Source organism: Choloepus didactylus, chromosome 10, assembly GCF_015220235.1.
Source record: "Choloepus didactylus isolate mChoDid1 chromosome 10, mChoDid1.pri, whole genome shotgun sequence".
In the NCBI taxonomy this organism is placed as follows: domain Eukaryota; kingdom Metazoa; phylum Chordata; class Mammalia; order Pilosa; family Megalonychidae; genus Choloepus; species Choloepus didactylus.
In genome coordinates this window covers 107235169-107307257 of record NC_051316.1, presented here as the reverse complement: position 1 = coordinate 107307257, position 72089 = coordinate 107235169, and positions in this window count along the sequence as shown.

Genomic DNA, 72089 nt, shown 5'->3' with positions numbered 1-72089 from the left:
TATACCAGAAATGGACTGGCTTTTAACAATGGGGATTTATTAGCTTGCAAAGGTACAGTTCTTAGGCCATGAAAATATCCAACTCAGTGCCATCAACAGGATGATACCTGGACTCTGAAGAGAGGCTGCTGGCATCGAGGACATCTCTGACACATTGGAAGGCACACAGCTGCCTTCTGCTGTTCTGTCACTTGTGGGTTTCATTGCTTTCAGCTTCTGGTTACAGAGGCTTCCTCTCTGAGCTTCTGTGGGTCCTCTCTTAGCTTCTCTGGGGGTTTTCGCTATGCACTTTTCTTAATTCCATCTCTTAAATTCCTCTCAGCTTTTCTGGGCTCTTTCTGTGTGTCCTTTATAGATACACAGATGGGTCACATCTCAGTTGGAATAACCTAATCAAAAGATCCCACCTACAATAGGTCTGTGCCCACAGGAAAGGATTAAAAGAACATGACCTTTACTGGGGTACATAACAGCTTCAAACTAGCACAGAAACCTTGTCAAAAACATTTGGTCATAGATGTGAGAGTCTATTTCTGAACTCCTAATGTGATTCCATTGGTCTTAATATCTATCCCTGTTCAGTACCATGCTGTTTTGACCACCGTAGCTTTGTAATAAGCTTTAAAGTTAGGAAGTGTGAATCCTGCAATTTAATTCTTATTTTTCAAGATGTTTTTAGCAATTCAGGGCCCCTTAGCCCTCCAAATAAATTTGATAACACGATAATTGGCTTTTCCATTTCTGGAAAGTAGGTTTGAATTTGGATTGGGATTGCATTGAATCTGTAAATCATTTTGGGTGGAATTGACATCCAAACAATATTTAGTCTTCCAACCCATGAACATGGAATATCCTTCCATTTACTTAGATCTTTGATTTCTTTATGTGGTTGGAGAAGATGCTTTATATAATTTCAATCTTTTAAAATTTATTGAGACTTGATTTATGATCCAATATGTGGTCTGTCCTGGAGAATGATCCATGTACACTTGAATAGAATGTACATTCTGCTGTTTTGGGGTGCAATGTTCTGTATATGTCTGTGAAGTCTAGTTAATATATTATATTATTCATGTTCTCTGTTTCCTTGTCTATCTCCTGGCTAGATGTTCTATCTATTGATGAGAGTGGTATTATTGAAGTCTCCAACTATTGATGTAGAAGTGTCTATTTCTTCCTTCAGTTTTGCCAGTGTTTGCCTCATTTATTTTGAGGTACCATGGTTATGTACATAAATATTTATGATTGTTATCTCTTTTTGGTGGATTACCCATTCTATTAATACCCTTCTTTGTCTCATAACAGCTTTTGACTTAAAGTCTATTTTGTCTGATATTAGTATAGCTACCCCAGCTATTTTTTGGTTAATATTTGCATGGAATACATTTTTCTATCCTTTCACTTTCAACCTATTTGTGCCTTTGGGTCTAAGGTGAGTTTATTGTAAACAATATATAGTTGGATCATGCTTCTTTATCCATTCTGCCAATCTGTGTCTTTTGATGGGAAGTTTAATCCATTAACATTCAGAGTTATAACTGTAAAGGCTGTATTTCAGTCATTTTGTCTTTGGTTTTTATATGTAATATCTATTTTTGTCTCTCTTTTCCTTTATTGCAACTTCCTTTTCTTTATAGTTGAACTTTTGAAATGTATCTGACTGATATCTTTCTCATTACTATTTGTCTATTTTTAAAAATATGTTCTTTGTGGTTACCCTAAGGTTTGTATTACATGACCTGCATCTGTAATTTTGAAAAGATTCCAACTTAGCTTCAAGAGCATACATATTCTCTGCTGCCATATTTTTCTGTTTCCCCTCTTTATGTTGTTTTTCTCCCACTTTACTACTTTATATTTTTTGTGTGCATTATCAGGAAATATGTCTTTTTCTTGTTCGACTATTCTGATCTTACAGGAATTAACGAGGTAGAGTTGTATATTAAGGATACAATACTATGGGGTTTTGCATTTACCCTTTTAGTTACCCTTACTGAAGGGTCTTCACACTACTACAAACCACTCTCTCCTGTTTTTCCTTTCAATTTGCAGAACTCCCTTTAGTAATTCTGGTAGGGTAGGTCTTTTGTTGACAAACTCTCTCAGTTTCTGTTTGTGAATATTTTAAACTCTCCCTCATTTTGAATGATAGTTTTGCCAGACATAAAGAATTTTCAGCTGGCAGTTTTTCTCTTTCAGTACCTTAAATATATCATACCACTGCCTTCTCACCTCCATGGTTTTTGATTAGAATTCAGAACTTAATCTTATTGAGGATCACATGTATGTGACACATTTCTTTTATCTTGCTGCTTCCAGATTCTCTCTTTTATCTTTCGCATTTGACATTCTGATTAGTATGTGTCTCAGAGTAGGTTTATTAGGATTTATTATGTTTGGAATATGTTGTACTTCTTGGACATGTATATTTATGTCTTTCATAAGAGCTGGGAAATTGTTGGCCATTATTTCCTCAAATATGCTTTCTACTCTTTTTCCCCTCTCTTCTCCTTCTGAGACACTGATGATGTATATGTGCATTTTATGCTGTCACTCAAGTCTCTGAGAGAATGCTCAATTTTTCTATTCTTTTCTCTATCTGTTCTTCTGACTATATGATTTTGATTACCCTGTCTTCTAGTTCGCTGATTCTTTCTTCTGCCTGTTCAAATCTGCTGTTGTATGCCTCTAGTATACTTTTAATCTCAATTATTGTGTCTTTATTGTGTCTTTCATCCTTATAATTTCTGTCGTTTCTTTTCATACTTTCAAATTCTTCTTTACGCTCACACTTTATTGTCTTAATATCCTTTAGCTCTATATCTATATTTTCCTTTATCTCCTTGAATTAATTTAGGGGATTTGTTTGAACTATTTTAGTTAGTTGTTCCAAATTCTGTGTCTCCTCTGAGGTTTTCATTTGTTCCCTTGAACTGAACCATATCTTCCCATTTCTTAGTATAGCTTGTAATATTTTGCTGATATCTGGGCATCTGATTATCTTTAGTTAACTTTGAAGGACTGTTTCTCCCTCTTGTCTGGGGTGTCATTGTTGATTGGCTTTGTGTTAAGGCTTTTCTTTGACACTTGGTCCAACTTATACTGGATTTTTAGACTATCCCATGTTTAACTGTTCATATTTTCTCAGCTTTTCTTCAACTGATTCTTGCCGTGATTATGAGGTGCAGTTTTTAAGATCACACTTTTTGTGCAATTGTTTAACCTCCAAGAGAAAGCTACCTTTCCTCTGGTCCTTCTCTGGGAATCTTGATCTGTTCTGTTTGTGCAGAATTTTCTCCCCAACTCCTATGATTTGTTTAAATTGTCTCCCTCACTCAGTGCCTCATTTCTTTTACACTTTCAGTTCTGGGAACTTCCTGTCTTACAGCAGTTCTGTTTAACCCTCCCCCACTTTTTTCTTCTCAGTGAGACTTTTCTGCTTCCAGTTTCTTCCCCATTCAGGTATTCTACCCCGGGAAGCCAGATGGGTCAATCTAGAAACGTGCGTCACTGTAGAAAATTCCATTTTGTGTTTTGGTGTTCCAGCTAAAAGAAACTGGACTGAGTGAGTGCACTACTTGCCAGCCACAGGCCTACCAAAGTTTCCTCTCCCTCTCCCTCTCTCTCATTTTCCCCCTCTGGGGGCCCTTTTGTATGCAGCAGTCCTCAGCGGGTTTTTTTTTTTTTTTTTTTTCTGCCCTGGGTCTCTGTGGGTTTGGGTCCCTGTGCCTGGATATGCATGGGTTCTAATTTGCTCCTGTGAGTGGCTCTATAGTTTGTGTCCCTGGTGAGAGGTAGGAGGGATCCAGGCTGCTGCCTCTGAGCCTCTCCCAAGCTGTGCAGGACTGAGGGAAGGGGAGGGAAGAGGACCGGTGTGTCCAGGGTGGAAGTTTCCTACCTATTTTTATTTTTCTTTAATTTGGCATTGTGGGGTCCTTCTCCAGTCTCTACTGTCCAGAATTCTAAGCAAGTGGGATTTGTCCTCTTATTCACAGAATCTCTGGGGAGATTTTTTCAGGGGATGTCTTACATCACCGTGTTCTTTTAAATTTTTAAAATAAGCTTCCACTAATGATGGCTGCCTTGTTCAACTTTGTGAAACTCAGCACCTCCTCTGAAGCTGCTCCAGCTTCTCCCCAGATGTCATTTTCTGCACCTCAGTCAGGGGGTGCTCTTGGAATTCCACCAGGACACAGGCAACCTTTATGGACAGATCTCAAAAACTGCAGGGTCAAGATCATGAAGTAATGTCCGGCGCTGCCCCGCTCGGTCCCCGGTTCCCGGCCGGCGAGGGGAAACAGGGAAGGAGAGAGAGAGATGCAGACTGCGCGAACTAACCTGGTCATGAATCACGACTCGAACCACACGGCAGTTGTGAAAGCAAGCCCTTTACTACAGCTAGATGAACATTCTGTGTTACTGGTTCCCACACGGGGCACGGCGCCTCGTGGGAGAGCAGCCTCGATGTGGCCGTCAGGCACGGCTCCTTGTGGGCTGTCTCACCCTACCCCGTCCGGGTAAGACCTTTTATACACAATTAACAACCAATAAGCTTCTAGGCTAGTATCGCGTATACAGGATTTCGATTGGTAGGAGCGGGTGGCGGATACATGCGTCACTATGCGGAAACAGGATGCAGGCGCCATCTTGGCTCACTCGATGGGCGGGGGTAACTCTAGAGCAGGCTGCAGCGCATACGCTAGGCCCGATTCGGGAGGCGGCTTTCCACAAAGTAACACTGAAGTGGCATGGGTTGCTGGTGCGGCCCCAGATCCAAACTTCTTGTGCATGTCATTTTGAATAAATAAAGTATATTGATGTCAGGCATTGTGAAAGAAAAGCTTTAAGGACAAAAATATTTTCCCAGATATTTGAAAATACACCACAGCAGGCACCATTAGTGGTTCCCTTTCTTGAGAAGTATAAACAAAACTCCAGAATCCTAGTGTACACAGTGATGCAGCCACTACCAATTGATTTAAGTTGGCAGACAAGAGGAAACTCATTTGCCATTCCTATTTATATCTAAAATAAAGGTCATGTATCTAAGGTAACATATCCATTTGATCCTGAGGTCACTGAAGAAGATCAAGAGGCTACATCTTGGCTCTAAAGCAAAGGGCACAATGATCAATTAATGATGTCTTCCAAGGCAAAGGAGGGGAGAACAGTGACATATATAATGTTCATTTGCTGGCTCTGTCTCAATTCAGTGGTTCTCAACCTTTTAATCCCAGTTTTTCATTTGAGGGATAATTTTCACATGTCTGACACACTTCAATCATAGTGAGAGCTCACTATTGGCCATCTTTACACAGGTAAAACAGGCTATAAGTTACATGCAATTCCTAATTCTAATAGCTTTAATTTCTCTCCCTTTGAAAAAAGTGGTCAGTCATAGGTCATAGCTGCAATACCATTAAAGTACCTCTGAATATTTTAATGATCTGGGTTCTTTCCTAAAGTCTATATGGTACTCAGTATATAGGAATCATTTTATTCATATTTATATCTAACCCCACCCCAATGCATATGAGATAAGCTCAGACATTTAGCATGTTTCTTTCCTAGCACTATTACCTGACAAACATTATTTCATTTCATCTTTATTTCAATCCTATGATGTGGGTATGATTATCTTCACTTGCAGGAAAATGATACTGGAACAAAGGATAACTCCAAGGTTTTATTTCTACTATTATTTAAAGTTTGTGAGAAATTTACTGAGAAAGTTAAATTCTTAAAAACTTACCACTATGATTTTTTTGTCAGCAATCAAAAATAACTTATAAATTGTTACCTTGGAGTAAATGCTTTTACATTCCAACTTACCTCCCCATAGAATATGGAAATTCCTTAACTTCAAGCCCCATGTCGTCTCTTTCTTTGTCATATTCACTACTAGGAATCTGACAGATGGCCAAACACTTCCCAGAAAGACAAGAAGGAGGTAAGAAGGGGATGGTTTTTATGTCTCACTCTGAGCTTGCAGAGGATGGAGAAACCTGTTAACTGAAGTCAGCCAAGATTTAAGAATATCTTTTATTTACTTTTCCTACTGGTGAGACAGGAAATGTGGGCAAGAGAATACATTTTGAACAATCTTGCCCTTAGTTTTTATTTAAGCTGCATCCCTCAATTCTTCCTACTATGTATTTGGTACCTCCCTCTTCTAGGATGGAGGCTATGATCTCATAGCTCATAGTAATTTCTCCCTTCTTTGACTTCCAATAATTTTTATTACAAGCATTTCTTAACCTGATCTTCATCTTACATTTCCTATTGTCCCAGTTTGCTAATGCTGCCATTATGCAAAATACCAGAAATGGATTGGCTTTTATAAAGGGAGTTTATTTGGTTAAACAGTTATAGTCTTAAATCATAAAGTGTCCAAGGTAAGGCATCAACAATAGGATACCTTCACTAGAGAGAGGCCATTGGCATCCAGAAAACCTCTGTTAGCTGGGAATGCATGTGGCTGGTGTCTGATTGCTCCCAGGTTGTGTTTCAAAATGGCTTTCTCCAAAATGTCTCTATGTCAGCTTTTCGGGACAAACTCTGGGCTAGTACCTCCAAAGCCTCAGCAAAACTCTGCTTTCAATGGCCATCTTCAAAATGTCTCTGTAAGTTGCAGCAGCAAGCTCCTTCTGTCTGAGCTCTAGTAAACTAATCAAGGCCCATGCTGAATGAGTGGGGCCATGCCTCCATGGAGATTATCTAAGCAGAGTTATCACCTACAGTTAAGTGGGTCACATCTCCATGGAAACAACCTAATCCAAAGGTTCCAACCTAATCAACACTAATATGACTGGCCCCACAATATTGCATTAAAGAACATGGCTTTTTCTGGAGGACATAATATATCCAAACCAGCAAACCTATATTATATCTACAAAATATATAGGAAACTCAAGTTCAGCTCCCATATCAATTTTTAAGATATGGTCTTATTTCTTTAAGACTGTCAATTCTCTGGAAACAGATTATTTCTATTGCATGTCTTTTGTCCCCCTTAGTACCTAGCACTGAGTTTTACATGAACCTCATACTTAACCATTATAGAGTGCCTGTAATATTCCATGTTCTATGAAGGGCAATTTCTTATAACCTTGGAAGGAAAATATTCTTCCTATTATTTTAGAGATAAGAAAATTAAAAATCAGAAATATTATAAAATTTGCTGAAAAGTTAAACAGATAAAGTCAGACAATCTACCAATAGTATAGATGAAATGGTATCAAAATAGTTAATTAATCTAAAAGAAGGGATGGAAAGGAAAAAAGAAAAAAGAATAGACAGAACAAATATAAAACAACTAGCAGGATATATTTAAACCAAGTCATGTCTATAATCGTATAAAATTTAAATGGTCTTAATGCCCCAATTAAAAAGCAGATATTTTCAGATTGAATAAAAAAGAATCAACTCCATGTCTACAAGAAACCCACTTATTATAAAGACATAAAGATAGGTTAAAAGTAAAAGGATGGGAAAAGTTAGACTGAGGAAACACCTATCAAGAGAGTGCTGGAGTGGCTGTATTAATATCAGACAAAATATATGTCAGAACAAAGAACATTACCAAAGATGAAAGGAGGAGTTTCATAATGATAAGAGTTAATCAAGAGGACATACCAGTTCTAAATGTGCATGTGTCTATTAATAGAGCTTCAAAATGTATGAACCAAAAACTGAAAGAGACAAGAAATAGAAAAATTGACAAATATAGTTAGTTGGTGATTTCAACACTCCTCTCCCGGTAATTGATAGAACAATTAAACAAAATCACTAATGGTGTACAACGACACCACAAACCAACCTGGCCACATAGAAATTTATAGATTACTTCACCCCAAGAGTGGATTATACATCTTTACAATATAGAACATATTCTGTTCCAAAAAAATGCATCTCAAATGTTGTGGGGTTTTTTTGGTTGTTGTTTGCCTGTTTGTTTTTAATTTTTTGATAAACAAAGTTAAAAAATCGAAAAAAAGTCAGTAGAAAAATGGGAGTAAAAACTAAATGACAAACAGGGTGGGATGGGGGGATGGTTTGGGTATTCTCTTTTCACTTTTATTTTTTATTCTTATTCTGATTCTTTCTGATGTAAGGAAAATGTTCAGAAATAGATTGTGGTGATGAACGCATAACTATATGATCATACTGTGAACAGATGATTGTATACCATGGATGACTGTATGGTTTGTGAATATATTTCAATAAAACTGAATTAAAAAAAAATAAAATAAAACAAAATAATAAAAAAATGCATCTCAATAAAATTATAAAGGACTGAAATGAAATACAATATGTCAAAATATTTTGAAAATAAATAATAGAATTCTAAATAATTCAAGTGTCAAAAGAAAACTGCAAGGAGAAAATTTCAAAATATATCGAATTAATGAAAATGAAAACAGAACATATTCAAAATTTGTGGATACAGTTAAAATAGTGTTTAGAGGGAAATTTATAGGATTAAATGCTTATAATAGAAAAGAAGAAAATTTCTGAATTAAAGATATAAATATCTACCTTAAAAAAAAAAAGAACAAATAAAATCCAAGGTTATCAGAAGATAGGAAATACTAAAGGTGAAAAATTATTGACATAAAAAAATATGATAGAGAAAATCAATGAAACCAAAAGCTAGTTCTTTGAAAAGATCAAGAAAATTGATGAACCTTTGTCCAGACTGACCACAAAAGGAAAAAAGAAGGAGAAGAAGAAGAAAGAGAGGACATCACTACATATGTTGTACATATTAAAAGGAAATTAAGGTTATATAATGGGCAAGTTTATGCCAATAATTTTGAAAACTTAGATGAAATAGATATTCTTCAAAAGACGGAAACTATCAAAACTTATCCAACAAGAACTGTCTAACTCAAACAATCCTATATCTATTAAAGAAATTGAATAGTTAAAATCTTTCCTACAAAGAAAAGTACAGGCTCAGAAATCCTAGTGAATTCTATCATATATTAAAGGAAGAAATAATATAAATTCTATACAAAATCTTTCAGGAAATAAAGAAGGAGAGACCAACTCTCAATCCCTTATTGAGTTGAGTGCAGCTTTATTCTGATACCAAAACCAGTCAAAAGTATTACAAAGAAAGTCAACATCCATCATGAACATAGCTGCAAAAATTCCTTTAAAATCCTTAGCAAAATGAATCCGGCAATATCTGAATCATATCACCATAATTAAGTGAGATTTACTTAGGAATGCAAGGTTAGCCGTATTTTGGAAACAAACAATGAAATCCACCATCTTAATAGACTACAAAAGAAAAAGATAGAATCTTCGCAACAGACGCATAAACATCTTTTGACAAAATTCACTATCCATTCTTTGAAAAAAACTCTAAAGAAACTAGGAAAAGAAAGAAACTTCATTAAACTGATAAAGGCATCTACAAAACACCTACAGCTAACATCAAAATTAATACCAAAAGACTGAAATTTTTCCTCTAAAACAAGGCAAAACAAGACAAAAAATCTCCACTTATGTATAACTTTTATTTAATATTGGATTAGTAGTCCTAGCTAGTGTAACACAGTAAGAAAAAACTGAGTTGAAAGAAATAAAACTGTATTTATTTGCAGATGACATGATTATCTATGTAAAACATACTAAGAAATTAAAAAAAAAAATAAGCAAACAGAATTTTGTAAGTGAGTTTACAAGTATAGGAAATCCATAAATAAAATTAATTGTATGTGTATGTACTAACAAACAATTGGAAATGGTTTTAATATCATTTACAATAGCAGTCAAACCATGAAACACTTAGGAATACATTGAACAAAATATGTGTAAGTCCTGAACACTGAAATCTATAATTCATTAAAATACCAACTTTCCCCAAATAGGTTCAAAACAATTCCATTCAAAATCCAAGCAGAATTTGTTGTAGAAATAAACAACCTGATTTAAAATTGGTATGGAAATGAAAATGACCTGAAAAAGCTAAAATGTTCTTTTTGGTGGTGATTACATGGTTGAATACATTTGTCAAAACTCCATGAACTGTATACTTAAAAATCAATAAATTTCATTATATGTAAACTTTACCCCAATAAAAATATTTTAAAAGATATTTGAAAAATTAGATTGAAAAAAACTGTGGGCTTTCTATGTATCAAATTATAATCTCCATTAAACAATGCCACACCTATATATCTTTTCAATACCTATGCAACTCTTTACTTCGGACACTGAGTCAGGGTGCTGAGGGACCATACCCTCAAGTTTCTTAGAAGCTTTTTGTACTAACTGGGAAAGATTTAAAGGCAGCAACTTAAATTTTTGTGAGGTTCTGACAATGGTTCTGATACTACATCTTTGATTTGACCTGAATCCCATAGTCACATTTTACTGGAAGTACCCAGGATTTGACATATACCCAGAAGTCACATCTTACTTTTGAAATCTTATGCCAACTGGTGTAGTTGGGAATGAGAAACAGTATTATTTTCCAACACTGAAAGTACTGGTTGGAAACATTTTCTCTAAATTCTGCTTGGAAACTGAACAGGTCTTTCTTAATTTATTTCTCTACCTCCCTTATTTATCATAGGCAATTAAAAGAAGCCAATTAATACTTTCAATATTCTTCCCAAAAGTCTCCTCAGGAAGATTCATAAGTTCACTTCTGTGATGGTTAGGTTCATGTGTCAACTTGGCTAGGTGATGGTGCCCAGGTGTCTGGTCAAGCAAGCACTGGCCTAACCATTACTGCAAGGGGTTTGCCCCTGGTTAGTAAACCAGAAGGCTGGTATATTAAATCTTCAGTCAACTGATTGCATCTGTGGCTGATTACATCCATGAAGGGCAGGTCTCTCACAATGAGAGAATTCAATCAGCTGGATTAAATCCAATCAGTTGAAGACTTTTAAGGGAGAAGAGAGAGAGCTTTCACTTCTTGTTCAGCCAGCCAGCCTCTCCTGGGGAGTTCATCGAAGACCTTCATTGGAGTTGCCAGCTCACTGCCTGCCCTATGGAATTTGGACTCGTGCATCTTGCCCTATGACTTGTGCATCCTGTCCTACAGAAATTGGACTCATGCATCCCCACAGTTGTGTGAGATGCTTTTATAAAATTTCATATTTACAGATATCTCCTGTTGGTTCCGTTTCCCTAGAGAACCCTAACTAATACAACATGTAACACAGGTCACCCTTTCTTTTTGTTATAGTAGCACTAATTTATGCTTATGTTATCTAGAACTACCTAACATACCTACCCCACAATCAGTGGCTTAAAACATTTTTTTGATTACTCATGATTTGTTGATCAGCTGGTGTTTTTCCTGTTCCACATGATGTTAACTGGGGTCAGTAATGCACCCGGGAACTTGACTGGGCTAGAACATCCAAAGGACCTTACTTGCCATCTGGAGCCACAGAGCTGACTGCTTGTGGCAGAGCCTCAGTACTCATCCACATTGTCTCTCCCTCTCCCCTCTCCTTCAGTGGTCTCTCATCATTCAATATTCTAGATCCAGTTTATATACAAGGTGGCTGGATTCCAAAGAGCATAAAAGGAAGCAATCAAACCTCTTAAGGGCTAGACCTGTACTGGAATGGTATCACTTCTGCCACATTCTATTGGCCAAAGCAAGTCACAAATTCAGGCCAGATTCCAGGGGTGGGGAAATAGATTCCACTGCAGACAATCTACTAGGGTATACTATGCTTGAATTTTTCAGAAATTATATGCCCAAAATTCCACTCCTGCCTCAGTCCATTTCCTCTCCTCTCCTCTCTTGTCCTCTCCTCTCCCCTTCCCTTCCCTTCCCTTCCCTCCTCTCTCTCTCATTTCATTTAGCTTCTTATAACTAGAAATAAAAGGGATCCTGAATAATACAGATATATGTAGTGAATATATGGGAGAGTTAGCTAAGGATGGAAAGTAAGTTTATGAAAAAATCCTGGAAAACTGTCAATGCTGAAGTTAAAATATGAGTTAATTCTCCAGAACTTCAAGTCAGAAAGGACAGTGTGTTTTCCATAGGACCATAGACTAAATCCCCCAAAATTATTTGAGAGTACTTCATCCAACCTTTCACAAAGTATTTTGTGGGACCTTGTATCTGCAAGATGCTTTTAGGTGATTTTGAGGAAAAGGGGGTGTGCTGGTTTGAATCTATTATACCCCCCACAAAAGCCATGTTCTTTAATGCAATCTTATGGGGGCAGACTTATGAGTCTTTTGATTAGGGTGGGACCTTTTTTATTTTTGTTTCCATGGAGATATGACGCACCCAACTATAAGTGAGAACTTTTGATTAGATAATTTCCATGGAGGTGTGACCCTGCCCATTCCAGGTGCCAGGTGGGTCTTAATTAGATCACTGGAGTCCTTTGCGAGAGTTCACAGAGAGAAGGAGCTCAGAGAAGCTGAGAGACACATTTTGGAGAGAAGCTAAGATATATAATCCAGAGTTTTCCCTGGAGAAGCTAAGAGAGGACTCCGAAATGCTTAGAGAGAAATGCCCCAGGAGAACAAAGCAGATTGCTGAGAGAAACTAAGAGAGACAGAAGCCCAAAGGCATTTGGGAGAGCCATTTTGAAATGCAACCCAGGAGCAAAGGACCACAGGACGTCAGCCACGTGCCTTCCCAGCAGACAGAGGTGTTCTGGATGCCATCAGTCTTTTCCTTCAGTGAAGGTAGCCCCTTGTTGATGCCTTAGTATGGACACTTTTATGGCCTTAAACTGTAAATTTGTAACCTAATAAATCCCCTTTATAAAAGTCAATCCATTTCTGGTATTTTGCCTAACAGCAGCTTCAGTAAACCAGAACAAGGGGTCTCACTGCTAAAAAACTCATCATTCCATTTGATAGCTAAGATGTATTGTAAATTATAGTGTGACATGTTATAATATCAATCAAAACTCATTTTACCACAGAATCCTTGCTTTAGCACCTTGAGAAGTGAAGTTGCATGGGATATGTTCTGGGCAATTCTGGTATAGTTTTAGCCCCTCATTTTGGAATTGGGGAGTAGGGGTTCAGACAGTTTGAGTCACTTGCTTGAGGTCACATGACAAAGTGGGAGCAGAATATGGGGTCTGTCTCCTGATTTCCAGTCCAAAGTTTTTTCTATTATTCTCCTTCTGGCGGAGGTCTGGACACAAACCACAGGAGCATGATTTTCCTGTGACTTTAAGTTCCTTGAGCCAGCAATTTGTTGATCCTTTCCACACCCAGTCCACTGGTGTGGGATTCCACATTTGTGGACTGACACAAAGGCAGAATCATATGGAGTTGGCATACATCGGGCATTAGTGGGTGTCTAGTGTGAACCTTAGTAACAAGTTTTCCCATGGTTGGTAACTTCATCATGTTATCATGAATACTTGAAATTAGTACTTCCTTATTACCAAAGGTCTTATAAGACAGGTTTTTAATTTTTTCTGGAGCTAACTCTGATATTTCATAGTTCATTGCCTTCCATACTTTTTTAAACTTCCATTTTATTATAACAACCTCCAAGACCTCCCTCCTTCTCCACAGCAACACACAAATCTGAGCACCTACATGTGTTTTCCAGAAAACCTAAGTGCTTTGGACACATTCTCCTCAACCAATTTGGAGCTCTGGTCTTCTGTGAAAACATTCCACCCTTTCATGTTTTCCAGACATGTCTAATTGGAATGGAAAGTAGCACAAAATTGGGTGTTTGGTGAAGGAAATGACATGTGGCCTTCTTAGAACTAAGGGGTGATGTCACTTACTAAGGTGAAGACTCTGCTGCCTGATGATCAGGAATTCAAAAGATGTGGTGGAGGGATCACTGGACCAGGAGTCAGGAAGCCAGGATTCTAGTTCTGGATCTGCTGTGACCTCTGTTTGATCCTGAGTATATCACTTCTCTCCAACTTTGTTGGATTCCTTTTCTATACAATTAGAGCTCCCCACCTGAGTCCTGTTTTCACTAAGTTAGATCTATCAACTTAGAAAATCTCAGGCATAAAGGAATATGCAATTGGTTGTGAAAATCTGTCATTTAGAAGAGAGATTAAATTTGCTGTGCAGTCCCCCAAAGTGGAACTCAGGCCCATGAGTGGAAATTGCAGGCATTTTTCTACAAAGTCTAGAAAATCAGTGAAAGGAAAGGTCTATAGAAGAATGTAGGAGGATTCACTTAATTCTACCTGGTGGATTCATGCTTTCATGTAGAGTTTTAGGCAGAAAAGTGATAGTACCTGATTAGTATTTTCAATAGATCTCTTTGACTTCTGTGTAGATAACAAATGATAGGGACATTAGAGGAAGCAGGTAGGAGACTCTCCAAATATTCCAGATGAGAAATGACGGCAGATTGGGTTATGGTGATGACATTAGAAAAGCAGGAAATTTAGCACAGATATCTAATGTGGAATTTTTAAGATTTACTAACGGATTGATTGTGGCCAGTAGAGGAAAAGATGGACTAAAGAATGACTCAAGGATTTTGGGTGTCTAGTGAGAACCTCAGTAACAAGTTTTCTAACCATGGAAAAATGATAAATCGTGTTATCATTAATACATTTACTGAGATGGCAGAGATTGGGCATAGAATAGGTTGGAGATGGAATATGAAACAACATTTCCATTTTAAATATGTATAATTTGTGACTTCCAAGTGCAGATATCAAACAGAATTCGGTACCCAGAAAGGGGGTTTGACTGGAGATAAAATTCGGGTGTGATAAGCATTTAGGTGACACTTGATAGGCTTCACGGAAGGGTAATATTTGAACTGACTCTTAAAAGATGAGTAGGATTTTACAGACCAAGAAGGTGAAGAATAGGATTTAAAGGAAGCACAAGGGACTGTGTGAGAAAAGGCAGAGATAAAGTCATTTTCGCCAGGTCCAGCGGGTTCTCAGTGCCTGAGCTCGGGCCACTGCACAGCACCCTCTGACAGCAATGCTATCTTCCTCAAGGGACATTCGCTAGCCATCTTAGATCCCTGAGCATTTGGGTTCAGAACCAGTAAAGGACCGCAGCCAAGTGTAGTTTGTTCAAAGATAACTGTAGAGCCTATAGGTTCTTTCTTTTTTTTTCTTCAAACTAGAGAACATTTTATCTCTTTCTCTCTGAATAAGACTGAATTCATTACTGATCGTCTTTTCCTAAGTCTGGCAACTTCATCCAGTATAATTCAGTTCAGACTTCCATGTCACAACCCGAGGGACAAGGGTAGATTATAAGCAATTTAGAAATTCCTTGTCTCACTTAATTTGTCTTTGGCCAGCGATTTTGAGTTTATATCTGAACTTTTTTCCTTTTAAACCAGTTCCAAAAATAGGGTATGATCTCTTTCTTTTAGACTCTGCCCAGCAGAATGTGTTCTTATAACACAAGCTTCAAAGAACCCTCAAGCCCCATGTTACCTTAGGATTTAGTATCTCAGGATATTCTCATAACTCTTTTTCTATAAGCAAAGTTCTCTCTCTCTCTCTTTGATAGTGCATGTGCTCATCTCTCTCTTTCTCTCTCTCTCCTGTATTTGTCTGCTCTCACTCTTCTTCTCACACTTGTCCTAGTAATTTAGAAGAGAACTCTGATGCCATCTAGTCTGATATTTTCACTTTAGAGTTGATGTATTACTTTTCTATTGCTACTGTAACAAATTACCATAAATTTAGTGGCTTAAAACAACATAAATTCATTATCTTACAATCTGTGGGTCAAAAGTCTGGGATGGGTCTCACCAGCTTAAAATCAAGGTGTTGACAGGCTGTGTTCCTTTCTGGAGACTCTAGGGGACAATTTAATTCAGTTCCGTGTGGTCATAGGACCGAAGTCTCTGTCTTACTTTCCCAGAGCTGCTATGACAAATTCCACACAATGGGCTGGCTTAAGCAAAGGGAATTAATTAGCTTACAGTTTTGAGGTGACAAGTCCAATATCAAGATGTCTGCAACATGCTTTCTCCCAGGGTCGGTAGCATCCTGTGCTGGCTGTCCTTCATCACGCGGCACTCTCTCCCTCCTTACGTATGCACTTCTGGTTTCTTCCTCTGGCTGTCTCTTCATTAAGCCTCCAATAATATGAATTAAGAGCCATCCTGATTCAGTCTGGCCACACCTAAATAGGATCTTAGAAGATCCTATTCACAAATGAGTTCACACTCTCAGGACCATGGATTAAGATTAGTTCATAGTTAATAGTACAATTATAGTAATATTCTTCATCAATTGTACCAAATGTACCATACTAACACAAGGTATTAATACTAGAGGGTTATATGGGGACTTTGTATTTTCTGCATGATTTTTCTCTAACCTTACAACTTCTCTTAAAAAAACAAACAAAAAAAAAAACTTACGTCTTTTGTTGGGTACATGATTCAATCTACCAGAGTCTGCAGTTTCTTGCTGACTAACAGCTGTGGGACCACCGTTAGCATCTAGAGGCCTTCCTATATCTCAGAACCACCAACAGGGCATCAAATCCTTCTCATGTTATCTCACTTACCTTTTCTTCCCTTTTTGAATCTCATTGAAGCTCTCTGGCTCCCTGTTCTGCCTCCATTTTCCACATTTAAGGACTTGAGTGATTAGATTGGGCCCCCCAGATAATCTGGGATAACCTTCTCAGCTCAAGCCCCTTAACCTTAATCTTTTCTGCAAAGTCTCTTTTGCCATGTAAGGTAACATATTCCCAGGTTCTGGGGATTAAGTCATGAGCATCTTGGAAAATGTCATTGTACCTACTGCAGTTGAGAAAGCTGAAGCCAAAAAGATTGGAGTGACTTGTCCATGATGGGAGAGTAAGTAAATAACATTTTAAATTAGAGACTAGGCTGCTAGATTTCTAATTCCCTATCTTTCTACTATTAACAGAATATATGCTGCTCAAGTATGAATTCAGGTATCTCCTAAGAGTAGAGTGATGTATTGGAAATAATACAATCCCTATGATAAGGCAGCCATAACACTTGCTCCTCCACACACTAGCTATGTGACATTAAGCAAATCAGTTTGTCTCTCTGAGCTAGATTTTGCATATATAAAATGAAAAGTATAGGGCCTACTTTTCAGGGGCTTTGTGAGTATTAAATAAGATATTTCTCAGGCATATAGCACACTGTTTAATAGAAAAAATATATACTATTTTTTCTGTTAAATACAAGGGTATTTCTATAAAATACAAGGGTCAACTTGAGTCCATACATTGTGCAGATGAGAAAATGGTCAAGAGAGGAGGAACAATTGGCCCAAGGTCATACAGTGAGTTAGTGGCAAACCCCAGGCCAGATTACATGATGGCATGAGAAATCAGAGGAACAGTAATTACAAGAATAAAATACAACACCTGCTTTCCACAATATTCCATAACCAGCCTGGGGCCTGAGCTTCTAGATTCCTTTTCCACCAGGGCATCCCACAGGAATTAAGTACTAAAAGGCGGCCATGCTGGCTTCTTCTGATGGGACAATTCTAGTCTTCCTCTGGCCTTTTTTGTCCCCACAGTTGTCTTAAACCTCTGCCCTTATAGCCAAATGGATGTTAGCTCATTTAGCACTAAACGTTTCCTGTGCACAGAGCCATTTTGCATCTGCTTAGTAAAAATGGAGCCATCCGACATCAATTTACATGAAATAATTTTCCACTTTATGCCAACCAAAAATCATCCATTTCCCACTATAAGTGACACTTAGTATGGGGAGGCACTTGAGACATTATGAGTTATAATCACCCAGGCTGCCTGCCTTTGTGTGACAAAATGCTGTATCAAGACAGAATATGGACCAAGGCTCTATGTTCATGCCATTAAATATTAGGATTAAAATGTAGCCCATGTTCCTATGAAGGTGGAATCTTATAACTATCTGAAGACAAAAAATAAATTGCCATTGAGTTTGTAACTCCAATGGGACAGGTGACAGTGGAGTCATTTATTCTGTGAGTGGGCTCACAGAATGTTCTAGGCACTCTTGCAGATACAAAGATGAATAAAATAAAGTCTCTACTCTTAGAAGACTCTTATGGTCCAATGGGGACAGTTAAATATGTACACAGTCAACTACAATAAAAGGCATATTTAATTATTTACAGCTGTTCAGAATCATGTCTTAAACTGTTGGTATCCAAGCATTTTGGCTGTGAAAATCTTCATTCAAGTGGAATTTCACAAGGAAGTCCAGTGAATAAAACTGATGATAGGGGAACTTTTCTGGCTGAAGTGGGAGCAAGGGGCCTGGAGACCTAGCCCTCAACAACCACTCCTCCCACCCTCTCCCCAACCCACTGCAGTTTCTGAGAAAACTCTTGATAGTATGTTTCTAAGGCACTATTCTCCAATATTTGTAACTGGCTTATTGAATGAACTGATCCATGGGTACAAGTAGAAACTAACATTTTCTTTCTCATTATTACCTCTTTAACTCTATAGACAATTTTTTCCCCATATCTCTGGGTTGCATCTCAGAGGGATCCCATAGTTTCTCTGGTCCTTCTCAGGTATTGACACATAATCTCATCTCCCAGTTACTAAAATGTTCAATTCAGTAACACACTAAAGTCAATCTCATCCAATTAAAGACTTTCTCATTTCCCCAGCTTTGACTTGACACAAACTGGAAAATGTAGAGAGAGGTAAAGGGACTTGTACTAAGCTTCTCTATTGTCCCTGCCTTGCTTGTCTACTCCTTTTCCTCCCTCCACTCATTATGACTCCAGGAATGGAGAGGAAGCAGGGTAAGGAAGGTTGGGAAAGAAGATAAAAATGCCTTACTTGCCACATGGGGCTCTACATAGAGTTGTGCAGCTTACATATTGCACAAGGGTACCCAGCCAATGGAATGAGGAGCAGAGCTCACTCTCTTGGCAAGCTGTGTGCCCTTGGGTGGAGCTACTTCCACTCAGGGAAAAGGAGCATTTCTGTACATTTTCAAAAGGTGCTATTTTATGACCTAGTTATGTAGCCTTAGAACTGGCTCCACCAGGAGAGTATGCCTTTTAAAAAATATGCACCTTACACAAGGTGATGTAAGGGTAGAGGCATCCCTGTTGACCAGCATAATTTCAGGCTGCTGTTGGTGCCCACTGGATGTGGCAGACATTCAAATGCTGGCCATTTCCTTTGGGAGGTGTCTTTGGAAGTTGTTAAGTGGTCTCTCATTCCAGTCCCATCACCAATTTGATGTCGCTGATCCCAAGAATGCCCCTCTGGCTGAATACCTATGACCCCTCTTCTGCCCCCTCAGATCATCGGTCCACCCAACACAGACTGTCTCTGTTGAGTCGCCGCACCCATGGACAGCCTTTGTGCAAAGGTCTCTTTCAAGGCATCTGAAGGTTTACTGTCTTGTCTGACCAAGAGGAGGCACGTGTCTTTCCTTCATCATAATTGGAAGTGGTACTCCAACAGCTATGCCTTCCCGAGTGCCAAAGACTCCTTCGGCAAATCTGTCCCGTTTAGGCCTTATCAGGAATTAGTCAAGTACCAGTTTCTATGTTCACCAAATCCCAGGGTACATATATGATTTTCTGAAGATTCCTCTCGCTGAATCAGTCCATCCTCTACTGTGCCCACAATATGAGGGATAAGCTAAGTTCCACAGATCTTACCCCGCCCTGCATCAATGGGTTTGCAATTGGTATTCTTGCTTTAGAGCACCTTGCCCTTAGCACTTTCGAGAGGCTGCCTCCATTCCTTGGCTTGAGGCCCTCCATCACTCTGACCTCTGCTTCTGTTACCACATCTCTTTTTCTCTGACCTTGACCCTCCTGCCTCTCCCTTATAGGGATCCTTGTGATTATTCTGGCAAATAATCACAACCCAGATAATAAAAAACCCAGATAATCCAAGATAATCTCCCCAAGGTCTCCTCAAGATCCTTAACTTAATCTCATCTGCAAAGCCCTTTTTGCCATGTAATGTATTCAGAGGTTTTGGAAGTTAGGATGTGAACATTGTTGGGGAACTATTATTCTACCTACCATAGCAATCTTAATAGGAGGTCCCAGGTGGAGGATTAAAAAAAAATGTGGTTATAAATATGAGCTATTTAAAACATGAACCTGAGTAATTACTTAACCTTTTCAGCAGTTTCTTCATCTGTAAAATGAAGATAATAATATTACCTGCCTCATATAGTTGTTATGAGTATTAAGTGAGTTAATATTTTCAACGTGCTGAGAACAGTTCTGGCTCAAGATAAATGCTATATAAGTGTTTTTAAAAAGCCACAAGGGAGGACACTCCACACTGCAAAGTTGACTTGGGATCCAGCTGCTTCTTATTTCGCCAGCACTCTGTTACATATTCCAGAATTAATAGCAGCAGGGGCTTATTAACTTACTGGGTGTTAATAAATCCCTGGAGTTATTCAGATACAATATTATATGTATTTACTATTTTTGTAGAAAATATTCTAACATGTTAACAGTTCTCATGTGGGATCATGGATGATTTTTATATTCTTCTTTATACTTTTTCTATGTCCTATGTTTTCTTCAATGAACCTATATACCAGTTATAATCAGAGGAAAAGAAACAAGGCATACAATTAAAATATACGTGTGTGTGTGTGTGTGTGTGTGTGTGTGTGTGTGTGTCAGAGTCATTGAAGAAGAACAGAAAAAAAACAGAAAGAAAAAAAAAAACTGTCTCCACACACTACTCAAGCCACATAAGTTATGCCAACCCCAAAATCCTTAATGGCTCTTTTTTGATACAGTTGAGATTCCTAGACCTAGCACTCAAGACCTTTCAGAAACTGACTCAGATCACCCTTTCTACCTGTAACTCTTCTTATCCCCTTGTTTCTGTGAATCAGTTCAGCAAAGAACTACTCAGCAGCTGAAGTGAAACTACAACTATGAATAGCTAACAGTCTCTGCTCTCAGTCAATCTGAAAAAAGGAGCCGAGTTCTCCACAACAAAAGATAGTACAATGGTCTCAGTGGCATTTTCATTATTGCTATTGTTAAAATCAAATGCTATGAGAAAGCAAAAGAGTGCATGGTTGATTCTAACAGGGCCAGGGCTGGCTTCCTAGGCATATTCTGAGCAGTCAGGATCCTGTACTTAATTTAGTGCTCTGCTGCCGCTGTCTTGAAATTTGTAATAATTTTTGAACAAGGAGCTGTACATTCTCATTTTGCACTAAGTCCTGCAAATTATGCAGACGGTTTCCCGAATAGGAGTTTGAGGATGGGGGGAAATTGTAAGTGGAGGCTTCAAGTACATCATCATAGGAAAAAACTAAGTGAAACAAGCCCTTCTATGTCCCTCCTATGTTTTGGATACCTTGGCAAGAACTACAAGGAATACAGTAATGAATGAATAAATACACCTTGGGGCACCAATAAGACACAGGCAGAAAGACTAATAATGTCAAGTTATAAAAGCATCCAGCATTGCTAGAGAGATAGAGATACAGTGATATGGAAGACATGCATTCTGGGTATAGCAGGGAAGGTTTACGGGTGAGGTAACATTTAGAAGCTACTACTGCTTCTAATTTATTTTATTGAAATAACCTCATTGGACTCTCACTCCTTCTGTGGGTAGTTATTTTTATGCCCATTTTAGGAGAATAGTAAAGTAGGCTCCAAGAAGGTAAGTAACTTGACCAAGAAACAAACTTGCCAGGAGGCAAAGTTGCATCTCTCTGAACCTGCACTCACGTGGGGTCAAGGCAGTGCAAGCTCCTGCCACAGTTCTCAACAAGCTGATATCTGGCTGAGCTGTTAAAATGCATAAGAAAAAGTCAGAGGGTTTCACATTTTAGATTCATATTTTTGAATATTTATCATGCTGTCTGATAACTGATCATCAACACCCCAGTTTATTCAGGTCTACTTGGTTGCTCTTGCTGCTACTGCTGTTGTTTGAACATTGATTCTACAAATATATCATCTATAAAACTGATAAATATACATACGTGCACACACACACACACACACACATATATACATGCCATACATATATATCAGCTTTATATCGGTATATATACTCATACATAAAATTTCACCAGATTCATGCTACCAACTTGCTTCCATCACCGTTATCCCCTTGTTCCTAAGCAGTAGAAAGAGGAAACAAATTTTTTCTGGAATTTAGCTTCCTTTCTCTTCCCCTCTCTCTTTTTCCTTCCTCTCTCCCTATCTTTATCCTTCTCTTCCTTTTCATTCCCTCCTTCCACTCTTTTTTGCTCCCCTTAGTCTTCAATCTCTTCCCTTTTTTCTTTCATCCTTCTGTTCTTTTTTTTATAAGAAAATTTGTAGGTTTACAGAAGAATCATGCAGAAAATACAGTTTACCATACCTCCCCTCTCACACATGCAGTTTTTCCCGATTGTTAACACTTTACATTAGTATGGTGTCTTTGTTACAACTGATGAAACAATACTTTCTCTACCTTTAATGAGGAATTAATTATCTTGAATCATGCAGTCCAACCTCAGGGGACATCACTTTGGGCTTGCTTATTTAAAATTCATATTCTTACCCTCATCCCTAGAAATTCTGCAACAGGTCTGGTTGGGGTCTTAGGAATCTGCATTAGAAAACAAAAACCAAACAAACAAAAAACACCCCATGTGATTTTGATGCCCACCCCAAGGAACACTGATCAAATCTTACCTAACCTCCTCACCAATGATCCCAGAAACTCACTATGAAATAGTGACTTCCCTAAAATTTCAAATGCTGATCTAGTAGCAATTTGAAAACAGAGAGTCCATACCTTGTAACCTAATTCCTACTTCAGAGCCCGTAAAACATACGTTTCTAGAAATCATTGAAATGCAGGAGTCCCTAACAGGACTTGGCCGGGTCCCCTAGGAAAGTGCGGTGTTTGAGGCAATTCATGCTGTTTTCATCTTGTCATTTGATCATGGAAAACTGACCCAAAATGAACAGTAGGGAAATCCTAGACGGGCATACATCCAAAAGAGGAAATTGCAGCAGCCCTGCCTTGGTGTGGAAATGAGATGCACTGGCCTCTCACCATCCTTCTGGAATGCTCCCCACATGGCAGCCAGCATGGGCATTTTGAAATGCAAACCTCACCCAGTCACCCTCAATCCTGGCACAGCACCTACCCTCCATACAGTCCTTGGTGTAGTGGGAACATTGTGAAAATCGGGACCAAGCAGGCTGGAATACAAATCCTGCCTCTGCCACTTTCAAGCTGTGTGACCTATGACCTGGGGAAAATTGCTTCAGCTCTTTGCACCTGCGTTTCAAGATTTATCAGAAGGAAAGAATGGTAACTAACTCAGAGGGTTTGTAGTTGAGAAGACTGTATATATGCCAAGAGCCCAGGCTCCAGGGTCAGATGCTTGAGTTCACGGTATCAGCTCCATCTTCTTGACAGCTGTGACCTTGAGCAGGTTGCTTAACCTCTCTGGGATAAGTAAGGATTATGACCATGCATACTTTGGGTACGTAGACTGATTGAAATAATGTATCTAATGCTCTTGGCTAAGCGCTGGGCTCCTAGTAAGTGCTCAAGGAATGCTAGCAATGTAAAGCACTGGGTAGATGCTCAATAAATAAGTGGGAAGTAAAATGAGTGGGAAAAAGGGCAGTTTGGCACAGTTGTAGTTATTACAATGTGATATACCCGAGAACCCACGTGTCTCCTCTGCATGAATGCTCTCTGAACCCAGTGAATTTTCACTGTTGGGGAGAAACAGGGATGGCAGACCAGAGTAGGATAATTGTTTTTCTTGGAAGCTGAAAAATAGTAGTTCGCCTCCAGCACGTTGATTACTGTAACTCCAATCAAATCCCCAAATCCCACTGAATTCATGAATGGAACTTAAAAACTGCAGGAGGAAAGAACATTGAATTGAGGAGAGGAGCCAAAAGGCTTCAGGCTTCAGTTTGATCTTCTCCTGAGTCTCCCCACCCTGTCTTTGCCTAGGGCCTCTGCAAGCTTCCTCTTCTTCTGTGCCTTTTGGAGAAAATAGTCTCTTTCCCTGCTGTTTTCCAGTAGGGGACTTTTCTTTTCTGTGTGAGCAAGTGCAGGGAAAGGGAAAACCATATTGCTGCACACAGAGAAGGAGATCCCAGTTCACAGTAGGACAGAGCTTAGAGGAATGAGAGGACATGGCAATGATCTTGGGCTGCAAATCCAGAGAATACAGCTTTTAGTCAAGGCCCTCATGGCCAGTGCCTGTTTTCACCAGGCAGAGACATATGAGAACCCCAGGTTCAAGTCTTTGTGGCAGTCAGACTTGGGATGAATCCAGGCCCCACCACTAGCTTTATTTTTAACCTGACAAAACCTCAGTTTCTACATCTGTAAAATGGCATAAGACACCTTAAACACTTGGTACCATGCTCAATTGTGCCGGTTTGGATATATTATGTCCCCCACTAAAGTCATGATATTTTAACCCAATCTTGTTGGGTAGAACCTCTTGATTGAGTGTTTCCATGGGGATATGACTCACCCAACTGTGGGGGAGACCTTTGGTTCAATTATTTCCATGGAGATGTGGACCCCGCCTGCTCAGGGTGAGCCTTGATTGGCTCACTGGATTACTTAAGAGAACTCAGGAGCCAACAGTGATGTTTGCTGATGCTTAGAAATACTTGGAGATGCAGACAGAAGGATGCTTGGAGATGCTAAGCTAAGAGATAAAGCCCAGAGTTTGCCCCGGAGAAGCTAAGAGAGGACCCTTAGAGAGAAATGCCCTGGGAAAAAAAAACAAGGACACACAGGAGCTGAGAGAAAGTAGCTGAAACACAATCCAGAACCAACAGACGCTGGCCACATGCCTTCCCAGCTGACGAAGTGTTTTGGATGCCATTGGTCATTCTTCAGTGAAGATATCCTCTTGTTGATGCCTTAGTATGGACACTTTTATGGCCTTAGAACTGTAAATTTGTAACCTAATAAATCCCTTTCATAAAAACCAACCCATTTCTAGTATTTTGCATAATGGCAGCTTACCAAACCAGAATATCAGTGAATGGGGCTGTGCCGATTTGCTTGTATTATGTCCTCCAAAAGTCCATGTTCTCTGATGTAATCTTGTGCAGGCAGACATATTAGTACTGATTAGATTGGAATTCTTTGAGTGTTTCCATGGAGATGTGACTCAATCAACTGTGAGTGAAATGATTGGATAAGTTCCATGGAGGTGTTACCCCGCCCTTTCAGGGTGGGTGTTAATTGGATCACTGGAGTCCTATAAAGGAGCTCACAGACAGAAGGACCTCAGAGCAACTGAGAATGACAATTTGAAGATGAGCTGCAGCTAAGAGAGGACAAAACACCCCAAGAGCAACATTTTGGAGAACGGCACTTTGAAACGCAACCTGGGAGCAAGCGGATGCCAGCCATGTGCCTTCTGAACTAACGGAGGTTTTCCAGACATCATTGGTCATCCTTCAGTGAAGGTACCTATTGCAGATGCCTTACCTTGGAAACTTTATGGCCTTAAGACTGTGACCTGCATACCCAATAACCCCCTTTATAAAAGCCAATCAATTTCTGGTTATTTTGCATTCTGGCAGCATTAGCAAACCAGAACAGGGGTTTTTTCTCCTTCTTTTCCTCTTTGTCTTCTTTTCTTCTCTTCCTCCACCCTCTTCTCTGCCTCATTCCTTCATGTCCTTTTTAATCTTCACCCTTATCTTCCTCTCCTTCTCTATCTCCTCTATTTATCTCTCCAAAATTCAGAGCTAGGGGCCCATTTTACTCATCTCTGCCTCTTCCAAGATCTTTCACATAGCAGGTGCTCAATGAATTTTTTATATAAGGAAGAAAACAAACAAAGCCCTCACTATCCTTTCCCTGAATATTAGAAACACTCTTCTGTCTGTGCTCTTACAAAAGGTACCAGCTAGGGTAATATGAAGACTCAGAAAATCATAAAAACATAGAACCTCGGAGCTAGCAAACACACATAGTACCCTCAGCTCTAACTCTGACTTTATAGAAAAGACAACGGAGGCTCAGAGATGGATAGGGTTTTATCCATGGTTCCACTTGTGTGCAGGGTACAGGTGGTCTGTTTTGCTCCCCATCCATGTCTCTTTCTCTATATCACAGTACCTCCCTCTCTACTGGGGAGTGTCCTGCTTTCTCATTCATTCACCCATTCATTCACTCAAGAAATGTTTAATAGAACTTACCATGTATCAGGTAGGGTATGGTGCTAGGCACTGAGAATACAGCAGTAAGTAAAAACAAGCCCTGATCTTCTATCCTAAAGGAACAAACCTACAGCCTGAAAAATCATTGTTCTGGTTGCTAATGTTGCTGTTATGCAAAATACCAGAAACGCATTGGCTTTTATAAAGGGGGTTTATTTGGTTACAAATTTACAGTATGGAGGCCATGAAAATGTCCAAATTAAGGCATCAACACAAGTATACCTTCAGCGAAGGAAGGCCAGTGGGATCTAGAAAACCTCTGTTAGCTCGGAAGGCATGTGGCTGGTGCCTGCTGATCCTGGGTTGTGTTCCAGCTCCTCTTTCAGGTCCTGTGCATTCTTCAGACTTTGCTCTTGGGGCATTTTGTCTCTCTTCCTAGCTTCTTTGGAGCAGACTCTGGGCTAGCATCTCCAAAGCATCAGCAAAAGTCTGCTTTCAATGGCCATTTTCAAAATGTCTCTCGCAGCTGTTCTCCAAAATGTCACTCTCAGCTGCTCTGAGGTCCTTCTGTTTGTGAATTCTTTATAGGACTCCAGTAATTAAATCAACACCCACCCTAAATGGGCAGAGTCCATATCTCCATAGAAGTAATCTAATCAAATGTTTCACTCACAGTTGATTGAGTCACATCTCCATGGAAACAATCAAAGAATTCCAACCTAATCAACAGAAATACATCTGCCCCCACAAGACTGCATTAAAGAACATGGCATTTTGGGGGACATAATCCATCCAAACCAGCACAATCATGAACATGCCACTTCACACCTCCATCAACATATACAAATAGATATTCAATTTGAATGACAGTCTATGCTTGGAAGAAAACTTTAGGATGCCACAGGAGAGAATAAAAGGTGGACCTATTGAACTGGACATTGAGGAAGGCATCCTTGAGGAAGGAACTTTTAAAATGAAGCCTATGATTAAAGAAAATGTTAAAACCAAGGTGTGCTTGTCTTCAAGGGCACTGCTCATGTGGCTGGCCCATCTGAGATGGCCTTTCTTTCCTCTTTCCCTCATCTAAGGCCTACATGCTCTTCAAGGCCCAGTATGACAGGGGCTGATTCCACAAGTCCTTCTCCCATCATCCTGGCCCTAAAAGAGCTACCCCATCTATATAATCAAGGATTCTCTACAAGAATAGGTTTTTATCATTTCAATTCATGTTCAGGTAATACTGTATCAAAGATAGTTGAGTCAATTTGCCAAGGCAAATCTACCAGATTTTTTAAAAAAAAATTGGGATTAGATAGACCCATGTTTCTTTGGCAAATAGAGTCAATGGCTGTGTAAGAGCTGAAGCCTGGTCTGAGATGTTCCACAAACAACCTACCTGGATCAGACATACATCCACCAGCTATTACATATGGAACGGTGAATTTGCTAAAGCAATGTGAAATCTCAAGAGATTAGAAATGAAAGAGTGGAGAGAAAAGAAGGGTGCATTTGAGGATGGAAGAAATGTGTTTGGATTCTAATTCTGTTCTTAACAATGGCTACTACTACCAATAACAACAAGAAAAATTCCTGGGCTTTTTGGAGTTTTAAATAAATGGCAGGCTGTGTGGTAAGAATTTCATATATATTTATTTCTTACAGTAACCCTATTAAGTAGGAATTATTATTATTTTTACCCTAATTTTACAGATGAAGAAACTGAGGCTTGGGGAGTGTTTTAACTTCCCAGCTGCTGGAACAAATACCATGCAATGGGTTGATTTAAACAATGGGTATTTATTGGCTCACAGTTCGGAGGACTTTGAAGTCTAAAATTGAGGCATCAGCAAGGTGACACTTTCTTCCCAAAGACTGTGGCATTCTGAGGCTGGCTCCCAAGGATCTTGGTCCTTGGCTTTTCTCTCACATGGCAGTGCATATGGCAGCTTCTCCTGGCTTCTCTCTCTGTCTGATTTTTCACTATGCCTACAAAGGTCTCCAGAAATCTGGATTAAAGCCCAACCTGATTCATTTGCGTCACACCCTAACTGAAGTAACCTCATCAAAAAATCCTATTTATAATGGTTTCACACCCACAGGAATGGATTAAGATTAAGAACATGTTTTTCTGGGATACATAACTCCAAGCCACCACAGGGAGGTTCAGTAACTTGCCCAAGGTAACATGCTTACTAAATTATGAATGCAACATTCAAGCTGAGTGGTTTCATTCCAGAGAACATACCATATACCCATCTGCAAGTACCAGGCAATCTTTATATGTCACTTAGCCCTAGTTTCATCAGTTTTTCTAACTTAAAATAGTGAGGGTGGAAGGTATAGTCAATGACTTCTAAAGTTTCTCTGGGTTTTAAAGAGCCTATTCTTTTGCTCCCTCTGAGGATCAAGAGAGGCTACCTGGAAGAGGTTGTGTAAAGAATCAGAGTTTGGAGAAATTCTCAGCCTCCTAGGTTCCTTTCACTTGATCTCAAACTCCCATCCTGCAATTCTTGATTATTTATAGAAGATATTTCCAAAGGGGGCAGCTCTATGCTCTGCCTTGCAGATTGCAAAGAGAGATAAATAACACATTCTTCATTCTCTTAATCGCTGGGGAAATTGGGGGCCGTGTTTACAACATCGCTTCCTTGGTATTTATCCTCCTGCTGGCTGTTCCATCCCTCTATTTCATGTTGTTATTTTACTTCCATTAGGGGAGCAGAAAAAACATGAGAAGCCATTCTGATCCACCCCAATCCTCAGAGGGCACTGCTCGGTCAAAGTCAGCATCCTCTCCCTTGTAATTTTCCCTACAAACATCTTATTCAAGAGGCATTTTCCTCCCTCTGAGTACTAATGTCCTGATGATGATAAAAATAAATATCACACACACACCACACACACACACACACACACACACACACACACACCAAACAAAACAAAAGGGAGAAAGAGAGACCAGAAAATCAATTGCATGCTTGGTTCATTTCATGTTTATATCCTTCTGGATTTCCTTTCTGGGCCCCTGAGAATCGCCTAGTTAGCAGTTAGGAAGAGCTGGCTGGGTCACTGCAGTTTTAATGTGGCATGTCTGTCTTCTGTGGCTTTTCTTCTTTGGGAAGGGGCTGGACTTTATTAAGAAAACTTCTGGACATAATGAGCCTCCGTTATTTATCCACGAGGTCTGTGGAAACATTGATGTAGTCCATTCTGTATGGGGAACTGTCAGAATTATTTGTTATTTTTCAGTATTTTTCCGGAAGTGGAGATTTTGCTTCAAGAAAATACTGTGGCTGGTCAAAAACAATTTTGATCACTGGGGTCCTTTTTTGGTTAAATTTTCTTGCTATTGCTCTTCAATGAACGACAAACATATACTGACCATCTAGTTAAGTGCCAAAAACTGTGAGAGGCACTTTACATGTGTTAATCCATTTAGTATTCCAAAAAAAAAAGAAAGGCATTGAGGAAAGCATCAATGTCCTCATTTCATAGCTAAGAAACAGAGACCCAGGGTATAAAACCAATTCTGAATGGGAGATTTTGAGAAGTGTTTGCAGCCCAATGTTTTATGTTTGCTTCCCTATGATAAGTTTGCTCCTCTTTGGTAAGTACAGCCCACATGATTAGATTTTAGAATATTGGATTTGAGTCCCTTAAAAGCTCAAGGCCTTAATATAAAATCAGAACCTCTCTGATTCTTATTTTCCTCCCCTCTGTGGTATAAAAGTAAACATATGAAATTTGGAGAAATTGGAGACAGAAATTCTGGCTCCATCATTTACTAATGCTGAGTCTTATATCAGCTTCCCCAAAAGAAGTCTCTGAGGTGAGGATTCCTGTGAATGTAATTTCTTAGGAAATGTTCCCAGGAGAAACTGGTAAGGAAGAAGTAGGAGAGGGTGGGAAGAAGAGAAGCAAGAATGTGATGTGGGGTAAAGTCTCAACCTCAGCCTGAACCCGCAGGGAGCTCTGGAGCATATTACTTCTTGGAGTTTGTCTTGCAAAGGAGCTGGACTTCCACACTGCTGCACCCATCTGCATTGATAAGAGCCACCCAGGGAAACTAAACTCTCAGATACTTCTGGCTCTTGGCTTGTGCTGGGCACTGGCTTCAGTAGTCTGAGGTATGACAGATCTGAGCAGAAGTGTGTGGAGCACTAGATAACTCTGGGTATTTCATTTCACTTTTCTAAAGCCCCTCTTTAAAATGGCTTAGAGTTTACAATTTCAATGTTTACAAATGTTCAACATGTAATTGAAAACAATTGTAAGCACCTTTTACTGCAATTTAAGATTCTGGGGCCAGGGATAATAAGTGTGTTCCACGACATATCTCACACTCCTACAAGAGTGACTAGTTACAGAAGGGGATCAATAAATATCAAACAAAGAAATGCATGATGAATAAATGTGTATTCACTAATGTGGGGGTAAAGGATTTTTTTCATGACTACTTAGATTCCTCTGCTAATTATATTATTCACATAGTCTGTATTCTTTTGAAGTGTTTGTCACATATATCATGGTAAGGTATTCACTGGAAAGATAGCAATGGACCCAGAGAATATAAAGTTATTGTAGTGATATACCCTAGACCAGGGAATAAATTCCCAGTCCCCAAGTTCTCCAAAGAACAAATTGCCAAGAATGATACTACTGTCTAGAATGAGGAATACCCCGTGGAGAATAATTATCCTTTTCCTTTTTTATGGCATTTAGTACTCTACAAATGCCTCTCATCCATCTTGGAGACTTGACTAAGCAATAGCCTGCCTGCCAGGTACAGGAAACTAGAACTGATAACAAGCCCAGACTCCATAACTGTGGACCTGAGTCTCACGTGGGTTTGAGGATTAATTTACACAATCTGCATCGTCCATTCATCCGCATGCTGAGAAAATAACATTAAAAAATTGGTTAAGTGAAAATATTCAGAATACACAAATCTACAGAGATAGAAAGTAGATCAGTGTTGCCTAGGGCTGGGGGGTGGGAAGGATTGGGGAGTGACTGCTATATGGATACAATGTTTCTTTGGGGGTGAAGGAAATGTTCTAAAGCTAGATTATGGTGATGGTTGCACAACACTGTAAATATACTAAAAACCATTGATATGTATACATTAATCACATAACCTTTGTGGTATAGAACTTATATGTCAATAAAGCTGTTAAGAATGGTGAATGAAATCTCCAGAAAATCTAATATAGGCAAATGAGATATGCCTTCATCCCAGGTCCAACTGGATTCTCCCAGATAAAACTTCACTGAAGATGAGCTCACAATCTTTAATTGCAAAACCTACAAGGAAATACCTTAACACAAACCAGAATCAGCAGAAATATCAAATAGAAGAGTTAAGCACCTGAGATCTTTATTCTGGCTCCATCAGTTACTCAGTCTCTCTGAACTTGTTTTGTCCCCTGTCTAGATGGGAACAATAATAGTAGCTGCCCTGTAGTGTTTATTGTGAGGATCAAGTGAGAAATAGCCAATCAAGCACTGAGAATGGTGCTTGACACAGAGAAATGCATGCTTCATACATATTAAATATAACTAAAATTGTCAACAAGAAAAAAGAAAAACAGGTCCACTGAAAAAAAGGAAATTGAAGTAGACAGAATCCACAGGTGAAACAATAACAGTCAATGCACATACAGAAAGGTGTTTCACATCACAGGAAAACAAATAAATGCACCTTAATATGGAAAAAATGTATTCTTTTTATCCTATCAGATTGGTCGGTTTGGGAGGATAGGAATGGGCTTTGTCATATACAGTAGGAAAGAACGTGAATTGGAACAAGCAATTCCAATGAGCAAATAAGCAACTTTATCAAAAAACCATTACAAATCATTACGCAATTGCCAGTTAGATTTTTTTTTTTTAACTAAGAGCCCAGAACAAGAGAGACAAGCCTTCTTTAATGAAAAATGATACATACACAGGTACAGGCATTTACATAAAAAGGATATAACACAGGCTGGGTGAAACTTCCCAGACTCCAAACTCCTCACCAGGACACAGTGCTCTGAATGATATACCCCATTGCTCAGAAGGGCCCTTTCAAGTTTAGTTCACCTTTATCTGAGAGCATAGATTTTGCAGAAATCTCAAGTTCAACTTCCATCCATGAGCAGGCCTCACACTGAGGGGCACTGAACACCAACTCCTACATTAGCAGATCCCAACAATGCCCCCCCCCCACACACATTCTCTCCCACCCTGGCCCTGCCTTCCCCAAGCAGCTGCAGCATCCGTTCATTTGCTCACTATCTGGTTCTCAATTCCTTCTTTGTTTTTGAGCCCTTGGAAATTTCTCTTATTTTCTTGTGAATTCAGCTGTGTATTTAAAAGGATTTGTCATCTAGAGGTTTATATCTAGGGTTTCTAAGTATCTTACATACACAGCAGCTGAGGTTTTTCAATTCTCTAGCTCATTCTATGGCCCAAACCAGAAATCAGATTTTAGAGATATCTACACACTTTCCAAAACCATGTTCCTATGAAGCTGTGAGAAAATTCTAGAATCACACACCTTAAAGACCTCTTTGAATGAGAGTGTGAAAAAACAAAAGAACCCTACATTTCACCAAGTACCAGCGCACTCCAAGCATGTCTTTCTAGGGCTTTCTATTGCCCTCCACTGTGCTGCCTTAGCCCTGCACAAATCTAGAACTTACCACATTGTCTATATGGTCAGTTTATTTGTCTGTCTCCCCTACTGAATCACGGCCTCTTTAGAAGCTAGAATATTCTCTCCTTTAATTTGTTTCCCAATTTCCAGAATTACATCTCACAACAGAGTATGTGCTTTGTGCGCATTTATTGAAAGAATGAATCATTCCCTTTAAAACACATCAGATGGGAAGGGGTGGGGAGAAAAGGTCTTAGATGCAATTCTTTGGATCAATTGGAATTTTTCATTTCGCAAATATTAATTGAACATTTACCATAACTGTAGTCACTTGTTATGTCCTGAAAGATCAGTACATCTTGTCAGATGGAACAGCTGTTTTTATCAGGAGTTGCATTTAAATTCTATTTCAAAAAGAATTTTAGCGTGTCTGTCTGTGTACACATGTGTGTCGCGTGCACATGTTTTGTGATTTCTCTTTGCAAATAGTTAATGTGTTTTACATGGTTCGAAGACAAATGTTTCAGTGTAGTACCAGAAACACCTGCTGGACAACCCCTCCCGGAGTTAGGTATCTTCTAGTTATGTGACCTTCAGCAAGCTACATTCCTTCACCAAGTATCAGTTTTCTCCTACATGCTTTGAAAGGATGTTATGAAGACTATAAATAATGTCTATAAAGTACTGGCCCATAGTAGGTCCTCAATAAATCATAACTGCTGCTATTACATCACAACATAGGAATCCTTTTCAAATGTGTTAACTCCTTTATAAATATGTTTCCCAATTCAAGGCCTGGATGCTAGTTTTCTTTAAAATTGGGCACAATGTGACTTCTTACTGGTTCTAACCCTGTGAAATACATAATGTGATGGGTAATTATGCCAGTTAGAAAAAGCAAGATTGAGCTTGCACATTTTCTTTAGACATCAAGTAAACACAAAGTAAACCTACTTTGCTGGCTTTTCCAAATCAGAGCCAGCAGTGGGAATGCAGATACCACCATAACATTGCTTTGAAATTCTCTGAAAAGCAAACCTATTGACAGAACAAGTCAACCACATTGGTTACTGGGAAGACCTCAGGATGTCCAGTGAGCCCTAGGGGCATCAAGTCTGGGTTATCTCACTGCCCTCTGTCTCTGAATGGATAGCGTCTCAGAGACTTTTTACCACATTACCACATTACTCTCATCTGGTGCCAAGAAGTGCTGGAAATCCAACAGGAAATGAAAACTAGCCAACTTGAGGAATTTTTCCTCATGACTCTTTTATTTCCCAATGTATGCTTTCATTGATCTCTTAGAAGTATTGAGGCTGGAATGGAGCACAATAACCTTAGGCAATGCCTGGTCTGACCTTGGCAGAGGTCTTTCTCTTTGCCTTTCCTTGGCAAAATGGTTAAGTTTCCCATGAGGGAAGAGTATAGCCATGGAAATAGCTCACCTATAGCTCTTGTGCCTACTTATTGAAAGGAAGCCCATGGAAAGGGGTGGTAAGGAGAATATCAAACTTGGAGTTCTGCCATTTACGAGCTTAGAGGCATTGAACACATCATTCTATACCCCAGACCATCATTTCTCATCTATAAAATGAAGTTATTATCTAGCTTATGAGATTGAAGTGAAAATCCCCTGGGAGCATGTCTGTGAAAATAATTTATAAATGTTAAATTCCTATACACATGGGATGCTTTTTATAACTGCCATCTTTGTCACTAAAGGAAAATGAACCATTTCATTCATCTTCAGGCTAATATCATTTCTAACACTGGCTTGTCAACAACATGGGCAACAGGCTGGAAATAAGACTATGAAAATGTCTTGTATTACATTCTTCATATATACTTATCCTTGCTCATTACCTAGAAATTTCTTGAATTACTGGGTACTGACAAGTACTATGGTTTTCCTATAGGTGGGGAAACGCTCTTCAAAACCTCCAGTGCATCACAGAGTCTGGCTATCTCAATCTGTGATGCTGGCTTCTAGTCAATGCAACAAATTGTTTTTGAGACACAGCACCAAACACCATAGAGGATTTCCAAATGGTAAGGACTGGAGGTTGCGTTGTGGACAAGAAAACTTAGGGAGCACATGATTGCTTGTCTCCAATATTTAATGGGTGGTTGCTGAGCAGAACTTGCTCTTCGAGGCCACTGAAGGTCCAACAAAGTGCAGCTCCAGTGAAACCAACTGTAGCTCAAAATAAGGAAGATCTTTCAGCTACATATGATGAATAGTAGATATCTGTTTGGCCATGTCATTGGAAGGCTGCAAACAAAAGCTCAGCTGCTGGCCCAATAAATGCTGCTAAGGGACAAGATGTTGCGTCAGATGGGGATGGCTCTAGTCATCAAAGGCCATTCTGGAGTCTGGGATTCCATGATGTCAAACAGATATTCAGAATCACTTAGAGCAATTTTCAATTTGCAGGTTATTACTATGTGATGCACTTTTCTCTTATGAGGCCGTAGATTGACTCCTTCTGAGCAGCAAATATAAACCTGCTGTTTATTTAATGTTTTACTTTTCCCTGTTGGGGACATTTGCTTTCAAAGGTGCTGATTTCTTTCTGGGGTAAGACTCATTGTAAGCTGTTTGTTTTCTCACTATCGTGCCAGAGCAGGGCTGCAGAAAGTAAAAGATAGCTCTGCACTTTTGAATTAGCTTTTACTATACAAGCTTGGACATTGGATTTGGAATCATTTTAATCAGTCTGCAACTTAATCCAATGAACCATGTGGGAAACAAATATAGTTATCTACCCATATATTTCAGGTTTTCCTAAATTGGATGGCATGGCATCTGTTTTATCTTTGACCCACTTTCTTATCTTAGGCAAGTTAACTTCATCATACCTCAGTTTTTCCATCTGTAAAATGGATAGGTTGGATCTAGCTGAGCAATAAGCTTTCCAGCTTTGTAGTTCTTGCCTTCAGTGACACTGATTCCAGGTTATCTTCAGAAATCTTATAAAACTCTACTTTAATAAAACAATGTTTTAATTAAACACCAATCTTATCAGGAATTTAACAATATCTTTTTTCTTGAGAAAACAAGGCTCTTATAATATCAGAGCTTCTCAGGAAAGCATTGGTCTGATGCTCAACCCTGGCATCATAAAGGAATCCACTATTTTTCTATTATTGAATGAAATCACACTCACAGAACCTGCCATATTTTCACCACAACTCGAAGGTATTTAGAGATGCAGCTGTGTTTTCTGGGTACAGATCTGATTGGAAAAATAATTTCTAAATACTTGAAGACTCCAAATGTATCTACTTTTTATCCCGTGCTGTTTGTCTCATTCTGCTGTGTTTGTCCCTTTGCAAGGTTCATGCAGTCCTATTATTTTCCAGGTTTGAGATTCTTATTTCCAGGGTAGAATTACAAAGAAGGCACACTGAAAACATCTGCTCTGCTTTCGGACACTGAGCAGGCTCCCCCAACAAGCTATCTTCTGCTGCTGGATGACTAGGTACAACTAGAGGCAGAAATTGTTTTTACCTTTGACTGGTATTCTCTTCTTGGCAGTGAATGAATGAAACGCACTGGATAGAGTGCTCTTTTCTCACCCACTGAAAGGATGTGCCTGTCACTCACTCTGATTAAGAACACCTATCCCACGCAAGAAAGGAGTGGCAGAAGTCTTGATTAGTTGATCACTCTAATGCCTCTGTTTGTTTTCCTAAAGCTTAGGCCATGCTCAAGGCACTGTAAATAATAAATTTGTCTGTGTTGCCATGGGGAAAAAAAAAAAAGAAGAAAAGAGCTTAGCCTACCATGAGTTTCTAAAGTCAATGAAAGTTGTAGATGCCAAGAGAACTGTGTATGTTGCTGAATTAGATTCCGTCTTGTTGGCAGCACAACGCAGTTACTGAGAGTTGAACATACAGCCATAACTGTCAAAGATGGAAAGAAGATAGAAACTTCTCATCCAGGTCTGTTAATTCACAAAAGGGTAAACTGCAGCCCAGAGGAACAGGCTGGCATAATATTATTAATAACACCTGTCATTTACTGACTACTTACCATACATTAGACACCATGGAAAGAACTTCAGAAAAACCGACTCAATCTTCAGGAAACATTTCTGCATTGAGTACATTGAATACCACTTTTATTCTCCTTTCCTTTTTTTTTTTTTTTTCCTTAATGGATGAAGAAATAGGGGTTGTGTGGTTAGAACCATAGGGTAAAAAGTGAAGACTCAGGATCCAAACTCAGTTCCACCTGATTTCCAAAATCAGGTGTTTTCAGCTCCTGCTCTATAGACAGACCTGGGAGACAAACATACTTGTGTTGAAAGGATTCTGCAGCTAACTTATCCTTTATCTTTGGGCAAAATATTTCATCTATCTCAGGATCAATTTTCTTGACTGTGAAATATAGATAATAATAATTGCCTCAGGGGGTGTCGTTGATATTAAATTAGTAATATATTAAATTGCTGGTTTTACTGCCTGATACTACATATGACCTTAGAAAATGAGATTCATTTCTCCATTCTGGAGATGTTAAAATGGGTTAGCTACTTGGCAGGCATTTTAGAGGGCATTACTATATTTTGCACTGGGGGTGGAGAAGTGGCCTTTCTAATGCCTTCCAGCCCTCAGCTTCCATGATTCCCTGAGTCGTTTGCTCAGGATGAGACTAACATGTCCTGCCAGCATCCTAGCTCAGAGCTCTTAACCTCATTCTCAGGATTATCAGAAAGAAAAAAGGCATCAATTGTTGCCCAAACTATTCCAATAAGAATATAAAATCTCAAATCTAAAAGCTTTACATTTTAACTACAGTTTCAGTCCCTTTGATATCTACTTAAAAACAAAACAAAACAAGCACAAACAAACAAACAAAAAAAAAAACTGTTACCCTGAAGAGCTGATGAACCATTTGAATTATTCCTTGGGAAAGGAGGAGCACAAATATGGTATAAAGGGAGTGGATTCTCATCTGGAACATGGCATTCTCTCTTTGTGTGGCTCAGCCCTAGACCCCTCTCACCTTAATTTTTGTCATCTTTTAAATGAGGAAGTTAACCAAGAATTAGATGATCTCTAAGAACCTTTCCAATCCATTGGTTTTGGTTTTCCCAGCTACCTTCCTTTCTGACCACTTCCTTGGATCCTCTGCACTCCTGCTGATATTCAGACTCTATGCTCTGAATATTTTGACATCGCCCACACAACACACACACAAAGTTACCTGCCCCAAAGAGCTTTCACTCTGAAACCTAATAAACAAATAAAAGATGATAGCAATTGTTTTAGTTTGCTAGACCACTCAAAATAGGTACCATGAAATGGATTGACTTTTAACAATGGGAATTTGTTAGCTTACAGTTTGAGGACATGACAATGTCCAAATCATCAAGGTGATCATCAAGGTGATGCTTTCTTCCTGAAGACTGGCTGCCAGCAATCCTTGGCTCCTCTGCCAATGGCAGTGTCTGCGGTCCTTTCTCTTCCAGGTTTCCTTGCTTTCAGCTTCTTGCTTCTGTGGCTTTCTTCTCTGTCTCTGCATTCATCCCATTTATAAAGGACATAAGAGGATTCAGCCCCATCCTGAATGAAAAGGGTCACACCTTAACTGACGTAGCCTCATCAAAAGATCCCAATTGCATTAGGTCCATGCCCACAGGAATAGATTAACTTTAAGAACATGCTTTTCTAGGGTACATACAGTTTCAAACCACCACAGTAATGACCAACAATCAAGTCATAAGAAATAGCAATAGCAATATACAATTATGTAGGTTCAAAACATTTTTTCAGTCTCAGCATGTTCTGTGATTTTCCTAATAGGCCTACAAAGTAGATTTGGTTCATCTTACTTTTTCATATCAAAAAAAAAAAAAAAGACTTTGAGAGAGATCCTTGGCCACCATGCAGCAGGGATGGAATTCAAACTGCAATTATCCCCAGTAAACCCTGACATGCCTTCCCATCATACCATAACAGCAGACTCCTAACCAATACTTGCATTTTAATAGAGACCTCTGATGCCTCATTTCAATGCAAGGAGTAATCTAGCCTGACAGGGGAGCAAGATGCCTATGGTCTAAGTTTGCTTTTCAGTGAAGGACTAGCCTTGGTACTGGAGCTATGACAGACCCCACTAAGTGCACACCTGACTTCTCCTGTTCCATGGAGATCAGGTGGTAGGGTAGCAGTTGAAAACACAGAAGAATGGAATGTTTGCCTCCACTTAGGTTGTGATATCAGAATTCCTCTTAGGGATAAAATTATCTTTCTTTTTTTTATGAAAAAATACCTTGATAAGTCACTTGGAATGGCTCAGTAGAGGGAAAGAGCCAAGAGTAAGGGGTTCTCTGCAACAACAGATGATCCTCACATAACTGAATTAAATTTTAAGGACACATTTTTATTCACCTCTAAAAATAAGATCTGGGGGTCACCTTATGGGGCTGGGGTTAGAGACTGAAAAATTAAACAGGTTGAGACTATGAGATACAAGGAAAGTGAAAACACCTTGGTGTAGACCAATCAAAAATATTTTCAGCCTACCAAGACCTAGTGTACCATGTGAAGGCATTTGCTTTGCTGCCTCTAAAATACATCTTTGCCTTTCTCCAGATAGTTAAGTAGGAAACTTTGGAGAGACTTGTATAGTGAGGTGTTGGGGTAAATACAAAGATTATTTGTTAACAAGGTGTGGAGCAAAGTAGACGCCTGGAAGCAGAAGTCAGGAAGCAGAAAGATTGTGAGAACAAAAACTTGTTAGGAAATCACAGGAATCTTGGAATCATCTTTGGATTTAGGTATACAACCAGGGGCTGAAATAAACATGATCCAAATCTCAAGGACTGGAGGCTCCTGCCTGATATCTGGCTTACCCAAGTCAGTGGGTAGGATGATTCCTAATTGAATTCATCTGTTCTATAATCACCCTGCAATACTTGTATAAAAAAATAGAGAACTCTAATCTGTTACCTAGATATTAGCAGCCATGTAACAATATCAATATTTCCTGGGCTAAAATCAGACGGAGTCCCTCCCCATGTGCCTAGCACTGTGCCATTTAATCCTGAGAGCAGCTAGTAGTGGGAGTGATTTCAGATGACAGCAGAGCTTATTGTTTTACTCCCCAAATCTTTCCCACATCCACCCTGACCACTATAAAAGGGTGTCTGGTATATTGCATTCCACTGTGGTTGAAAGATACATCCGGGGTCTGTAGCATGTTCCCCTTCCTCATGTTTCCATTACTCAGGGAACATTTTCAAAAGATGAGATCTGCTCAATTTTAGAATAGTTTCCAGAGGGATGTGGCAAAATGCCGCCTCATTTGATTCATTTAAAATTACACCAGAGTGAGGAATCCCAGTGCCCCTCTGGGAGCAATTCTGCACCAGCGGGAATGTAGGAGAGTCATACCCATTTGCTGCTGAAAATACAGGATGGGCTGTCTGTCATTGCCTCATATGACTTCCCAGTTTTGATTATTGCAATTTCAAGCACCGACCCTCTCAATATAATATTCTGAGTCCTCCCTTTCCTTTCCCACCTCTCACCTAGCATTACCTTTCTGGATTCATCAGTAGTAATTCTAGCAGAATTGGAGAGCACTTAATGGGAAAAATATTATTGCAAATTCATGCCCTGTTCATCAGGCTTTAAGCAGTCAACCACAAGTTGTGTTTGTTATAGACTTAAAATATGTCCCTATTGCATATGAGATGTAATCCTGGGACTTCCATTTTTTTACTTCATTTAATTTCTCAACCCTGGGAGATCAGTCCCAAAATTGACTGAGGTTTCCCAATATTCTCCATATCTTTATCCTAGGGCAGAAGCTGGACTCCTACTTGTCTGAAAAGGATAAATTCAGTAATCTGGTTTGTTCTATGCATGTGCCCTTTATTGGATCAAAAACAATTCAACCTTTGGAGAGAGCAGACTGAGTTCTCATCACGGTCATATTACAGATTTGTTTTATGACCTCAGCTTTTTCCATCTATAAAATGAGGGCTTCTACCTAGATCCCTCTGGGGTCTGATATTTCAGGGATCTGAAATATATGGATTGGCATTGGTGTTTCTTTTGGCATAGGCACTCTTGTTATCAAAATCCAAAGAGCGCTCCAGTTCCATAAGGCCTACATATTCATCAGCCTCATGGCCAGAACAATGGGCCAGAGAAGATCTAAGGAGGGCATTGGAACCAGACTTCTGGGAAGATGAGGAAGACAGACACTGAGCCACCATAAAGAAAGTTGTGTCAGTAAGAAGGAAAGATTCCTGGGCCAAAAGGGGCAGTTCTTAGGGTGCCCTTTCTATTTGCTTGTTCACATTTCATGGGGAAGTTGGGATAGAGGAGAGAGCAAAATGATTTAGGGAGACCCATAGTCTAATGAATAATGTTAACCCTTAACTAACAGGTACTTTCTAAATACTAGAAATTTATAAGCATCTCAAAATTATTATTATATTTAATTCTAACCACAGACCATGAAGCAAATACCATCTGTTATTACTGTTTTCATGGAGTAATTACCATATAAATCTCAGAAGAGGAAAGTGATGTGTAGGTTAAGCATGTTGCCCAAAATCACATGGCTGGGGAGGAACAGAGGCCAGATTCTAAACAAGCGAGATGACCTTGAATATCCTAATACCCTGTCCTTCCTTAGCAGGAAAACTGAGGCTCAGCAATGGGGTCCTTGTCTTATCCAATGAGCAAGGTGTTCTGAGGGGGAAGGGATTAATGAGATTTTGAACCACATGGTATAAAAATTACTGGGGTGGGGGAAAACACAGAGTTATAGGGAACTCCAAATGAGGAACATCTTCAAGGAGGAAACAAAATCTAAAAATGCTACCTAAAATCTAAGCATGAGTTAAACAGGTGTATTTAGGGTACAAGAGGGGTGGGGTGAAGTATTGCAGACCCCAAGAATAAAACCTATTCCAAAAGTTATCTCTATCTTAGCCTCTCATTTAATCCAAGATCCCAAACAGCCATCCTTAGTGAACAGTATATTCTAAGTACAATGGCAGTTATTTGTGTCTTGGCATGTTCACACAATTATAATTGTATGGTTTATTCATCTGCCTTTCCTGACAGTGAATTCCTTGAGGACAAGGCCCTAGTCTTATTTATGTTATTTACCCAGTACTGATCATATCATGTATGCTCACCACTTGTTGAATGCTTAATGCCTGTTGAATCACTAAATGTATTAAGGACTCGTGACTTCACCACTGACTGTCTATTTGACTTGGCCTTACATTTAATCTTGCTAACCACTGGTCACTCTGTATGTGCCAGGTAGCTCTGCTAGGCATGGGAAAGGTGAATAATACAAAACCACTGCTTTCCAGGAGCCTCACCATCTGGAGGTGGTGGCAGACAAATATTAAAGTAAGTAAAATGGAGACAAGAAAACCTCTTTGGGCTATATCCCATCCCAGGATGATGGGAGTGTCCAATAAAATAATGCATGTAAAAATGCTTTATAAACTATAAAGTATTGTTCATATGCACTAATAGTTAAAAATTTGTGGAAGCTTGGCAATGTGTCCAATCATCTAACTCTTCTGGATTCTGGATCATTGAAGAAGAAATAAAAACCTTGCTAAAGATGCTGTCAGAGAGGGTTTAGGCTGAAATTTGAGTAAGTTTATTTTTATGCTATTGACTCTCATTCTTCAGACCTCTGTTTATGCAGCTTCTCTTTTACCTTCTGATATAATGCACCAAGAAGGTACAACATAATTTTTATGATATTCTTGCCAAAAATGCATTGTCTGAATTTAAATGTGAGGAAATATGAGATGACAGACATTTTATCAAATACTTGGTCTGTACCCTTCCAAAGTATAACAGTCATAAACAGAAAGAAACCCTGAGAATCTGTCTTCGATTTAAAGAGATGAAGGAGACATGACAACTAAAAGCAACATGTGATCCAGGCTTGGATACTGGGCCAAAAACAGGACATCAGTGAGACAATCGGCAAACTTATCATAAAGTCTGTAGGTTACTTAATAGTGTTGCCTCAGGTTAATTTCCTGGTTTTGATAATTGCAACAAGGTTATGTAAGATGTCATAATTTGAAGCAGTCTGGTAGAAAGGTATACAGGAACACTTCGTGATAATTTTTCAACTTTCCTGTAAGCCTGATATCTTTTCAAATTAAAAAAGTTAAAATAATTATAAAAAATATAGTTGCTTCATTCCTGCAACTGAGTCCCTGAAGTTGGAAAAAGGTAGTCTTGAGTTCTATGGCCAGAATCCTGAAGGAGTATTTTGTTATCCCTTACAATTCAATGAGATTTTCTGCCTGACATCCTCAGAGTCCCAGAAGCAACAAATCACAGTCAGAACCTTTGCATAATAAGAATACAAGGCATCAAGATGCACTATGACAGGCACAGTGTTGGGTAGTTGATTTACATTTCTGCATCATTCATTATTTTGCATCATGTCCTTTTCCTGTCCTTTATCTTGTACCATTAATTTTAATTTTGTTTTACAGAAAGAGATCCAAAAGAGCCCATTTTTCCTTCTGAACCCAGAGAGCAAATGACTTAATTGGAAATTGCTGTTTTTCTTCTCCCTAAGATGGTAAAAATCATTTCCATTCTTCAGGAAGTTTGAGAGTCATTGCCCTCTAAGAAATGAGACTGTTTTCCCTGGACTTTATTCTTCTATGTGCTATAAAATTAATAACAGTTTTGTTTCATTTCAGGGTTGAGGTGGGGATAACAGAGGAGGGGAAATGCATCAGAGCAAAGAAGTAAATAGTAGCAAAACCTGTAAGATATTTGGAAAGATTGCCCGAGACCAGGTGAATAACTGATGGTGCACTGAAGCACCCAGACCTTTCCCATAAAATGGTTTTATGCCAAAATGAATTGCAAGCTATCTCCCTCTCTTTTCTCTGATACACACACACACACACACCCCACAGGAGCCCTTTTATAAAGTCCCTCTTACAAATAAGAGACATTCAGTGTCCTATCAGATCCATTCATCTTTTATCCCACTAGCAAGCTCACTGCTTTAATCTTAATCTTGGCCCACACTTACTCACTTATAATCTCTGCCTCAGATCTGTCAAAACTACTGCCTCCTATAGAGATGTCCCTCCTCTGATCTCACCATGCCCTGCTAACAAAATATGTCTGCCCTGTCTTCTCAATACCTACCTGTGAAAAATAGGCAAATGTTCGCAGCTGTCATTGAAAGCTTTCTGGGATCTGGCTTCTGACCTCTTCTTCACAGGACATTATACAACTGAGTACCTTTTTATTAAATTAATCCTTATTCCTGGAACATGCCCTGACATTTCTCACCACCTGGCCTTAGTCCACCTAGGAAATGAATGTTCTGGAATGAATGGTCATTGCTCTCCCCTCAGCCTGCTGAAATTCTGTCTTTCATGCCAGCGTAAATTCTACATCTTTCTTGAAACCCTCTCCCCAATTTTTCTAGGTGAGACTTCACTGCATCATCTCCCTTTCATCTTCACATTGCACTTTCCTGGTTATTCTCTTAGTAACCTGCCTCAGATTACTGTTGTAGGCAGTTGTCTCTGCTCCTGGATTGGAAACCTCCTGCAGGAAAGAAATGCATATTTTAGTATCTTCATCTACTCTGTTCAGAAATGTAGAGGGATAACTCAGAGAGATCATCAGTGAAAAAGTTTAGGATTTTTATACATATCCAAGACAAATAGTTCAGTTACATGGAAATCTGCTTCATGTCATCTGCATAACATGTCACCACGATTCTGGGAAAATGAAGCACTGTTCTGTGTGTGCTTTCATAATTATATTTCTTCAGCATTATTAATTCACAAAACACACTCAGCAGAGTGGGTATGGCACCCCCATTTTGCTGAGGAGAAAATGGAGAGTCAGAAAGAAGTCACGGATTGCCCAAAGTCTAGTAAGTGGCCACAACAGGACTTCTAACTGATTGGAGTTAGATGGAAGCTGGAAGCTGGAAAAGGAAGCCATAGAAAAGGGTTTGTGGGGAATACACCAGACCCAGAGAGCTGAAGTCTTTCCAGTCCCAGCTCTCCCACTTAGGGGCTGAGTGGTCTTGGAGAAGTCATTTGACTTTCCAGGCTTCTCTTTCTTGTTTAGAAAGCTTCAGACGAAATTTCTAGCGTCACCTTCACTTAAAAAGTGATTCCTTGAGGAGACATATAATTTAGTGGAGGCCCCATTTAGCTAGGCTAAGATGTCCCCCAAAGTTCGAGATTCAGTCCTCCACCTAGGTCTCTTGCTGCTGAGCTTTGTCTCCAACGGGCAACTCTAACATGTTAGTGGCCAACATATCACCTCTTTGAGCCACAGTATTTCTTCCATGCCAGTTATGAAGAACCAGCAGGGCTGGGATCATAAGAGGCAATCTGGTGCACTGTTAAGAGCATGTTCTATGGGGCCAGGTTACCCCCACTCCACCCCAAACTAGTTGTGGGGCTTTAGGAACTCTACTTAACTCCTCTGTGCTTCACTTTCCCATATGCAAAGTGGTTATAATAATGGTACTAATCTCATAGGGCTATTGAGCATTCACAACGTATTTACTGCATGTAAATCCCTGAGAACAGTGCCTTTCAGTGAACAGGAGTTATTTTTTGCTCCCAATTCTACTTCTCTGGTGTACTGAGGACCAAATGAGAAGAGTTTCTAAATTTTAAAATACAAATGTAAAATAAATACTTAGTAAAGAAATATTTAGTAAATCATACAATTATCCAAGATCCAAAGTGTACAATCAGTTGCCCCCAGTACCCTCATACAGCTGTGCATCCATCACCACAATTAATTTTTGTTCAATTTTTAGAAACTTTTCATTACTCCAGACAAGAAATAGAGACAAAGAAGCAAAAAAAAAAAAAAAAAAAAGAAAAGGAAACTCAAATCCTCCCATATCCCTAACCAGCCCCCCCCCATTGTTGACTCGTAGTGTTGGTATAGTACATTTGTTACTGTTTATGAAAGAACATTGAAATACTACTAACTGTAGTATATAGTTTGCAATAGGTATATATTTCTTCCCTATATGCCCCTCTATTATTAACTTCTGGTTGTATTGTCATACATTTGTTCTAGTTCATGGAAGAGATTTCTAATATTTCTACAGTTAATCACAGACATTGCCCAACCATAGGATTCAGTTTTATACATTCCCATCTTTTGACCTCCAACTTTCCTTCTGGTGACATACATGACTCTGAGCTTCTCCTTTCCACGACATTCACGCACCATTCAGCACTGTTAGTTATTTTCACAATATGCTACCATCACCTCTGTTCACTTTCAAACGTTTAAGTTCATCCTAGTTGAACATTCTGCTCATACTAAGCAACTGCTCCCCATTCTTTAGCCTCATTCTCTATCTTCATAACTTATATTTCATGTCTATGAGTTTACATATTATAATTAGTTCCTATCAGTGGGACCCTGCAATATTTGTCCTTATATGTCTGGCTTATTTCACTCAGTATATTGCCCTCAAGGTTTCATCATCAACCCATTTTTTTTTTTAAGATGGTTTTGTTCACATGCCATACATTCCATCCTAAGTAACCAATCGATGGTTCCCTGTATAGTCACAGATTTATGTGTTCACCACCCTCACCACTATCTATATAAGGGCATCTACATTTCTTCCACAAAGCAGGAGAGAGTCAAAGAAGGTAGAGTGGCTAAAAAAAAAAAAAAAAAAAACAGAAAAAACAAAACAAAACAAAACAAACATGACAACTAGGAAGCAGCAAAAGGAAAGATAACCTTGAATCAAAGTAGAATAAAGAGTCAAACAATACTACCAATGCCAAGTGTCTCACACCCTTCCCCCATCCCCCCTCTTATCTGCATTTACCTTGGTATACAGCCTTTGTTACATTAAAGGAAGCATAATACAATGATTCTGTTAATTACAGTCTCTAGTTTACCTTGATTCTATCTTTCCCACAATGCCTCCCTATTTTTAAAACCTTGCAAGAATGACATTCATTTGTTCTCCCTCATGAAAGAACATATTTGTACATTTTATCACAATTGTTGAACACTCTAGGTTTCACCAAGTTACAGAGTTCCAGTCTTCATCTTTCCTCTTTTCTTCTGGTGTCGCACATGCTCCTAACCTTCCTCTTTCAACTATATTCATAGTTATCTTGTTCAGTGTACTTGCATTGCTGTGCTACCACTTCCCAAAATTGTGTTCCAAACCTCTCACTCCTGTCTTCTCCTGTCATTTTGTAGTGCTCCCTTTAGTATTTCCTGTAGGGTAGGTGTCTTATTCACAAAGTCTTTCATTGTCTGTTTGTCGGAAAATATTTTGAGCTCTCCCTCATATTTGAAGGACAGTTTTGCTGGATATAGGATTCTTGGTTGGCGGTTTTTCTCTTTCAGTGTCTTAAATATATTACACCACTTCCTTCTTGCCTCCATGGTTTCTGCTGGGAGATCCGCACATAGTCTTATTAAGCTTCCTCTATATGTGATGGATCGCTTTTCTCTTGCTGCTTTCAGGATTTTCTCTTTGTCTTTGACGTTTGATAATCTAATTATTAAGTGTCTTGGCATAGGCCTATTCAGATCTATTCTGTTTGGAGTATGCTGCATTGCTTGGATCTGTAATTTTATGTCTTTCATAAGAGATGGGAAATTTTCACTGATTATTTCCTCTATTATTCCTTCTGCCCCTTTTCCCTTCTCTTCTCCTTCTGGTGATACGTACATTCTTATATTTCATTTCATCCTTAAGTTCCTGGAGACGTTGCTCATATTCTTCTATTCTTTTCTCCGTCTGCTCCTTTGCGTGTAGGCTTTCAGGTGTTTTGTGCTCCAGTTCCTGAGTGTTTTCTTCTGCCTCTTGAGATCTGCTGTTGTATGTTTCCATTGTGTCTTTCATCTCTTCTGCTGTGCCTTTCAACTTTCTTATGCTTTGAACTTTCGACTTCTGCCTTATGTATGCCTAGTGTTTTTTTTATAGCCTTTATCTCTTTTGCCATATCTTCTCTAAACTTTTTGAATTGATTTAGCATTAGTTGTTTAAATTCCTGTATCTCAGTTGAAGTGTAAGTTTGTTCCTTTGACTGGGCCATAACTTCATTTTTTTTAGTGTAGGTTGTAGTTTTCTGTTGTCTAGGCACCTGACCTCCTAGGCCACCCCAATCAGGTTTCCCAGATGAGAACAAGCTCAGTTCACAGAAGGAAGAAATACTCAGTATCCAGTTTCCCTGTGTCTTAGAGTATTGACACACCCTGTGCTTTTCTGCCCAGCAGGTGGCACCTGTCAGCCTGTCATGGGCTGGTGTAAGGGGGTGTGGCCCACGGCTCTCCTCTACCAGACTCCGGGGTCCGGTTCTGAATGTAAGGCAGGTAATAGAGCTGGGCCCCTCCTCTTTCCTCTTGGGAAGCTATGCTCCTTACAGAGAGGTCATTTGCATATAAATAGATTCTTTGTTTCTCTGACTTTGCTATCTCCACCCTTGTCTGGGTCAGAGTGCTGCAATTTTAAAATGGCTGAGGCTTTCTCTATTGCAAAGCACTGCGAGCTGAAAATGGCTGAGGCTTTCTCCACTGAGCCGCCCAGGTTGAAAGAGAGAGAAAGGGACAGAGAGCCCCCAGATTCACCCATCGGCCAGAGATAGCACCTGATCTTCTGGGCTCCCCGTCCTGAGACAGATATGTCCCCTGACTCTCCCAAGGTCAGCTGTCATCAAAAGCCTCTGTCTGCTTGTTGGGGATTCACCATCTGTATTGAGCAGTTAACATTAAAACCCCAGTTGGATCTGGGCTGAGGCATATTCACTTGTTCAAAGAGTGCTGCTCTCTAGCACCGTGAGGCTTCTGTGAGGGAGGGGCTCTCAGCTCTCGGCACAGATCCGCAGTTTTTACTTACAGATTTTATGCTGCGATCTCGGGCATTCCTCCCAATTCAGGTTGGTGTATGATGAGTGGACAGTCAGGTTTGTCTCCCCACAGTTATTCCAGGTTATTTACTAATTTTTCTGTCGTTTATGAATTGTTCCAGGGTGACTAACTGGCTTCCACTCCTCTCTATGCTGCCATCTTCAAGTAATATGTTTGTTTTTTTTTCTCTAAAACTGAAAATAAAAAAGGGCCATCCTCTCCCAAAATCCCTCTGAGGTTTTAAGCAAAAAATCCCAAAGAACTAGTCACATTGTTTATAGGATATAATTTTTTCTCTAGAAGACATTTTCCAAGTTAATTTCATATTTTACTTTCTTGAAAATACCTTTTGTTGGGATCAGTTTGGAGACTTGGGCTTTTTTTTTAATTAAATTCAGTTTTATTGAAATATATTCACATACCATACAGTCATCCATGGTATTCAATCAACTGTTCACAGTACATCATATAGTTATGCATTCATCACCCCAATCTGTTTTTGAACATTTTCCTTACATCAGAAAGAATCAGAATAAGAATAAAAAATAGAAGTGAAAAAGAACACTCAAATCATCCCCCCTATTTTTCATTTAGTTTTTGTCCCCATTTTTTTACTCATCCATCAATGCACTAGATAAAGGGAGTGCGATCCACAAGGTTTTCATAATCACACTGTCACCCCTTATAAGCTACATTGTTATACAATCGTCTTCAAGTGTCAAGGCTACTGGGTTGGAGTTTGATAGTTTCAGGTATTTATTTCTAGTTATTTCACTGCACTAAAACCTAAAAAGGGTTATCTATATAGTGCATAGGAATGTCCACCAGAGTGACCTGTTGACTCCATCTGAAATCTCTCAGCCACTGAAGCTTTATTTCATTTCATTTCGCATCCCCCTTTTGGTCAAGAAGATGTTCTCAATCCCATGATGCCAGGTCCAGATTCATTCCTGGGAGTCATATCCTGCGTTGCCAGGGAGATTTATACCCCTGGGAGTCAGGTCCCACGTAAGGGAGAGGACAGTGAGTTCACATGCCAAGGTGGCTTAGCTAGAGAGAGCGGGCCACATCTGAGCAACAAAGAGGCACTCAGAGGAAGACTCTTAGGCACAATTACAAGCAGGTTTAGCCTCTCCTTTGCAGTAATGAACTTCACAATGGCAAGTCCCATGATAGAGGGCTTGGCACATCAAACCGCCAGTCCTCAATGTTTGTGAGAACATCAGCAACAGAGACTGGGGCTTTTGAATACTTTATTTTAAATATCCTTCTTCCAAAATTAGAAAAAACATTAGAGATAAACAAATAGCACAAAGTCACAAGTCACAAAAGCTGTTTTTAATTTGTGAAGATTTTTAACTAGAAATAGAGATGTCATATACTCTCCACAGATGGCTTCACCCTATAAAGTTATATGTTCAAATAATAACTAGGCCATCAACTCAGGGGTCAGTAAAGGAAAGTACCATTTTATTTTGAAAGCACAATGGTGGTAAATGAAATGGGTAGGTGAATCTTACTATTCCTCCCACTTGCTAAATATTAAATAAGAAGAGAATAATAGTATACTTTAAAAATACCACACCTATATGTTCACACTAATATACATGCACAGAACGCAACTTGGGAAATGGTTTAAGTAAGTTTCCAACTGGGTTTATTGTCACAGTTTGGTACAACCATCCAATTTTTAGTCATGCCATAGAAGGAGGTGTCCTAGGAATCACAGAGGATACACAGAGGCTGGAGTCTAGTAAACATAAAATATTGATTTTGAGCCAACACTCACTTTTATTGACAAGCTCCTATTTGCAAGTCACTATACAAAGAGTTAAATTTTTTGTTGGGTACCAGTGACATATTAAAAATAGAAGAATAAATAGTGCCGAAGGTGAAAAGATTTCCCTTCGTATGGGGTGGGGGTGGGGGGAGGGACGACTATAGCAATCTTCAAGGGTAGAGGAATTTGACCCTGACTCAGGCATTAGAAACAGGCTTTTTAACTGTGGCAACTGTTAGAAAGGAGGTAGCAAGAGGGAGGTGAGAGTGAGAAGATGAGGGAGGAGGAGGCCATTTCAGGAGAGAACAGTAGTGCCAAAGGCATGAAGGCAGAGATTGTGGCTCATGTCCTTTGGAAGTGGCAGGAACATGGTATGTTTGAAGGAAAAAAAAAGGTAAGGAGCTGGGATAGGTCAGCTGAAACTTCTTGAATGGCTTTGATCTGGCTTAACTCTATCTATCATTAAATCTGTCCACTATCAGCTTCCCATCGTTAGCTTTACAGCTTCTAAAAAGGAAGTAAATCTGAAGGCATTTTCCACAGATTGGTAGTTTCGCATGATGTTGCATTTAAAAAATATATATTTCTGTGGTTGGATACACTTGGAAACATTGGCTTAAGGCAGGTTTAACACATTTCTTTCTTATAGGACTTCTCTGAGTTTTTAATAAGCTAATATAATTTGTGCTTATATATAATTTGAGATAAAGAATGCTGCTTTGCCCAATAACATTTGACCCATAGATTTCTTAAAACCAAAAAAAAAAAAGGAAAAAGAAAAACAAAGTGTGTATTCCCAGACTAGTGTTCTGCTGAAGAACTGGTGAAACACTGAATTAAGACATAGACTGACGTTCATTTTCTTTCAACAAATAGGAATTGAGTGCTTGTGATGTGTCAGACATTTTTGCTGGGTGCTGGAGATACAGTCGTTAACAAAAAGCCATTGTCCCTGCTTCCATGAGTTCATATCTGGGAGGTGTACCGGCATGCACATTTTAGTAGCCGATAGCTGATAAGTGCGAGGGGTTAGAACATACCTTGGATAAAGAGGGCACGTCTTCTTGACTTTCATCTCACCAATACTTGACACAGTGCCTGATTACAGCTGATATTCAACAATATTGATAAAAGGATTGAAAGGAGAGATGAAAGAGGAAAGGAAGAGAAGAACCAGGGAAGGCAGGAAGGAAAAGAGTTGAGGTAGGAAGAGGTCAGTCTGTGAGCATTAGTGAAATGCAGGTAGGTGGTTGGCCAACATGGAAAAATTCTGAGTTTCTACGGGGACAAGAGGAATTCTGTCTGGGAAAACTAAGGGTGACAGTTAAAATAAAGCATCCTAATTCACAAGGCTTCTTCAAATTGGTTCCATTATGGATAGATATCTAAACCATAGAGTCAAATAGCCTAGAAAGTTACTACCAGAAGAGGCCATGGAGTATAAACTTCTTGCCTGGATCTCTCCATATGACCTTGTATACTCTTTTACGTGTTGTTTTTAGCAGCCAGTGAGGTCAGCTTAATCCACCGTGCAGCTCACTTTGCTTTGATTTCTGGGCAGCTCAGAGCTTAATTTAATACTCAATCGCAGTAACTGTTACCTATCAGGTTTCATTTATATCCACATTTCTCTTTTTCAATGCATGCAGTACAACTGCCATGAGTCAAGGACTCCTAGAGTCTGTGAGAGCTGTATACAATGCCTCAAAGAGCTCCCCATCAGTAATGGAAGATACAATTATTCCTTGTTTACTTATCCATTTGTTCATGATGTTATGGAATACCTATCATGTGTAGGAACCCTAGGAGCGCTACGGAGGATAAAGAGTAAAAAAAAAAAAAAAAAAGAAAAAAGTATGTATGTATTCCTCCTTTAATCAGTTATTTAATATTCATTTATTATAAATAAATTATGTGCATATGTGAATTATTTCAAAAACTGGTTGTGATAAGTGCTAAAACGGACATACCGTTTTTACTTAGGTCCGCTAAAATGTTCGTGACAAATATAGATTCATGAAATCCCAATCATGAAAAGGCAGTAATCTAAGCAAGCTGAAGGCAAATTGTAAATAAAGAGTCCTAAAAGCCTTAAAAAATTGGGAGTTGCCCACTGTCACATATTTATCAAGTTTCTCAGCCAGATCTCTATTAAATCACATTGGGCTTGGGGCAATAACCCAAGGGTATTCCCACCATTGCAAAAAAGTCAACTTCAACTTCATTCATTCTTTCTGGAGGACGCTTACCAAGTGCCAAGCCCTGGGCTCAGCAATGGGCTGCTTAGCTTGATTCTGAGTTTCCTCACTGAGAGACTCTAGTTGAGAGTCCAGTGCCAATCACTATTGTAAATAGATTATCTAAGTGCTCAGCATGAGGAGCCCATGTTCCAATTTTCTGATTGAGAAACCACCGTGACCAACCTCTATGCAGAGCCATCAGGAAATAACTGCTATTTGGCTTTACATTTCTTTGTTGCGCTTGATGCCCACACAATAGGAGGATTATACAAGTAAGGAACGATAAACTGACAACATTTATTGCAAACATGTTCTTTTTAGAATGAAGCAACCTATTTGAGGGGAAAAACACGTCAAGTGTTTCATGGAAGCCAGTAAAGAAGATTTAGGGTGTGGATTTGACATTCTCTGATACTTCCAGATACCTGCTGTTAGCCAAAATGGTCTGTCAACAGCATTTTCTGAGTGCCCACAATGTACACAGCCCTGAATTTGGCACAAAAAATGGAAAAAGTAAAAGATTAGTGTCAAGGATGCTTCCAAACACAACTCCAGAAGTTACATTCACATAGATGGTAGTATAAATGACAGCCTCTGTGCCCAATCTTTACACTGTATAAAGAGGTACTAAGAGACATTTTCCACTTACACATTTTTATGCATTAACATAGGGAATTAATAACGTAAAAATATAAGGCCATGTGCAAAGAGAACATTGGTGAAAGAAAGTACCAAATTGTATAAATGAATTCTGATTTGTCAGGCTCAGATTTGAATCGAGTCTATAGAACAATATTAGGATTCAATGAGGCAGGCTGATGGAAAAACAGAGCTGATTGGAAGGTCAGCCTAGAATTCAAAACTTGGATTTAAAATTTGTCAATAGAAAGCTGATGGCTGGAAAGCACAAGATGGGATGGTTTCCCTCATGGAAATAAAGCATAGAATCAAAATAGAAATGTAAGGGGCTTAAGATCAGACCTTGGCAAACCCCGGTCAGGGAAAAGGATTAGGAGCAAGGGAACCTAGGAAAGGAGCTGGAGATTTATACATTCATCCCCCTGGAGAACACCGTGTCATTCACTGGATGATTTGCAGTGGCACACTGCAGACCACAAGGACACTGTGGGCTTGAGAATCTTTGTTTGGCAAAGTTTGGATTGCCATATAAGGGCACAATTGTCATTTTTCACAGATTCTGAACTTCTGTTTCTAAAGATATGCCTAAAGTGCATTCATTAATTCCACCAAGGGTATTTCCTGGTGGTGAGGGATCAGGAATCCCCTAAAGTCTTAGGATTCCTTTAAAAAGACATTGGTTATTTAAGTAGTAAAGGAGTTTAAATTGCCTACTGTTTTATATAAAAGGGGATCATAGACTGAATAAAATTCTATGAAATACAATAGAAGGGCAGAAAGTACAAAAATCCATCACAGATGACTTTCTTCTTTCATTCAATTTGTTTAATCAAGTCCTGATTATGTGATAGTGATCATGTTGGTGCTGGGATAAAATGAGAAACAAAGCTGATATAACCCTTACCTCACAGATTTACATTCTAATGGGATAAGCATGCAAAAAACAAAAGTAAAGACAAATAGGCACACACATAAAATGTGTGATAAATCCTGTGAACAAAGAATTAAAAAAGAGAATAACAGGGAGTGCTAATTTGAGAGGAGTGTGAGAGCAGGCCATTACAAGGAGATAATATTTTAGCTGAGGTCCAGAAAATAAAAAAGTACAGCCTTATAAAGAGACTGAAGAAAGAACCTTTCAAGCATATAAAAAGTATATGCCATATAAAGTGGCATATACAAAGGCACTCAGGTAGGAAAAAGCTAGACACAGTTAAGAGGCTAGAGGCAAGAGGGAAAGAGTGGAGAGAACTGAAGTACCTGAAGGAGCCAGGGGCCAGATTATTGCCTTGTGTGGAGACTGGATTAAAAATGAACAAGAATGGAACTGGAAGTCACCACTGGAGAACTACTGTAGCTATCCCTTAGCTTCTGGACTAGGAATGGCAATAGTTGAGAGAGAGATGGATGGATTCAATGACATGTGTGGAGACAGAATTCACAGAACTTGTTTGTTTATGGATTGGCGCATAGAGCGAAAGGAAAGAATTGGGATCACCCCTAAGTATTTTGCTTGAAAAACAAGGTGTATGGTGTAGCCATTTCAGAGATGAAGAAGATACAGGGGTAGTAGCAAGTTTTGGAAGCAAAATCTAAAGTTTTATTTCAAATGTGCTGAGTTTGAGATAACCGTGAGTTATATAGTCAAAGATAAGAATGGCAAAATTTGAGAGTGAAAAATAATGCTTTCTCCCTTGGTAAGAAAATTGATAGGACTCTGAACAAGGTGAGCAAAAAAATGTGATCAGGTCACTTGTTAGCTTAAGCCCTTCAAAGGCCTCACATTACCTATTGGATAAAGATTCTGGTGTTCAAGGCTTTATGTGGTGTCCCCTACCAACACCACTGTTTATCCCAAGCTTTGACACTACAGATGTTCCCTTCTTTTATAAAGCACTCCTTTTTTTCCTCTCAGGTATATGTCTTCTAAATAGAGCAATATTATGAGAAATAGGAGAGTGAGAAAGAAAGGAAGTTTTGTTTTATTTTGATCCATGAATCATTGTGTTATGTCCAAAGACTGTAGAATAATTTTGAAAAGTAAAAAATAAATACTTGGTAAGCCCCTGGTTTTTTTTTTTTTTTTTGCTTTCTTGCTAGCAGCTAACAGGCTCACTGTACTAATTATTAGGGAAAGGTGAAGAACTGGTTACCAAATAAGCAAGTTGCCAGATGAAAATAAATTCCAAGAATGTTATATACCTGAACCTTCTCAAAGAAGGGGGAATGGGCTTATTAATATTGATGGAAATATACAAACTGTGGGTCACTAGGGCAATGACACCTGAAATCCATTTGCTGTGTCATCTGCAATATTCAAGGGAGGTATTTGGCACTTGAGGGCAAGCAATGTCAAGGAAGGTACAACTCTTTTCTCAGAGAATTTGTAGCATAGAGGAGAGACAAATGTACAGAATATCATACAAGGTTAGAAGTTATCTGTCTCCTAAAACAGGGACATATAAATTGCTGTTAGAAATAAGAAAGTGGAGAGAGGACATCCAGCTGAGAATAATCTGGAAGAGCTTCATGGAAGAGATTTGTTTGAAAGGATAGATGCAATTCAGACAACATGGAAAGAGAAGGACATTTCAGGAGCAAAGTAGAGTGGATCAAAGGCAGGCAAATCAAGGTGTGCTTGCCAAACTAGACCGTGGTTCAGTATGGGTAGAAAATAAAATCAGAAAAAGAAGGTGAGAATGGAAAAATAGTTTGGGACAAGAATTTGAAGAAACTCATTTGGTTGCTTATTCAGTATCCAATCCACCAATCTCCACATTTCTCAGCCTTGAAGATTTTATGGGATTAGCTGGACCCCTACCCCTAATATCCAGCTCTATGAGGGTGGGTTCTAATTACATTAAGCCTATCAGTATAACCTATTCCCATATTCAAAGTTATTGGTTCAGAGATGTTAACTGGTGGGAGGAAAAAGTTGCTCTTCTATTCGTTTTGATCAAGAAAAGCCTCAATATCTTCAATGGGTACTATAGGACAATTCTCTCGTCCCCTACTGGTTGTGATGAAGGGAACCTGAAGCTTTGGGAGCTTCTGGTAGCCTTATAGATACCAAGGGAAAGCAAATAAAAAATAAAGCGAGCACTGAGAAGTGGAGAGAAAAACTAAGTCCCAATATTTTCTTTTGAGCCAACGGATTAAGCCTAACATGAAAGCATTACTATTTCTGGATTTTTAAGTTACCTGAGCCAATAAATCCTCTTTATGCTTTAAGCCAGTTTGACTTTAGTTTACTAATACTTGCCACCCAAAGCATCTTGATACAAAATCCTCGAAAAACACATTAAGGCTTTGGTTGGCAGCAGTGATTTATTTATTGATATTTGTGGCCCCATGAGTGCTTTAATCTGGAAAATAACCCTCATGGTAGTGGGCTATTATATCAGAGTAATCTAAAACAGAGGCCATGGAAGTCAGTCAGCCTCTTAACTTGAGATTAGCCTTAGCTCACTCTGGTCCCCTACCTAACCATTTGATTTCAATCTGTCTCCCAAAAGAGGAAAGAAACTCATCTACTTAAGTCTTTCCTTGGAAAGAGCAACTCCCCTGGGCTTGGAGCCTGACACCATTTTTCTCCCTTCCACTGACGCCATAGATGTATTCATTTCTCTTTGCGTATTTAATGTAAACCAGATAAGCCACAAATTTATAATAACTTTAGTCAATTTCAATTCTAAGGCAAGCTGAATCTTTGGGGCCAATGTTTCAAGTACAAGATACTGTGATTTCAATGATAGTGAAACTGTTTGGGGAATTGCTTTCCCAAACTTTCTTTCCAATGTTTAGATTATGGTACGCAGTCCAGAGGTATGAGTGATTCTCTTGAACCTTGTCAGAAAGTCCTCATAAATCACATTCAAGAATATATGTTTAACCTCCATATACATATATATGAAACTCAAGAACTCAGACAAGTGGAATGAATTCCAAACTGTCAGTTTATAGCAGTAACTTTCCTTTTCAATTTAGGGATTGAAATTTGGGATGAGTAGGCTGTAATGGAAATAACATGTGCTTGGAGAAACCAGAGGGTCTGCCTGACTTCTAGAATACTTTATATCAAATGATACCTTAGAGTCTTAAAAAGCCTGGATTCTGGTCCCAGCTATTTATGGGATTCCAATAGACCCCAGCTGCCACACTTTAGTTTTTCCATCTATGAAATGGGCTTAATCTTCCAATTTTGTTATGAGTATAAATGGGCAAATTTTCATGAATAAACAATAATTTTTACAATTTACCACATTCCTACTATGTGTCAGGTGCTGTTATAAACACTGGTGTCTATCGTTCATTTAGCTTAGTGTGTACCAGGTACTAAGCTTTGATATGCTTTAATAGCTAATTAACACATTGAATAGTCACAACATTCTAATTAGATAGGTATTGGTATTTTTATCATATTCTAGAAGAAGAAATTGAGGCACAGAAATGTGAAGAATTTGCCAAAGGTCACGTGGGTAAATTATGACAGAACAGAAAAATCAAAGAGAAACAGTTTCCCCTTTGCATGTCCTATCACTTTTACTCTTCCCAATAGCACTGTGAATGCCATTTTTCAGATGAGAAAACTAAGGCTTATGGAGTGCATATAACTTACTCAAGGTCACTCAACAAACTAGTAATAGAGCCTGGCTTTAAAACTTAACTCCAGTATTCCTTCTATCTTTTAAGTCCTACTGTATTTTCCTTATGCACACAATCTCTCCATTTCAGAGTTTTCCATTCTATACATTCTGCAAATTACATTTTCCCCATTGTTCTTTCTGAGCTAGATTTGAATGACATAAAAGAGAGGCCAAATATCAGACAAATCACAAGAACTTGGTATACCATAAAGCCAAGTTACCTTTCAGGAAAGTGTTGAAAGAACTTCACCATAATGTGAGTAGATATTATATTAAACCAATTTTAAATCAATTTAAATATATAACCTATACTTTCATTTTGAGGTTTATTATGCTTTTTAATTTTTACCACTTTGATGACCAAATTAATGTTTTAAACTCATTGGCACAGTATCATGTTCCCCTAATTCAGATCATGCTTTTGATTCTAAGCCCTGACTTTTAATCAGGATTAGGGTGTCTGAGTTCTCATTTTTATTATTAGTAAGTTTCACAGTCATATGTTTATCAAGTTTGGTAGAGTCTCCTAAGGTTCTTTTTCTCCGAGACAGAAAGAATGATAGTGAGGATCTCTAGCTCTTATCTCAATGACTATCATCTGGACCAACTTTCACAGCCCCATTCCCAGAAAAGTTGTTCAACAGGCAAAGTGTAATCAAGAAGCCATCATGATTTGACTACACTAGCTGAACAGATTTTGTTACTGTGATGAAGCCACCAAAAATAGAAAAATATGAATTGGCCAGTGTGCCAGTTTGGATGTATCATGTCCGCCAAAACACCATGTTCTTTAATACAATCTTGTGGGGGCAGACGTATTAGTGTTGATTAGGTTGGAATCTTTGGATTAGGTTGTTTCCATGGAGCTGTGACCCACCCAACTGTGGGTAATACCTTTGATCAGATTATTTCCATGGAGGTGTGGCCCTGCCCATTCAGCCTGGGTCTTGATTAGTTTACCCAAGCCCTATAAAAGTTCAGACAGAAGGAGCTCAGTTAAGCTGCAGCTAAGAGAGACATTTTGGAGACGCCGTTTTGAAACACAACCTGGGAGCAAAGCAAGAAGAGGTCTGCTGAACCTTGAGAACAGAGGTGTTCCAGATGCCATTGGCCATTCTTCTTTGTAGGTACCCTATTGTTGACACCTTAGCTTGGACACTTTTATGGCCTTAAGACTGTAACTTTGTAACCAAATAAACCCCCTTCATAAAAGCCAATCCATTTCTCATGTTTTGCATAATGGCAGCATTAGCAAACTGGAACAGCCAGGTTAGAATGAAGACAAGCTTTAGAAAGTGATTGGATGCAAAATCATCAGAATTAAAATGACTGTTATTAAGAAATTCCTCTGCATTAGATGCTAATTTTACTTAATATTGTGCTTTGCAGCTTGCAAAGATCTTTCAAATCTCTCATCTCATTTAATTCACACAACCACCCTGGGAGGCAGGTATTCTTTTCTGGAATATTCCAAAAGTGAGTATCAGAGACATGACAGAATTCCTCAAGAGTATATAGGTAGCAAGCAGTGAGGTTGGTATTAGGATTCAATTCTGACTCCAGAATCCAGGTACAATTCATCACATCAACTGATATGAACATCATCAGCATACGGAGGGTTAAAATTTCATGAGCATTCATTTGGCCTGCTCTGGTCCTGGAATCTACAGAGCCCCCACTGAATGGCTTTTGGTTTTTCTTCATTTGTGTCCTTTTCTTTATTTTTACGGTCTTCTTGGCCACAGTTATGGAAAATGACTCCAATTAAAACTTTGTGGGGCCAAGGTTGGTTAATGTATCATTGACCACAGATTCTCAAGGATGTGGCCAAACTCTAGTTGCTCGACTGTTTGCCATTCACCCCCATCCTGCTGGGTGTCCCTCAGGACCTTCTATTGCCAGGGCTCAGGGCCATGCCTTTGTCACTGGCCTTGGTCTCCCTACCTAGAGGTTGGACACCCGGTCCATGTTTCCATCTGGGGCCTCTTCTGTGTGCTGCTTTCATATAAACCCTTTAAAAATACAAAGCTCTTTTTCACTTTCTCCACTGACCCCAATTTCTCCCTCCATTTCTTCCCTGGATCCAGGGCTACTAATCTTCTTCTGCTTCAACTTATCACCTTGGGTCTAGAGTGGTCCAAATTACACAGACTTTGCTCTACCATTTTCATTCTCTTTGGGGCCTTGTGCCCTGAAATTTTGCTCCTGTGGTTCCCTCAGCTCAAAAGGCCTGCTAGACCTATTGATTCAATTTTATTCCAGAAAAAAATTACCGCACACTTGCTATCCACTGTTTGCTGTGATAGTATTTGCACGGGATAGAGAGAGGTTTCTTATCTGGCTGTAGTCTTCAAAAGCTCAATTATATCAGTTTCCCTGTCTGTAACATAACTATCTAGAGAAAAACAGGGTTGAATTCAGATTTATGAGATGTTAAAGCCAGCACACTTTTCATCACTTTATACTGGCATTTAAGCTGAGATTTATAATATGATGATCCAAAGATTTCTGGTTGCCTCCCAATATCTATTCTACCAAAGTTCTCTTTAGTGAAGACAGAAAATATAAAACAACATTTAGCATTTCTATTTTTGGTCCCAAATTCTGCCAACTGAACCAGTTTTCAAACCCCATTCCCAGTAAAGTCGAGCCATAATTTTCATCTGAGCTCATTACTACCCAGCTAAAAGATTATACGTAGCATATTCTTGTGCAACTAGGCAACATCATGTGACAAAGTTCTGGTCTTAAGAGATGTAAGCTGAAGTAGTGTGTAGGGGGTACTTTGGGAAGTTTCTTTAACAGAAAATCCATATTTTACCATAATAAAAATTTATTTTGAAAGTGGGAGGAGGAGGGGTAATGAAACTATATGACCTTCCTTTCCTCTTTTTCCTTTCTGATATGTGGAGCCAGGTTTTGATGGGTGCTATGGCAGCAACCATTTTGGTCCATGAGGATGAGGCATAATCCCAGGGGATGGCAGAGTGGAGAGGTGAAAGGAACCAGTGTCACGGATACAAATGGAGCCACCATACCAAGATTAGACCTCCTATCCTGAGTTAGATTCCTGGAGCTGCCATAACAAATTACCTTAGACTGAGTGGCTTAAAACAACAGAGATGTAGTCATTTACTGTTCTGGAGGCTAGAAGTCTGAAATCAAAGTTTCTGGAAGACCATGCTCCCTGAGACAACTCTAGGGGAGACTCATTCCTTGCATTGTCCAGCTTCCAGTAGCCCCATGTGTACCCCGGCTTATGGCAGCATGACTCCAATCTCCGCCCCCATCTTCACATGGCTGTCTTCTCTGTGTGTCTATATCTGTGTCTCTTCTTTTCTCATAAGGACCCTAGTGTGGTGGATTAGGATCCACTCTATGTCAATATGATCTCATCTCAGTTTCATGACATATGCAAAGATCTTATTTACAAATAAGGTCCTAGTCACAGGTACTGGAGTTTATGACTTCAACATATCTTCTTTTTTTTGGGGGGGGGGGCACAATTCAATCATAACATGCTTCCAATCTATTTTCAAATGGAGAACTAATCTTCTCTTATTTAAGGTTCTGTTATTTATTTGCCTTATACACCACCATAACTAATCCAAATTAATATAAATGGGTAATTCTTCAAAAGGGATGATAGACTGATGAGAGAGATTGATGCTGGGAATGTAAAGGGTATGTGTGACTAAAAAAAAATTTTCACAAATGTAGGTTCTTAAATTAGTTATCATCTCTGCACACAAACACCTCACATACATAATGATTTCTTAGTCCATACAGCCCTATCTGAAAAGACAATGTCTGTGATCAAATCCCTGGAACCTCCACTTACTAGTTGTTTGAGATCGAATGAGTCCATTTATGTCTCAAAGCCTTTTTTCTACATCAGAGAAATAGATTGTGAAGTATCAGGTATCACTAAATTATTGTATGCAAAGTATTTATCCTTGTGCCTGGAACTGAGAAGGCACCCAAGTAGTAGGAATCTCCATAGGTTTGAGACATTCCCTTTGATTCCTGGAACTTCACTTCTGGCTAGACTTAAAGGAGCTCACTGTATCCTACTGAGAAAACCTGTTTCCCATGCTCTCACTCTGCTGCTTTCCCTCCTTAGACACTAGAAAGATAAGTTTCAATGATTTCATGAAGATTCCATTGGTATTAAAGGTAGTGTACGTGATCCAGGAGAATTGAGACCATGTCAGCGAAAAACTCTAAGTGAAAAGGTTCCTGTCGATGGAGCTACTGCTTTAGAGACCTTGTCAGTAAGAGCTTTTGTCTTAGAGGTTTGTAAATATTTATATTTTCAAACTACTATGAGAGTAACAACAGCCACTCCACACGAATGGATTACATTAAATGTATCCAAAGTCTGTAATTCAAGCTGTCAAACGTGAGGAAATACCAGACTTAAGGCTGCCATTCCAGTCTGCTCAGAATAAATAAGGACTTTGGGCAGAGCTCTTTAACACAATGGCTCACAGACATATGGAAGACGTTACTAGGGGAAGATGACTGAAGAGAAGGAAAAACACACTAAATGAACTCAAGAAATACCTAGTCTTTCTTCCAAAGTGGAAAGGGATTGGACTTTAGGGAGAAGATTTTTGGCATAAAAGCAGGGAAATGGGATTAACATTAAACCAAGAGTGAGGGGTGGCACGTGGAGGCTTTTCCTGTTTCTAAGACATTTATCTGTTTTACTTTTATTGTTTTGGGGGTCTGTGAAATGACACCCATATAGGAACAAAAATTTGATCTGGAAAGGCTGGGTGAAGGGGAAAGGATTTATTTACTGTGGAGGTTTGGCATTAAGAGTGGTGGAGTTTCCTCTCCCAGAGGACACAGGTGGAGGCTGTGTTTATTGAACTGAAAAAGCACATTTTAGGGAGAGTTTGACCAGTGGGTCACATAAATTTGATTCAGTTCTACCAGCATGTACAGGACACATACTTTGTGCCAGGCACAGGCAATGAGGCTTAAGAAGCTATCTGATTTAGTGCAAAGAGCTTTAGCTTCCAGTCTGTACTCTAAGTTTGACAAGCTTTGTTGAGTGAGGCAGATCACTGTCTCTTTCTGAGCATCAGCTCAAAAAAAGCCATTTTTTGTTTTTTTTTTTTTTTAGACAAATAAATACTAAGTTGGATAATATGGCTGTGTTACAGGGCTGAATAAGCTTGATAATGTTTTCTGATTCACCCTGCAGACCTTTGGATTCTGGACTTGCTAGAGCTCCTATTGTGGTAGTGTGTTTTACTGTTCACCCATACTTGGTGTCCCTCCCCGTGATGCCCCTACCTTTGAAAGTATATACTATCCTACCTTTTCACTCAGGGGTAGTCAGGCCAGTTAATCAGAGAAGTGACATATGTCTGAGCAGAAGCTTTAAGTGTCTGGTTCACTGTATCTGATTTTTCTTTCCCTCTGCCCTAGTAACTAGCAATGATCTAGATAAAGGCTAATCTATCAACCTGGGTCCTGGAGTGAAATTACATGAAGCTGTGTCATTGCTGATATATGACGGGTATTTAGCATCAATGAGAAGTAAGCACTTTTTAAGTCACTGAGATTTGGGGGTCTTTTGTTTCTGCACCTACCCATGGGGACTGACTCAAAGGAAAGAAGAAAAGTTTAATCTGAAAAGTACATATTCTTATCCTAGAATCCTATATTGCTTTGGTCCATGGCAGAGAGAGAGGAAAGAGCAAATTCCTAGTGTTTAAAGTATTTCAGTAGATTAACTCCAAACAGTTAAGAATTGAAGGACTAAAACATATTCAGTAACTCGCTCCTCCTATAATGGAAAGAGAAACTAAGGGTTAGGCTAAGAGTCCAAGAGTGTTACTCCAGTGGAGTCTTCTACAAATGGAAATATGATAACTGTTGCCCCTAACAGTACTGAGGACTCCTTGAACAGAGAGGTGACATGATCAGATCTTTCTGAAATATCTCTATTGCTGCTTTGAAAGATGGACTGAAGTAAATATAATTGCACTGACCAAATAGGAAGAAGTGTAATAAAGAGGTCAAGTGAATAAAGAAGGTGGTCTTAATTAAGACAATTGCAATAGAAATGAAGAGTGCAAATACAAGAAGCCTTTTGGTGCAGAATTAGCAATGAGAATCCGTATGTGTGGAGGAAAGTGTAGCCAAAGATGAGAAGATAAGACAATGGTCGTGTCATTCATAGAAAAAAAATATTGCAGAAGGGAAATCAGTTATAAACGTTGACTAAGGCATTCACTTTTGGGCTTTCTCTTGTGCTCCTGCACAGACTGTTAGTGAATACATGGTTCTGCCCTTTGGGACCATGTTCAGACACAGACTACTGGGCTAGATGTATCATTCAATTGGCCAGTTGGCCCTTCTAGTAAATTTATGTGAGATTTACTGGAAGACTGTTTATGGTTCATGGGAGGTATTCATAGGCAAGTTAAAGAAACAAAATTTTGACCACAGAGTTGTGCATCCTGAGAGACAAGACATCTGGGCTGTGGGCCAAGAGAATGGGTTGTGGAATTTGGTAGACCTGGGCTCAAAGTCCAACTCTACCCCTTTCTAGCTGTTTGGTCTGGAGCAAATTACATAAAATGTGAAATCTCAGTTTTCTCACCTATGAAATGGGGTATAAAATATGTACTTCAAAGGACTGTTGTGAAAATTCAAATATTTAATCAATGTAATGTGACTGAAACATAGTAAGTCTTCCTAAATGTTATTTCCTTTTCCTTTCCCACACACCATTTAAGTGATGTGGAATGAACTATTCTGAAAGACACCATTGAATGATATATTTGTTATTGGTCAACTTACCCTTTCATTTTGGGAGTTCAATAAAAAATCTTTCATGGTAAATCAAAGGGGTTTTGCCATCAAAGAAAAAGAAAGTGACCAAACATTTTTGGTTTACTCCCCACTGGAAATAGCTTGAGCTAGAAGAATGTGTTGCCTGGTGGAGATATGACTGGATGGTTATGTATGTGCGTATGGGAGGGAGGCAGTAGTCACTATTGCCACTAATCAGATAGTCTGCTGTGGGGGGAAAACATGATGTTCTTTGTGGCTAGACAGAGAACACTGGCCAATAGGTCAAAGTTCCCATGAGCCATGTCTCAGCATTTCAAGGCACTGCAGCTAATAGCCTCACAATGGCTCTTCCAGATACCGTGAGTGTTCCATTACTGGATGTATGCAAACTGAAGCAGGAGGAATACTGGTCAACTTAGTAAGGAGCGGATTTTCACAGATGGTGGGAGCTTAGACTAGATGCAATTCAATGCAGCAAATGTGTACTGAGGGTCTTGCACATGTAAAGCCTCAGGTGTAAAGTGTTCTTAAGCAGTCACAGTTGACTCTAAGTTCCATGATTCTTGGATAAACTTATGTACCTGCCTTCTCCAAACGTTAGTCAATTGAATCCAGATATTATAAATTGTCAACCTGATATGGTATTTACTCTGATCCCTTTACATACAATTATCCAGCTGGAATTTGCTTCCAAAAGAAAGTGGCCATGCAAACGTGACTTTTAACAGAGGTGAATCCTCAAGATTAAGCAGGAAATTAAAAGACAGAAAAGCAAATTAATGAATTATGTCAAGGCACACCTAACTGAAAAGTGGAAAGGAATACTAAAAAGGAGTTAGAGTTTTTAAAATGGTTCCTAGGCTTAATTTGGCCAATAACTAGCTGTATGGTTTCTCTGAGTCACTGACATTCTCTGAGCCTCAATATCCCCATCTGTAGTACAGAGATTCAACTTGGTTGTCTCCAGATTCACTTCCTACACCAATATACTATAATAATTCTATAACACCAAATGACTGAATTGTCATTTTTCTTTTCACATTCTATCTTAAGGCTATCAGGTTCACATGCCATTAAACTGATTATAGGAGGAAATGGGGGTAGAGAAAGTCATAAGACAGAGTCTCCCCTGGAAGAATTCACCATCTTGTGGATGACGCACCTGATGATTAATACATGACTATGAGGCAAGAGGTAAAGTCTTTACATATTACATACTTTGGGAATGAAAATGAGTGAACAAATGGTTTTGCTTTGAAATATTGAGAAATGCTTCTTTGATAGGGTAATATTAAAGTTCCACATAAACCAGAGTAGTGTGGAAAATCAAGGTGACTCTCTTGATAATATCTATTCTTACATGAGCTTTAACTGGAACTATTCAGATTCCCATGCTATAAGCCAGATAAATGAGAACCAGAGAATAATAGTGAGAAAAAAATTGAGTGCCAACTATATACCATGCACTGTGCTAAGCAATTTACATATATGAACTCACTTAGTCCTCCTCCTGACCACTCTATGGTAGCTGATGCCATCTCCATTTTTATTTTACAGATGAGGAAACACAGTATTACAATTTTAATTCAAATTATAATTCAGAACCAGCACCTAACTATAAGGCTGTGATGAGAAGGATTCCAAAGCCACATCTGATATCAATAGAAATAATGGCATGCTTGGCTTGGTTAGCAATTCATACAACAAATATTATTAAGCTCCTTATATGTGTCAGGCAGTATTGTAGATGATTTGGATACACTGTTGAAGAAAAACAGGCATGATTCCTGTCCTTCTGTTGCTAACATTCTAGTAGAAGACACAATGAACAGACAATAAGTATAATCAACAAGTAAACTAGCTTGTTGGACACTGAAAATAGCTACAGGAAAATAAGACAAAGTCCAGCAAAGTAACTGGGCCATGGAGCTGGCAGAGATGTTGCAAGTTGGTCAGAATGGGCCTTGTTGGAAGGTGTCATTTAAACAAAGACTTAAAGAAGATGCAATGGTTAGAAAAAGCATGGATATGGAAAGTGGAAATGATGGCATGTCAGAAAAAAACAGCAAAATGGGACAATAGTATCAATCTCTATATTTTGAGCTTCTGTCACTCTGAAGTTTAAATCATAGAATTCCAATCAAGTAAACTAAGAATTGTGAGTTCAAATCTTACTGGACCCATTTTAAGCTTAACATAGATTTAATTTCAAGTTTTACAGATTTGAAAAAAAAAAAAAAATGACATTCCCTCTAGGAGCTCCAGTTATCTCATCTGTAGAGTGGACATCAAAATATCTAATTCATATAGTTCTTGTGATGACTGAATGAAATAATCATTGTAAAGGATGAATGTAAAGACCTTGACTCAGAGTTGGGAATGTTTCTTCTTGCATCTCTCAAAATCTTCTTTGGCACAAAAAGTGAAAGAAATAGAGAATAACCCATGTATCATGTAAATGTTTCTGCACGTCACCATCCCACCTGTTTAATTATATCCTCAGGCATATGCTCAAGTCTTTGTTTAAGTACTGGCATATATTTGATGCATTTATATTTAGGACTGAATTGCGTATCCTCTTCTCTGTTGGCCCAAGGACTAAAGTGATGTGAAAATGGATCTCATAAACCCTTTCCATCTTTCCATGTAGATGTCTATTCTGTGATTTAAGAAATACATCTCTTGTCATTGAAGTTTACAGTTTTTACAATTTTCCTTTTATAGTGAAAATAAAAATTGATGTGTAATTTAACTGTATCTTATGAGCGAACTTTAGAGTAGGAAGAGTAGATGAGCCACTGTTTTGTAGGCAAGCAATAACTCACATTCCCAAATATAACTTCAAGTCTTTGAAATCATTGAAAGATTGTTTTCAGATGCATCTTTAGAATTATGAGCTTTACCCAGAGATAGCTCAAATAAACCTCACTGAACGGCATGGAGAGGACATGTTTATGTATTTTGAGGGGGGTCAATTTTTACTTATAATACCTCTGATACATTCATTGAGATCGTCTGTATGCCAGGCACTAGGCAAGGGATCTTAATGCCCCATCTCATTTAAGCTCTAAAAAACTTTGTGAGATGGGTATTTATCATTTTTACAGATAAGAAAACTGAGGCTTATTCTGATGAAATTTCTATTTAGGTTCACAAAACTACAATGTTTCAGAGTCAGTATTCAAACCCTGAATCCCTGTTACGCCTATATTTTTTTCCATCATACCACACTACTCCACACTGTGAATCAAATAGTTTTTAAATAGAAATTCAAAGTATGTATTTGTACTTTATATCATACAATTCAGAAAACTTTGTTTTGGAAGATAATTTTCATAGCATTATAGAATAATTTTAAGAGAGAGAGAAAAAAAACTTTCAAATGTAAAACATTTAAAACAAGGTCAAATTTCAAGGCACCATACCCTGCCTCAGCCTAGCATGTTAAGAGGGCAGGTTTTGAATGTCATACTGGCATTTTCTACGTCCCTATTTACTATCAATGCCGAATTATAGACAGTTGAGAAAAAGAAATAAGGAAGCTCATATCTGAGTGGTTTTCAGGGGCAGAGGGACTGGATCAAAAGAAAATTGGTCTGGGAGGCAAAGATGCATGTGTTCTGGGCCTTTACTGATAGAGAACTTGGTTTGTGAAGGTCTTGGGAAAAGTCCTTCCCTTCTTTAAGATTAAAAAGAGGTCAAGTATGACTCCCAAGATTTCTAGCCCCTACTTTCAGCTTCCATGCTTTCTCTAGGATTCAGTGAGTGTTTTCTGCTTCCTTTGTGTGGGAAGCTCTTCTGACAAGCTGTTGGGTGTCAGGCCCTGATTAGGTTCTTTCCTATTATAATCACCAAAAATAAAAATCAAATGGGAGAAACCGAGACCCACAAAAGGGCAATTGTTTTCCCAAAGCCACAAGTAATCCACTGCTGAGCAGGGGTAGATCTGGGCTCCTGTACCCCAAGCCAGTGACCTGCGTTGCCTCCAGTGTGTTTAAGTCTGATGTCAGACCTCCAGGAGAGATGATGTTTCTGTTGTTTTGTTTTATTATATTAGTCCAGAGCATAAAAGATTTTCCTCCATAATGAAAAATGATCACTCACTGCAGAATAAATTGAAATGAGAAGAGCAAACTAATCACACTGCATCTGCAGATATTAGCATTTCAGAACACTGAGTGCATAATAAAATAATCCTTAAAGAAATTAGTTATTGTCCATGCACACTGGCTGCTTTGACTTCCTCAAATTCACTCTCACCAATATTAATATTGTATAAAAAAGCGTTTAAGGTCTTCTTTGTTCTGCATTACAATGTCTGAAGAGAAATGAGGCATTTTAATTTTACAAAGTTGTTGCATTAATAGAAGTGTAATGGCTAAAATCAGGGCAGTGAGGCTCCACCTCTCCAATTTACCTGGAATTAAGTTTACCTGCAGTCACTGGGATTTTTGAGAGACAAGCAGGCACACTGTATGATAAAGAGGTATGAAATGATGCCATGTCATATCATATTTGTAAAAAGAAAGAAGAGTACCCAGTGGGGAAGGGAGAGAGAAGAATTAAGTGTACCAATTTTTGGTCATGGAGATGGTTTCATGTACTTTTCCTCATTTACTTCTCATAACAATCCTGTGAATAGTTATTATTGCCCACTATTTAAAGATGAGGAAACTAAGGATCAGCAACTTTAAGAGTTCTCACTCTTAGCACATAGATGCAGGTGGAAAAGTAGGGTTGAGAAATCTGTGACTTTATGAACTCAAAGACTGTCTGTGCTTTATTTTTGATTGTTCACATTACTTCCATTGAGGGAACATGAAGTCTTTATGTTGAAATACTCAAAATTTGTTTAGAGATGGTGGAGGAAGACATAGGTTTGTTCTCAAAATTCAACTAGACCATTTTAGAGAGGAGAAAAGAGATTTTCTGTCATATTCACAGAATGCCAAATGGGAAATAGAGATGGGTATTGCAGGAGTCATATTTATATGTAAAATAAGAAAGGCCAGCCTAATGACGAGATGTCTGATATTAGGTTGGTCTGTCTTAGAAATAGCATGCTTGTCATAAGAACTGTGGTCAAGAAGGAGCTAAACTGACTTCACAAGGATACAGGAAAGACTGAAGACTTAGATGGGACTTTGGACTAGGAACCATCTAGGAAGAGATCAAACTCTTCATTTATATGATTTATCATTTGATCTGTAAAATTTTGGTTAACACAGAAGGTACATTCAATTCCTGCAATTTTAGGTTCCTAAGTTTTGTCCAAATGCATATTTTTCCAAGAAAAAAAATCCTCAGCAGTGTTATATTATGGCTTTTGGCTGAAATCTCATGCCTAAAATGTGCAACTGAAATATGGCTTTATGGAGCAGCTCCAAGTTTTTCAGAATTATGTACTGTTTGAGAGGGGTCAACCGCAGAACTGCACATCTCTGCAGTGTCTTCAAACATTCTGAATTGCTGAGGTCTGCAAAAACAATTTGGAAATCTCCAGAACGGGAGGTCCCTTTGGCTTCCTGTCCTTAAGCTGCTATCTAGCAGAATGAGAACCACAAACAAGAAACATTCACTCAAAGCCAGCAGGTTGGAAGAGTACAGGCCCAGCTAACTGTCAAGTAGGTGAAACTCCTTTTTGATGCCCTGGAGCCTTCAGAGTACCACAAAATTTTGCAGGTGAAGCATCTCAGCAATAAGATTTTTCAGTCAGGGACACTAAACTGGGGCTTAAAAGGGGGAAGGAAAAGTTTAAGAAAACACAGGAGCTTAGTGACAAGATTAAAACTAAATTTTAAGCTCCTTGACCCCGTTAGTGCTTGAGGAATTATCGAATTTCAGAATGAGAGAGAAGTTCAGAGATCTTTACCTCACCAACATTCCACAGACTGTGTATTGATATTTCCATGGAAAAAAGGTTCATGATCAAATAAGTTTATGAATCAGTGCCTGCCATATTAGTCTCTTGGAGATCCATGATGCACGTTGTCAAAGCTCTGAGAAGTCCCACAGAAAAGACTCATTTGATTTTAAATAAGTATTTCCTGAATTCATTTGTCTACAGAACCATTTTCCTTCTGGTCACCTAACTACATGTCCTAAAACCCTTGGGCTTTGTAGAACATGGTTTGGAAATACTGGATTCAACTAATCCCATTAGATGCTTGGTTTCTCCAACAACAAAGTTCCCCTGTACATGTCCAGATTGAGTGTTTACAATAATGGAACACTGCCCTGTCAATTTTCTTGTACCAAACTGTAAGTTCTTTGAACAGATGATTGTGGGGAGATGCTTAGAAGAAAATTTTATGTCCCTTCAAGTGCATAATCAAGGTGGTTTAGAAGAGCTGATGCAGTCATTAGCCTTTGGTTCCAGGGGGCACCTCCTTCATTATTCCCACTTCCTGCCACCACTCTCTATGCATGTGTGATTAAATGTAGGTGTGCTTATGTTATTTTGACTGGAGGGAGAAGGAATAGTTGTGTGTATGTGTACTGTTTTGACAATGGGTAATTGCCTAGGGATGGCATCTGAGAGCTCAAGTTTAACCACATGAGTGGAGAGGGGCTACTAGCAGAAGCTGAAAGAAATGTTTGGATGAAATGTTATAGGAAGAAGCAGGAAGAGGAGGAAAAAGCGGAGGAGGAAGAGATGGAGGAGGAAGAAGGTGAAGAAGGCCATTCTCGCCAACTCGTCTTAGTTAAATAAACTAAGTTATATATTTTACTTTAGACATTGGAGTTTGGTTTCTCTCATGAAAAGCCAAGAGGGTCTAATCTTTAGCAATAAATCCTTCAAGAGATGCAAGGAAAGAGTGGAAGTCAATGTTTGCAATTCTTCCTGAATACATATAAGATTCCATTTGAGATTCCCAGTGTAGTGGATACTGTCATATGCTATCAAGACAACATCCACTGCACCCCACCCCCAAGTCTAAGGTAAAATATTCCAGCTTTTGGGAGTACTGGATGCTTAGTGCTCACAGATGAATTTCTCTCTGGAATTGCCCTTTACTAAAGGGAGTTCTCACACAAGATTACGCCTGCTTTCAGAGGCATTTTGCACTACAGACACACTAAAACCTTCCCCCCTTCCCTTAACTGAGATATCTATAGAAGGCCATCCCTGCTACAAAACTCCTGGTGGGATCAGCTGTGGTCTCAATTGTAATTGCAATTTCAAATCCAACTGCTCCCTCTGCCAATCCTGATTTCCTCACTCCCTAATAGACGTTTTTCCTGGGAGCACTCCTAGACAAAGCACCTGTGTGCAAATCTCCACTTTGAGTCTGCTTTGCGGGGGACTCAACCTATCATATCCAGAGAAAATATGGGGACTTGCAG